General features: G+C 46.6%; 2 protein-coding genes across 2 annotated transcripts; one reads left to right on the forward strand and one right to left on the reverse strand.

The window, feature by feature from the left end:
- The first annotated feature begins 5,107 nt into the window (after window positions 1-5,107).
- On the forward strand, window positions 5,108-40,889 carry LOC144166681 (ceramide kinase-like). Its single transcript, XM_077696196.1, has 9 exons — window positions 5,108-5,230; window positions 7,036-7,099; window positions 11,950-12,170; window positions 18,663-18,815; window positions 22,669-22,783; window positions 26,112-26,197; window positions 29,821-30,020; window positions 36,121-36,269; window positions 38,809-40,889. The coding sequence occupies exons 2-9, from the start codon at window positions 7,077-7,079 to the stop codon at window positions 38,897-38,899; spliced, it is 1,038 nt and encodes a 345-aa protein (XP_077552322.1). The 5' UTR covers window positions 5,108-5,230; window positions 7,036-7,076; the 3' UTR covers window positions 38,900-40,889.
- On the reverse strand, window positions 40,886-43,401 carry LOC144166680 (N(6)-adenosine-methyltransferase non-catalytic subunit METTL14-like). The gene has a single exon (XM_077696195.1). It carries the CDS (start codon window positions 43,227-43,229, stop codon window positions 41,943-41,945), a length of 1,287 nt encoding a protein of 428 aa, XP_077552321.1. The 5' UTR covers window positions 43,230-43,401; the 3' UTR covers window positions 40,886-41,942.
- Between the last annotated feature and the right edge of the window lie 19,822 nt (window positions 43,402-63,223).

The raw sequence follows: 63,223 nt of genomic DNA on the forward strand, positions 1-63,223 counted from the left end.
AGCGCTCTTTTTTGATCCGTTGGTACCGCGTGCTGTGAGCTGATCGCCTGCGAGAGCGCCGTCGAGTAACTCACGTCAGAAGTATCGTCTGCTCCTCACGTTACAATGACTTCAGAAGTTCCTTTGAAAATCGGAATGCAAATGGCATTTAAGTAATGTGTTTTTTCAGTCAATGAATGTTTTTCAACAAGATAAGTATTATTTCAAAATTTTAATATCGTCTGCTCTCGTAACAATACACTGGCCAGTCTGCTGGCGTAGCAATACGAGAGCAGACGATACTTCTGAAGATCTCGCAGACGGCACCAACGGATCAAACAAGACCGCTCTCCAGGTCAAGAACGTTGCTCCAGGTCTCACCACACCACGTTTCACCACAGCGCGCGCAACAAAGTACGCAAAGCTGCGCCTAATTTCGCACAAAACACTCCTGAACAACCTTATGAAGTCTGGATTAATTTGGTTGGCACTTGGATTAAATTGTCTGGCACTTGGATTAAATTAGATGGCGCTTGGGTTATATTGGCTGGCGCGTGGAATAAATTGTATGGCGGTTGGTTTAAATTGAGCGGGAAACCGGTAGTTCGAGCTGCGCGACCGGCAACTCAGAGCTACCGAGAAGTATTTACGTCGTCGTTGTCAACAGTGGCGCGTGTGTGACCCGATCGTTCTCCGCTCCGTGCGCAGAGTCCCAGGACGAGTTCGTTCCTCTGTCCCGGGTGGTGGCCGCGGAGGCGTGGCCCTGCGCCGCCAGCTGCGGGGCCCAGCCGCAGCAGGTGCGGCCCGCCGCCGCATCAAACGTCAGCGCCAGTGCCGCCTGCCTGGTGACTCAGGCCGACGGCCTGGCGGCGGCGGCGACGACGACGACGGTGAACAGAGACGGGAGTCGCGTGTGCATCGGGGAGCCCGCGCTACGACTGCATGTGGCCAGGCCCGCCAAGAAGCACTCGTGGTGCCTGCAGACGCTGCTGCTCCGAGGAACCTCGGGCCGCAGCGACCACGCGCTGGTGCACCGCTGGGCGGACGCCATCCAGGACCATCTCAGGGGTGCGGCTGTCGACAAATATGCAAATATCCCCCTGTTCCCGCCGCAGTGGCGTCGGAACTGTTTTTTCTCTGGGGGAGCAAAAAATACACTACCGCAATCATCACCATCATCATCATCATCGTTAGTAGCATAGAGTTTCTCACGTGATATTGAGAAACTCTATGGTTAGTAGTAGTGTTAGTAGTAGTAGTAGTAGAATATCGTTTATACTGCTTGAAAACTTAAAGGTGCTTTTACATAACTAGGACAAATAAATAATCGCAGTCAACACCGACAAAAAAAACAAAACAATCAAACTGTCAGTCAAAATCACCGACGCTGGAGAGCACAGTTAAAAAGTCACTTGCCTTCTTGACAGCAACTGTGCTCTCTCTACAAGTCATTGTTAGCCTGCACAATGCTTGTTCTTATCAATGCAAAAAAAGGAGTGCTCACTTTACAAATATATGAAAACAGAAAAAGAAACAAATTAGACACACTTACAGCACAGACATGCCTCTTAATCGTGAACCTACTTACCAGGCCTGCACGTCCGTGTTACCAGAAGATGGCATACACAACAAATACTGCAAAAGTAAACTAGCAAAACACAAAGACAACATAACATAACATAAAGTTATGATGTCTGTTAAAATGTATGACTTGTAGAGTCAGTGCGATGAATTTGTAAAGTTCCGGTTTATTATTTGGGATAAACGGTATTGGAGCATGTGCAATATTAGTACGAGTACACACGGCGTATGCGCCACAACTCATTTGTTTTGGTTTCGTAAATATTAGTGCTGGTTGTCAGTTTCTGCCACTATTTTAAGAAAACTCCTTTCTGTGCAACGGTAAGTAAGATACGGGATGCATTCATATTTTGTATTGTAAACCGCATTTATATACTTTTACTGAAACTTGTTACACTCATACCTCGTTATAACGTAACGGAATATAACGAAGTAAATGAAATTCCCCTTAAAATTTCCATAGAGAACCATGCATTTGAAACATTGTTGTAACAAAGTAAAATTGACCTGTCAATGGCTATAACGAACAATATTGGTCTCCCCTCCCAACAAAAACCCCATGCTCGCGGAGTTCCACACATGTTCGGCACCGCTGTTTTAAAATTCCCTCTTCAACACGTGCGGGCCGAGCAAGCCATCCTCCTCACTAAGTCAGCGGGGCGGAGCAAGGAGCATGGCTCTCTCAACATCGATGCTGACGTGCTATCGTCGCAGATGTCACCAGAAAAACTGATTCAAGCGACGACGAAGATGCCGTGGTCTACCATGCCCACGCGTTCGACGTGCAAGTGTCATTGCACGGACTCAATGCGGTTGGCCTTCTATGTCATTTCTTCGGTGCCCATGGTGACGGCGGAAAACGGCATCAACGCGGTGGCCACTGCTGAAAAGAAAGTCTTTCACTTGCGATTTCCTAAACAAAGAAGCATCACGGACTTTTTTGAGTTTGTCTAGCGGACATTAAACTAGGCAGTGTGCACATTGAGCAAGCAAAATATTTGTCTTCAATTCCAGCTCCTTTGCATGCGTGGTCGTGTAGCAGTACAGTGGGCCGCGAGGCGATTTCCTTCTTTGCATGCTTATAGGTGTGCATCCAACTGAGCATACATTGCTGTAAACTGTAATAATTAATATAACGAAATAATAGATATAACGAAATAATTCCGGCTCCCCTTCAACTTCGTTATAACGAGGTTCGAGTGTAGAGCGTCACTGGTTATTCTATTGGTGTAAGCTGCTTCCCCTAGCCGTTTGGGTAACCCAAATTTCCTGAGATATATGAGCTAGTTTATGTAATATTGCACACACTAGTGAGTGAAGCTGGCTGCTATCACGCTAGTATGAACCTGATACAAAGGGCAAGGAATATACTATACATCTTTGCATCGATACCACCGGCATCCGATGCACTGCAAGGCCGCATATTGGCAAGGTTCGCACAGGTCCTTGAAAACCTTGAAAACCCTTGAATTTAGAAGTGTAAATTTCAAGGCCTGGAAAGTCCTGGAATTTTTAAAGGGTCCTTGAAAACCCTCGATTTTTGTGGAGATAACCAATGGCCCTATCTTTTCACAAGAATTTATAGTGTTTGTCGTGAATTTTAGGTGTTAAAAATGTAAAGAAACATTGTAACAATCAAGTTTCAGTGTATTGCGTGAAATTACGAGTTGTGGGTTCTCATTATTACGAGGGCAACATTGTGAGCAGCACTCCTCAATAGAATTCATGTCACGATACAATCTTGTGAAAACCGGCTTCTGTTCTCTATCTTGCAGTCTGTGGACGGCCTTTCATTGCATGTTTGCTGTGCCTCATACGCTCCATCTGCAATTGCTTTTACGTGCAAATGGTGGACGTGTACATAGTTCATCCTGCCTTCCAACAACACTTGCTGAGCTAATTTCAGCTGATACTCTTGCTGACAAAGCAGGAGATGCAGGCAACATTAACTAAGTTTTGAAATCAAACAGCCTCAGCAAAACACCAAGAAAAAAAGAAAAACCTCTAATTATAAACTATGAAAAAAAATAAAGCGGGGGGGAGCATTCATGAACCCATAGCGCCTATCTAAATGTGCGTTAATGTTCTTAGGTATTAGGCAATATCAAAATTTTGCATTTTGTTGAAAAAGTTATAAATAAGCCCAGATAAAACATAAGATGGGGACGTTGAAAATGTGTTTTCTGGTCCTTGAAAGTCCTTGAAAACCCTTGAATTTTAGCTTTTGAAGCTTGTACGAACCCTGATTGGTGATTGAGGCTAACGTTACAAATACTTCATACAAAGGCTTTTCCTCAATACATCTGTTGAAAACGGGGACGTCAAAATTGCTATCGTTCCAGAACCGCGGCGAATGCCTGTGGCTCAAGCAAAAGCCTACAGGTTCCACTTGACTGGGGGAGTCGTGCTTCCCATTTGTACGTTAGGGGGGAGCCGACCCTCCCCCTGCACCCTTTGTTCCGACACCCCTGCCTCGTGGGAGGCAATGTGAACCTTTAACCGAACTCGCGCCACTACCTCCACCTCCAATCGACCTTATAAGAACGACAAACTGAGAAAGTTGGTATCTGTTCACAGTGAAAACCTGTGCGAAAACACACACATACACATCAGAAAAGAAACCAGACAACACGAGCACAGTGTGTTGTCCAATGTGTTGTCCTACTGAAAGGCGTTTTCTTTGGATGAGAACATCCCTTAAAAGCTAGCTCATTTTGAAGGGCCTGCAGATTCCATTGGCGCTGTCACATACGGCAGCCATAATGCTGAGCAGTGCAGCTTCAAGGCCACGGAAAGAATGCTGCTACATGCGTTTGGAGAGAGGAGGGTTGGAACCGTTTTGGGCCAGTTGCAGCCTGTTGGGCGAGAGGGTGGTATGGTTTGGGCACTTCAAATTCAATGTCTCCGGGCCAGTGAATGAATCAAGAAGATAGCTGTTAGCTGTACTTGAATTGGTGGAAATGGTGCGTTAATTCTGCGCATATTTGGTGATGTAGTGCTGTGTGGATGGCCACGTGTATGCCTGTCTCCAGCGCAAATCTGTCCACGCCCGTCACTTTCCCTCTCCGCACACACTCAAATATATTCTGATACACATCTTGATCAGGTTGCACTCCAAAGCAGAGTGTTGAGGGTGACAGTTTATCATCATGTGCAGTAACGAGTAGTTTTTACATTGCGCTAAACTAATCAATAAAGTTTAGCTGGGCAGCTACTATTCATTCATTTGTTTTAGCATTGAGGTGTCAGTTATGAAGTTGCAGACTACGTTTTAAAATTCCAAATGAGCTACAGTGTGTGAAACATGCCACCTTTTGCACAGCTCTTTCGACAGCATTTCTAATATAATCGAACTGTAAAACATGCCTCGCAGAGAGGGTAAACAATTGTTTAGTATGCTCTGTTAGGGCCCATTCACTCTGAGGCCATCAGGAGCTACAGGTATGCAGTACTACACCTAGGTGGCGTTGGTGACAAATTATGTGCAGAGCAGTGTACAGTACTGACACGTTTTGTACGAATGGTGTTGTGCTTCTTGCAGGGGAACGGAGGCCGCGCAAGCTGCTCGTGTTTGTGAATCCTTTTGGCGGTCGCAAACGGGCGCCTGTGATCTACCAGCGCAAGGTGGCACCCATATTCCAACTGGCTGGCATCTCGGTCGAGTTAGTCAGTGAGTACGGCTCTTCCCACACACCAAGACAAGCCAAGACAATCTGTCCGGGCTGGATTGTCTTTGCTTGTAAAACTGGGTTTTTGTGAGAAAGTTTCACGGGTAATTACTTGCTTGGAGTGGACATGGTCCCTGAAATTAGGTTAATATTTACGAAAGCAAATTTGTTTAAGCGAAGGTTTTTTCAATGCTTTGTATAGCTAAGAATAAGCGTTGCTTGAAAACAGGTTGCAGATCGTAGCAAAGCTATTTGGTATATGATGGAAGCAGCAAGGAACGACAGCAACAGATTAACAGCTTTGTGTTCATATGTCCCTCCATTCCACCAACCAGCTCAGCTGACACACTATTCTGTATTAAAAAATAACCTGTTTTTGAAGGTATAAAAAGAGTTATTCTATGCATTGTGGTAAATTCGCGTGGTTCGTTTGCAAATATTCCACACTCAGCGGTAGTAGGTTTCTGATCGACCAGAAAAATAAAATAACAAGTGATAATAAAAGACTGGCATTGCTGCTTCCGGCTGCTTCACCTGCTGCAGTTTTGACTCGCAAATTGTTGAAGTGTATTAATGAAGCAGAAAAATTAACAATTAATAACCCTGACATAAAGAAAGTATTCTACCTGCTGAAAATGTGAGAATTAACAAACAGTGCACCTTACAACTCCCAGCAGTCAATTTTACTCATTTGCTGCAAAATTGTACCACTACATTAATCAGTCAGCATTTCGGCTGTCTTCTTCATCTGTGTATTCAAATACCCCTACAAGTACATTTTAGTGAAATGGAGAGAGATTGTTTCTTAGGAAAAAAAAACCTTCTCTTGTTTCACAATAAATTCTAAGAAAGCTACGAGAGGCAAAATGGTTGTTTTTCCTGTAATGCTTAACTCGGCCATAGAACCCCATGAAATGCTGAATTTACTGCCCCCAGAAAACAATTTTTTTAGTTTAGTTTTGTCTGAATCCAACTAAGCACATTTTCAGTTTTAAAAATGCAGGTTATTTCTTTGCATTCATCTTGTTTGCTCATCAGTAACAAGTGCCTTTCTTAAAATTTGCTTTAAGCGATGATTAGAACGACCGATTGCATTTGTGCTTTGCCAAAACATGTAAATTTTGTTCTGGAGTATCCAGGGGCAGATCCAGGTGCCTACCTTTCAGGGGGCGATTCCGTAAGGCTGATGGGAGAGGGTGCAAATAACCAAAATATCATTAGTTGTTCCCAGTTGCACTCCCAGTGCTTTGTTCATCAACATATTGCAGGCAACCATGTGACCAGCTTAACAAAGGCTCCCTCCTTACTGTTTGTAGGGGAAAAATTCGCTGTAGGTAAAAAGCGATTACAGTAAAACCTCGTTACAAGAGACACTGTTACAAGAGACATTTGGTTATATAAGAGACATTTGAATGAAAGCGGTTTGGTTGGTCTTCCTATGTTCACCATGTTAGCAACATTGCATACAAGAGACCTTGGTTACAAGAGACACGTTTTTTGGTTCCCTTGGGTGTCTCTTATAGCGAGGTTTTACTGTAGCACGCTCCCAGTAAGGCAGAGGTTGCGTTAGCCAATATCATGCCTAACAAAAAGTTAGAAGTGAGCGGTGCCTTGCTTGCCACGGACAGCGATGGTCCCCACTGCGGTCCAAAAAATTACACGTGCCGAAAATTCAGTGTCAGGGGGTGTGGAAGGGGAATGGGGGGAGGGGGGGGGGGGGATGGATTGCCCAACCCCCCCCCTCCCTTGGATCCGCCATGGTGTGTATCATGCCCACAGCTAACAAATGTCTTTTGTCTTGGTGCAGCAACACGGTATGCCGGTCACGCCAGGGAATGCCTGCTCGAAATGGACCTCTCACAGTTTGACGGGTGCGTTTCATGTTTCTCATTGTTCCCACAGTCTGATGCCTCTTTTTCTTGCAGCACAGCTGTTCACTCCACATTTTTGGCAGGTCATGTCGTAGCTCGCTCATTCAGTCAGTTGGTGGGTAAAGAAAAATCATTGGTGTTATCGTCGTCCTTTTCACTAAAGGTAATTAACCAAGAAGCCATTGTCTTTATTGATCGGTGGACATGTCAGTAGCGAAAACGATCACCATGCATCACTGTCATCATCCTCATCATCTTTTTCTGTTAAAGCTATGTTTTCAAGGACCAAGCGGTGAGCCTATCAAATGAGAGGGGTTTTCTGCAATATTTGCAGGCCACAAAACGTACTGCTACAAACGGTCACCTAGCAGTGCTTTGACATGTGTTATCGCCCTCTAAAGGTAGTTGCTCAGTACTGAAAACACATTTCCTATTAGGGTGCATGGGGGAATTTGCACGGATGCACTCTCATGGCATTTGTGAGGATTGTCATTTTCAGGCATTCAGTGTGGTTTTAAGTGCAGGGCGTTTTAAGGGCTCGCCTTGTCGTAGCTCACTCGCTGGACCCAAGTAGAGCCCCCATGGCGTACTGTTGTAGCGGAGTCCCGTCGTAGCGGCGTCCCACAGAGGCTTCAAAAACCAAGCGGTTTATATAGTCATAACCGTTCGAAACTCGTGAACCGCTGGCGCTTCTCACACATCTTCCCGTCGTTTAGTGCAAAGAAAACTGCATGTACACTGAGGCAGAATATACGTAATTAACCGGCAGCACCCACACTCATTTAGTTAGGAACACTCGTTGGGTTGGTTTTTACGATAGTAAGCCAAAAAAAGTGGCAGTGCAATGCCGGCACGCGCGGGAGGAAAAGTGACCACAAAAAGAACAGAACTCCCTCTGGCGCAGTTTTTGACTAACAAGTATAATTGATTGACTAACAAGTATAATTTTCCCACTGAGAAACCCATACTTCTTTGCACCTGCAGGCTTTCCAACACCTGCTGACATTCCTAAGAGACACCAGACTAGTAGCATATAGCTCTAGGTCCTCGCTAGAAAAAGAAATCTGAGCTCTGCACACTCTGTTTATTTATGGCTGTGGCTAGTGTTCCGTCCAGACGGAACGATATACAAGTGCTAAAGTTCCGTCCAGACGGAACGGAGCGCTGCGGGTTATCCTTCCGTGCAGACGGAATACAACTGAGAGCTTAGCGTTCCGTCCAGACGGAGCCGGGGTGAAACTTGTACAGTTCCGTCCGTCAACAAAAGCAAAACCAGCTGATTAGACGCTATGCTCAGTCTTCACATTTGGTGTTGAGGTTGCGCCTCGGACGATTGCACTAATTTACCGGGTGCGATTCCCACCGGACATGCTTTATTATAATTTTTTTTTTGCGTGGTTGTGCCAGTGTTTTGTAGCAGCTAACTTCGTGCCCACTTTACAATTGATGTGGGGAGAGCAGTCGGTCTTGATTTTGCACACAACTGGCCGCTCCGCTAATGCTCACTAGAGCCAAGGCCGACGTATCCATCGCCAGAGTTCCGATCATCTGTAGTTCGTAATGGTGATTACTAATTAACGGTTATTCTGGCTAGTCAATGAGCGGGAGTGGTTCGTTCGGCTGGGTAAATATCAAGAAAGACTGCTCTCGCTGCTTGTTGTGAAGCAAGAGTGGTCGAGGTAGTGGCTTGGAGTTCCGTTTGTTGGAGTTAGAGTTAGTCTGATCACCTTTCTTGAGTTTTGTTGATTTTTACCCAACCGGTCAAACCGCTTCCGCTCATTCACTAGCCAGAGTCACATTTGTTAATAATCACTCTCAATGATTACAGATGATCGACCGTCAAACGAACCGCCAAGCTCAACCACGCCTGCTTCACAACAAGCAGCGAGAGCAGTCTTTCTTGATATTTGATATTTACCCAGCCGAACGAACCACTTCCGCTCATTGACTAGCCAGAAGAACCGTTAATTAGTAATCACCATTACGAACTACAGATGATTGGTACTGTGGCGATGGATACGTCGGCCTTGGCTCTAGTGAGCGGTAGCGGAGCGGCCGGTTGAGTGCAAAATCAAGACCGACTGCCTCTCACCGCGTCAATTGTAAAGTGGGCGTGAAGTTAGCTGTTACAAAACTCTGGCACAACCACGCAAAAAACAAAAAAAAAACAAAAAAAAAAACAGTATGTCCGTGGGGAATCGAACCCGGTACATTAGTGCAATTATCGGAGGCGCATTCTCTACACCAAATCTGAAGACTAAGCACGGCGTCTAATCAGCCAGTTTTGCTTTCGTTTGGACGGAACTGTACAAATTTCACGCCGGCTCCGTCTGGACGGAACACTAAGCTCTCAGTTTTATTCCGTCTGGACGGAAGGATAACCCGCAGCGCTCCATTCCGTCTGGACAGAATGCTAGCCACAGCCTTTATTTATAGTCCACTTATAACACACTTGCTTCTGAACTTTCACCCTGGTCTTTTACAATTATCTTTTTTGCACCTTTTTACTGCATACAAACTTGCTTAAATTAGGTTAGATAATTAGAAAAACCATAGATAAGGATGTTTTTCTAGCAGAATTTCTACACTTGCTGAATGATGCCATTGGGCAGGGTCTCCCTTTGCCCTGGACGCATTGGTTGATGCTATTAAGAAAAAATGCAATGTTCACTACGATTTGGTCCCATCCCTTTGTGGCTGTTGTAATAGAGTGGTGCAAGACATCACACACTTCACTGTGGCTGTGCTTACTGAAAAGATAAAAAAAAATTATCTGGAACTTGAGTAACCTGTTTTCTAATTGAGCATTTACAGGTCAATTTGGCTCTTGTTAGGTAATAAATTTTAATCAAATGAAAGACTGAGCTTTGAGGCTCATCATCTGAAGAAAATTTGGAACCATGCCTTTACAAAGATGGAACGTCCCGCTATGTTTTACTGTTTCACTAGGTTAACATGCACTTAGCCTGATCTTTCAATCCTTGCGAGACTGTTTTATGCCTGTCATGTACCGTATTTACCCGATTCTAACGCGCCCCCGATTCTAACGCGCACCCTATTTTCCCGGCAAAAAAACCGAAAAAACTTGCACCTCCGATTGTAACGCGCACGGGAATTTGTGACCCAGACAAACGAATGCGAGAGGAACGGGCGATTTATTTCCCGAAGTAATCTCACTCATCTCACTCCTCGTCGCTCTCCGCTGACCACATCTCGTCCTCGGTGCCGTCAAGTGCGTTCGCGATGCCACACTTCTGAACGAACGTTCAACCATGGTCAATGGGATCGTGGCCCATGCCTTGCACGCCCATCCCGAGAGCTTCTCCAGATGTGCACGCTTCAGCCGACCGCTCGTTTTGAACGCGTGGGAGCCGCTGCTGCCATTGCTGTTATCAAGCGCGCAAGTGAAACGATTTGACGATTTGTGTGAACGCCGATAGAAAAGCCTAAGCGCCTATGCTTCCTGCGTCCGAAAAATCGTTGCTAAGAGCTTTGGCGCCATCTTGAGATGGTGATGGCGATGGGTGGGCCGAAATTTCCGCTGTTTCGGCAGTTTCGGTTTCGTATCCGATTCTAACGCACATGCGATTTTTCGGCCTATTTTTCCGGAAAAAAAGTGCGCGTTAGAATCGGGTAAATACGGTAGTCGGGATACTAAGTTTAAATTTTTGTCTGCTTCCCAAAATACATCACTAGCAAATTCTGATGTGTAGCACAACGATGATGATTACAAGTTGGAAAGCGAGCGGGTAATTTGAAAACTGTCTTTTTAAAAGCAAAGTTCTTTCTACTGAAAGCATCATTTCCCACCAAAACAAAATTGTCATTAGGCATGAACTGCCCACTCTGTCCAACAAAGCAAAGTTGCATGTTGTCTTCAGGACCCCGAATGCGGGTGCTTCACGACACACATGCACACGCTCACTAAATGTTTATTTGTGCACCAGTAATTCTTGTTTTTGACCACCATACCGTCGTAATTTCTGTGTATTAGTTGTGTAACCAGTTGTTTTTGTATTTTATACTTTTATGCCACTTTGAATTGTGCTATTAGTTGTGTAATGAGTTTTATTGTTACTGCTGCATTGTAAGCCTAATTTTTAGATGCGACGCATCTCTTTAACTCGCCTTGTCCCTCCGGCGTCTTCCGTCGTCCGCATCCCTCCCCCATTCTCCTTGCCGCGCCAGCTGCGCGCTAACGCCGCTCTCACCGCAGCGCCATCTGCGTGTTAGCGCTCGCTCCCGTCGCCGTGCCAGCTGTGCGTCAGCGTGCGTTAGCGCTCGATTAAACATCTAACACATGCGCATGCGCTGCTCTCTCTCATTCCCCTCACCGTTAACGCGCGGTACATATAAACGCGGTAACTGCGCCGCTCCGCTCAGCCGTTCCGCCGCTCCGATGACATCCGAAGACCACCGATGATTTGAATGGAGACTAACAGGCCTGCTATCGCGATGGTCGGCGCAACCGTTTGTAATATAATGGAAGCAACAACAAATTGACACGCTAAATGGAAACAACATAACGGAAACGCAACAGAAACCCCACGATGCGTCGCATCTACCTATGGTTCCCCTCGCGGGAAGATGGTGTAAATTTTTTAATTGTATCTTGCTTTATGTTCTTGGTCTGCAATTGCCTTGTGTATGCTTGTTCGACCTCCCCCCCCCGCTTATGTAATACCCTGTCAGAGCTAGCCCTTAAGGGTAAATAAATGATGATGATGATCATGGTCTGGTACAGTGTTTGGTGAAGCATGCTTGGCATTACTGATAATTCATTGCCTTCGTGTTTCCACAAGTACATAGAATGGTTAAAAAACTTTTTCATCCTCGTGTCTTCGGTGCAGTGTCGTATGCGTTGGCGGTGATGGCATGGTCAACGAAATCGTCAACGGGGTGCTGCTGAGGGCGCAGCGCGATGCTGGCATTGACGCCAACGACCCCAACTCGCGGTTGAAGCCAGGAGCCATCAAGATAGGCGCCATCCCCGCCGGCTCCACTGACGCCCTCGTTTGCACGACAACCGGGGAAAGCAGTCCTGTCACGTCGGCGCTGCTCATTGTGACAGGTGAGTGCCATTTGCTGTGCTTTTTAGTGCGAGAGAGCTGGCTTTTGTTTGCTGACAAGCTGGCCCGAATTCTGGCCCAGGTGGAAAGTAGCACCAAGCAGAAACAAGGCCCGGTGAAAATGCTACCGTAGTTATTCGATTATAAGGCGGTCACAATTATAAGGTGCTACACTCCTTCCCCTCCCCCCCACATAACCGAAACCCAGTTAAGGTGTCCTCTCTGAGAGACAGTTACCAGGTTTTTTGCTCACTCCCTTTCCTCTCTAATAACCACAAACAACAACAGGGTTCAGTTTAGAGGGTAAAAAAATCGCCATATAAATATATATACATTTTGAGCACGTTCTGAGCATCACGTCCTATTTACAGTGACTGGGTCGTACATTTTGGGCACCATCCTGTGCTTCATCTTCTTCCCCTCATAATCATCCCCATCAATATTCTACCAATCCTCCTCTTGTGAAGATCGTCGTCATTGGAGGCTGGTTCCAAGTCCGCGACAGTTGCAACGCTTTCTAATAAACGTCCTCCTGCACCTGTCTCTCAAGGCCCTCAATATATGTATATATACGTACATATATGTATATATATATGTGTGTGTATATATGTATATCTATATATATATATATATATATATATAATATAGCGAATCAGAAAATGGGAAATGAGGGGCTCCGTGAAATAAGACAGAAAATAAGGGTTGGCAGTCAAGAAAAACTCGGAAAGCAAAGGGTAGGTTGTACTAGTAGGTCATAGAAAGAGATGAAGAATTTTTTTTGAAGATGAAGAAAGAGATGAAGATAAAGATATATATATATATATATATATATATATATATATATATATATATATATATATATATATATATATATATATATATATATATATATATATATATATATATATATATATATATATATATATATATATATATAGACTGAAAAGATAAAAACTCACACAGAGCGCGAAAAAAATAAGGTTAGTAGAGACAGAGACAAACGAGAAAGACTTAGAAAATAAAAATAAGTTTACTGACGTTTCAGGGAGAGGACTCCCCTCTCCCTGAAACGTCAGTAAACTTATTTTTATTTTCTAAGTCTTTCTCGTTTGTCTCTGTCTCTACTAACCTTATATATATATATATATATATATATATATATATATATATATATATATATATATATAGCAGAACAGAAAGATACGGTACGAGGGACGCGGTAAAGATACATATCAAGGTTGCAGTCGTCATTGCCAGTGCTATTCGGCTTTTTTCGAAATATTTAATAGGGCCGAATGACGTGTGTCTGTCACGTTTCTTTGATACATTGATAAATAAGCGAAAATATAAGTCGAGAAAAAATCCACCGTTTTTCCGGGAGCGGGACTCGAACCCACATCTCCGCATAACCGGTGCAGTGCGTTCGCCATTACGCTATCCCGCAGCGGCTTCTCTCTCGACTTTAAAGCGGGGGTTTATATTTACAAGAGCTCTGAGGCCGGACAACTAGCGCCGCCCCTCGACTACCGCGGGAGACGTAGAACGTCTTCTTTCCCAGCGGCCGCCACGTAGACGGTGGTCGGAGGTCGGGGTTAGCAATTGGCATATCCGAACTGCTGGAGCCAGTGCCTCGTAATGCATGTAGCAGAACAGAAAGATACGGGACGAGGGACTCGGTAAAGATACATATCAAGGTTGCAGTCGTCATTGCCAGTGCTATTCGGCTTTTTTCGAAATATTTAATAGGGCCGAATGACGTGTGTCTGTCACGTTTCTTTGATACATTGATAAATAAGCGAAAATATAAGTCGAGAAAAAATCCGCTGTTTTTCCGGGAGCGGGACTCGAACCCACATCTCCGCATAACCGGTGCGGTGCATTCGCCATTACGCTATCCCGCAGCGGCTTCTCTCTCGACTTTAAAGCGGGGGTTTATATTTACAAGAGCTCTGAGGCCGGACAACTAGCGCCGCCCCTCGACTACCGCGGGAGACGTAGAACGTCTTCTTTCCCAGCGGCCGCCACGTAGACGGTGGTCGGAGGTCGGGGTTAGCAATTGGCATATCCGAACTGCTGGAGCCAGTGCCTCGTAATGCATGTAGCAGAACAGAAAGATACGGGACGAGGGACTTGGTAAAGATACATATCAAGGTTGCAGTCGTCATTGCCAGTGCTATTCGGCTTTTTTCGAAATATTTAATAGGGCCGAATGACGTGTGTCTGTCACGTTTCTTTGATACATTGATAAATAAGCGAAAATATAAGTCGAGAAAAAATCCGCCGTTTTTCCGGGAGCGGGACTCGAACCCACATCTCCGCATAACCGGTGCAGTGCGTTCGCCATTACGCTATCCCGCAGCGGCTTCTCTCTCGACTTTAAAGCGGGGGTTTATATTTACAAGAGCTCTGAGGCCGGACAACTAGCGCCGCCCCTCGACTACCGCGGGAGACGTAGAACGTCTTCTTTCCCAGCGGCCGCCACGTAGACCGTGGTCGGAGGTCGGGGTTAGCAATTGGCATATCCGAACTGCTGGAGCCAGTGCCTCGTAATGCATGTAGCAGAACAGAAAGATACGGGACGAGGGACTCGGTAAAGATACATATCAAGGTTGCAGTCGTCATTGCCAGTGCTATTCGGCTTTTTTCGAAATATTTAATAGGGCCGAATGACGTGTGTCTGTCACGTTTCTTTGATACATTGATAAATAAGCGAAAATATAAGTCGAGAAAAAATCCGCCGTTTTTCCGGGAGCGGGACTCGAACCCACATCTCCGCATAACCGGTGCGGTGCGTTCGCCATTACGCTATCCCGCAGCGGCTTCTCTCTCGACTTTAAAGCGGGGGTTTATATTTACAAGAGCTCTGAGGCCGGACAACTAGCGCCGCCCCTCGACTACCGCGGGAGATGTAGAACGTCTTCTTTCCCAGCGGCCGCCACGTAGACGGTGGTCGGAGGTCGGGGTTAGCAATTGGCATATCCGAACTGCTGGAGCCAGTGCCTCGTAATGCATGTAGCAGAACAGAAAGATACGGGACGAGGGACTCGGTAAAGATACATATCAAGGTTGCAGTCGTCATTGCCAGTGCTATTCGGCTTTTTTCGAAATATTTAATAAGGCCGAATGACGTGTGTCTGTCACGTTTCTTTGATACATTGATAAATAAGCGAAAATATAAGTCGAGAAAAAATCCGCCGTTTTTCCGGGAGCGGGACTCGAACCCACATCTCCGCATAACCGGTGCGGTGCGTTCGCCATTACGCTATCCTCCAGTGGCCTCAGAGCTCTTGTAAATATAAACCCCCGCTTTAAAGTCGAGAGAGAAGCCGCTGCGGGATAGCGTAATGGCGAACGCACCGCACCGGTTATGCGGAGATGTGGGTTCGAGTCCCGCTCCCGGAAAAACGGCGGATTTTTTCTCGACCTATATTTTCGCTTATTTATCAATGTATCAAAGAAACGTGACAGACACACGTCATTCGGCCCTATTAAATATTTCGAAAAACGCCGAATAGCACTGGCAATGACGACTGCAACCTTGATATGTATCTTTACCGAGTCCCTCGTCCCGTATCTTTCTGTTCTGCTACATGCATTACGAGGCACTGGCTCCAGCAGTTCGGATATGCCAATTGCTAACCCCGACCTCCGACCACCGTCTACGTGGCGGCCGCTGGGAAAGAAGACGTTCTACGTCTCCCGAGGTAGTCAAGGGGCGGCGCTAGTTGTCCGGCCTCAGAGCTCTTGTAAATATAAACCCCCGCTTTAAAGTCGAGAGAGAAGCCGCTGCGGGATAGCGTAATGGCGAACGCACCGCACCGGTTATGCGGAGATGTGGGTTCGAGTCCCGCTCCCGGAAAAACGGCGGATTTTTTCTCGACTTATATTTTCGCTTATTTATCAATGTATCAAAGAAACGTGACAGACACACGTCATTCGGCCCTATTAAATATTTCGAAAAAAGCCGAATAGCACTGGCAATGACGACTGCAACCTTGATATGTATCTTTACCGAGTCCCTCGTCCCGTATCTTTCTGTTCTGCTACATGCATTACGAGGCACTGGCTCCAGCAGTTCGGATATGCCAATTGCTAACCCCGACCTCCGACCACGGTCTACGTGGCGGCCGCTGGGAAAGAAGACGTTCTACGTCTCCCGCGGTAGTCGAGGGGCGGCGCTAGTTGTCCGGCCTCAGAGCTCTTGTAAATATAAACCCCCGCTTTAAAGTCGAGAGAGAAGCCGCTGCGGGATAGCGTAATGGCGAACGCACTGCACCGGTTATGCGGAGATGTGGGTTCGAGTCCCGCTCCCGGAAAAACGGCGGATTTTTTCTCGACTTATATTTTCGCTTATTTATCAATGTATCAAAGAAACGTGACAGACACACGTCATTCGGCCCTATTAAATATTTCGAAAAAAGCCGAATAGCACTGGCAATGACGACTGCAACCTTGATACACACACACGCACACGCACACACGCACACGCACACACACACGCACGCACGCACATACACACACACACACACACACACACACACACACACACACACACACACACACACACACTGAGCTTCGAATATAAGGCGGGGTTTGACTTTGCTACTATGGATGTCACAAAAAAACCTCGCTTATATTTGAATAAATACGGTAATTTTATGCAAGAAGTGTGGTTGAGATAATTCTGAGTTTCCTGCTGCTGCCACGAAGGCCGCCATGGCACTGCTGCCAGCGCTTACACATAATCGTGTATTGCTTGTGGTTAGGTGCCTCTGAAAGAATGCGCAGCTTTCCATGGTATTTGGACAGTGGCCGTTTTTGTTGATAACTGTGACCGTATTGTCTTGTTCTTGTGAAGTTATATTTTGCTGCTCACATGTGAATTTGAGCACTGAACTCTGGTGAGCAGATAAACTCCAGCCAAAATTAACAAAGCGAGGCAGACTCGCCACTTTTCCTTGTGCAATGATTACACCAATGTATTGGCCATTCATTATATATATATCAAGACACTTTAATTAATTTTCAAATTAAGCGCACTTAATTAGAGGCAAATCTGATCATTCGGAAAACGATGTTGTACTAAGACAGATTAGACGGGAAGCTAACATTTTCCTGTCCGAACACTACTGCATTCAGTGTTCGTCATGGTTTTTTTGACATGACGGAGCCATGACAGTGACGCTGACGGCTATGCCTGGCACTGAGTTTCAATTTATTCAGCTGAGTATCATATCTGTGGTGCTAACAGCTTCCTCAGGGCTACATATAGAAGAGGAAGTTTCATGCCGAGCTCCTCGGTAGATTGTACAGCGGGCTTGTCCCAGGGGTAGTAGCGAAGTCACCAAGGAGGAACCCTGTGCAATACTAGTAGGATGAAAACCCACAGCACTTGGCACTGGCCACTTTAGTTTGGCGGCCTAATGTCAAAATGTTGTGTTGAACAATTACAGTACAGCCCCACCATCTTGACATGGCAGTTTTCGCTGGAAGGCCTAATTAAAAAAATAAATAACTGTCTGCTGTCAGGAACACTCGCTGCTGGGAACCACGAAGGCGTGAATTATACCATAGACAATTCATTTTTAGGCCATCAAGCCGTCCTATGAATGGACACGAAACCAAGCTGTACAAAATAAGTAGGAGCTGTAAGTGTTAGCACGCCAGATATTTCCGCAGTCGCTTGTCTACTGGCCAACATACATTTCAGCCATGGATGCTCACGGCTTACTTCCGATAAGTGGCTGTGCGCTGCCTCACATGTCCACGTTTGTCCTCAGAATGAGTTCGAAGAATGTGTGAGGTGGTTCATGGCTGGTGGTTGTTCTTCACCATTTAAAACTAATCAAATACGTACCATCTGTGTAGAGCATCGCTACAGGTGTGCACTACTGTTTGACATAGACAACGGCATCAATAGTTTTTTCACTAGCAATTTGCGCATGTGTGGCCTCATCAGACAGCAACTTTGTGGACAGTTTGTAATAAGAAGGTGGAAGAAAACACAGCGAACATTTACCCTGTTATTATTTCTGTCTCCCTTCTCCATATTACAACCTAAACATTTCAGAGTTTTAAATGGATGGGCGAGCGGAGTATAGTGAGGGTGGGGCAGCCCAGTTATTTGTCCCCTAAATCCAACTCTGTGCGGCGGGTGGTATAATATTGGTAAACTTCGTTTGTATTTCCTTTTAATTAATGGCGCTATCACAATTCTGGGAAAGCTATAACTTCAAGAAATTATCAGCATTCTGGTCTGCGTGACTTTCTGCGCCTGTCCACTGTGCGCTTTGTAAACATTTTCATCGTGAAGTGGTCAGGCCAGCTGATGCCAGGCCTGGTCCCTTTTACCACATTTGCTGAAGGCATGTAATTCAAGTGTTTCAAAGTGAAAAAGTCAAAGATTTTATTGTAAGCAGAAGGTTCAATACATGGTTAGGATATTATAGAGGAGGAGGTCCCAAAGTCACACGCTTGAACCTTTCTGAATGCAGGTGCGGAAATAAACGTCGACGTGGCGAGCATCCACAGTGGCGACCGCCTAGTGCGGTATTCCTCTGGATTCCTCTCGTACGGCTTCTTTGGGGACAACATCAAGGCTAGCGAGAAGTTCCGCTGGATGGGACCGCTGCGCTACAACTGGACTGGTACGCGACCTTTCTCCTTTTTTCCCTCATCTCCTGTTCCTTTCCAACTTTCACAAGATGCCTATATATTGTTGGGCTGTAAGTGTAGGATTGGGGCAGCATGCGATTTGTGTTGATTATTTTTTTTAGGAGGAAAAAGTTGACGCCCTGGGAAGACGTTTTCTGAATTTCCATCCCTGTCTGTTCCCGCACTTTGTCCACTGGTATATCTGTGGTCTTATCACTTATTATCTTTAACATTGCATGAAACAACTGTGCTGGTATAAAATCAATAATTGGGGCTCATATTATTATACAGTTCGCTTTCTCTATCAACGAGGGTATACCCTGCCTGGGATATGAATGGGTATATGAAGGAAGTATTAGCATGGTAGGCAGCAACATGCAAACAAACATGCATCAGCTCATTGTACCCTTGTTTAAATGCAAACAAGGTGACACCTGTCTTTGACGTATGGCTGTTATTGGAGACAATAAGCACGCAGTGACATGTTGCTGGCAGCGATCATGCACTGATGCTTGCAGCCACAACTACTATGTCATTCCTCCTAGTAGGGCTGTGTGAATACTCGAATATTCGAATACGAATTGAATAGTACTTCCGCGAATAATCCGATTTGCAAATCGAATATTTTCGGATAGTAGTCGAGTGGAGTTTCCGCACATTCCCTGGCTTTGCGAAAGCCAGAAACATCGGTGAACACCAATGCACTGCTGCTACACTGGCTGCTCAGCAAGTTTCGTCCAAATCGTGCTTTCGGCAAGCGCGCCTTGCAGAGGCCATAAATTTTATCCCGCTGCATGGAGTAATCTGCGATTGCGTCGATAAGACCTTTTTTCCGGGCCGTCGCTAGGGTGGCTAGCCACCCTACCGTCGCCGGCGACTCTGGCAGCCATTTTGAATTCTGCGACTGGATGTTTACACGTGAAAGCAGCTTCCGGTAAAGACCACCACTGTTTTGACAGCGCCTCCGTTATTTAAAATCAAAAGCTGCTCTGGCTGTTTTTAATGCAGTTTGTGTATGGTTACTGCGTGTTTACTTGTTTTTTAGACCACATTGGATAGCGCAGGCTCGTCCACAGCGACTGTTGTGCGAGCTTTCTTCGAAGAAGTGCCTCATCGTGGTCCATGATTGTATTGTGCCGCATTTTGCATTCTATTGGTCATGCCGTCAAAGTGCTCGCTTCTGAGTTGCGAGGCGCTGTATAGTCGTTGCCTATGATTGCAGTACAGCAACTCTAGTCCAAGTCATTCTTTTTTCCCCAAATGCGTATTGTGCCCTTTCCGGATTCCTGGAGTACCGCCGATGCAAGCTTAAAAATGTTTTCTCCAGGTTGAAAAAGAATATCATGTCTCTCCTGAACTTGCGAAATAGCTTCTGCTTTTGAGCAAAAACCTATGAAAAATCGAGGCCTGTAAAAAGAAATTGATATTCGATACGATACTCGGCTTTTTTTTTTCCGAATTCGATTCGATATTTGATTCGAAAGTTACTATTCAGTATTCGCACACTCCTAATTCCTAGCAAAGACAAAGTTGCACACGTAGAAAAACTGATGCTAGGATGCATGACGGTATGACATTGTGTGGGGGGCTGTCAAAACAACACAGGCGGAGCGTTTTGACGTTCAGGCCAATATGTGGGGACATAATGGTGGACCTCCAGGCTCAAAGGAAAGGAACTCCTGGGCTCAAGCATTGAAAGTGCTGGTCGTGACTGCTAGATTTGTGAGCATTGGTGTAAGGGACAAAAGGAGAACGCAAAAATTTCGTGTCGGTACTCTTCTCAAAGAGACATACACATCTTTTTGAAATACAATTCTTCAAGTTGCTGTAGTGATAAAATTACTGATACGGCGCTGCCTCCACCTGTTAATCGTAGAATAATTTGATATAGGAATGATTTGGCTACTTTTTGGTGTACAGAACCATGTCCAAACTAATTGCGTTTGAATGAACAAAGAGCTTGTCGCAATTTATTTCTTCTTTAAGAATTAATCGTGGAAACAGTGCATGTACCCTTCTCAGAAGCCTTCGTACCAAGGCTTTGAATTTCAACCCTCAATAGGCTCCGGAATGATCACCGGGTGGCGCTGCACTCTCCCCTCCGGGGGAGTATGCTGGGGCGGCCGCCGATTCGGCACGTGCTTTTTTCGCTGCGCGCGTGCTGCATTTCTCGTGCAGGGAAGAGGGCTGGGTAAAATTTTCTTTCGACTTATGAAACCGTACGCATCAGCACATGTCCAGAAAATTCGGTTTAAACGTAGAGTATATAGTGAGTTCATTTTTGTCGCGTTTGTCATGTCGTCTGCTACAGACGCGCCGTCTGCTACCCACCGCTCGACCGGCAGATTGCCCCGACGATTTCAAGGGGGGAAGCGCGTTGTTCGGCGGCTGCTGTCTTTTCGTCTGCAAGGCGACAGCTGTTCAGCTTGACACAGCGTAGTTTTCTCTTGTTTGTTACTTCCTTCGCGTGTTCGCGCTTCGGACATTCGGATTTTATGGACTGCAGCAACACTGAGGCTTGCAAGAAATGTAAGATAAACGTGATTGATTATGGTTAATAGGTTATTTCTTACTCTTGAAACAATCAGCTGCATCTTATAAAAATGCATTAGAAAGGCAAAGGCTAATTAAGGGGTGTAGCGCCGCATTTCCATTTCAGTTGTCCCTGATGGAATTTTTGTTCGCAATGTTTGTCACCCGCTTGGAGTACAACTATGGGTTAGAGTGACAGTTTGTGGAAACAACAGAACAGCTTGTGGTGTATAACTTTTAATTACTATTAATACGCAGAATTGGGTGTATAACTCTTTTAATTACCAGTATTTGTAAATGTGGGAGAAACAAAAAAAAAACGAACAACACGCAGTCCCGTCGAGAGCACAAATTATAATAACAAGAATGAACGGAGCTACTACAGCCAGTCAAATTGCTAGAAACTATTTTTCTTTTTCACCCATGCAAAATATGAACCTATTGTGCCATATATGGACGGTATCGAACGGCACCAGCTAAACAAATCCCAAGTTAATAGCCGAAAACAATCATTGGCAGCGCGCATTAAAAAAAATAGTAGAGGGGAGGACTCGTTAGAACACTAGTTTGCATTTTCAAATCCAGGAAATGTAAACTGAAAGTGCACACATACAAACAAAAATGGGCCAATTTATTTCACCTTTCGAACCACAGTGATCCGTGCTTACTGTCTTTCCTTTTGGCGCACTTTCGCTGGGAATTCGTAGAATTCAACGGATGGATTATTTTCTTTCGCCTTCTTGTTAATGTCGTGGCAGCTGACCATGCAACAATATGAGGGGTTTGCTTGGCATTCAGTTTTACCACCTTAGACATCGCGAAACGACTGCGGGAACGTCCGCTCTTTCGCCCCGCACACCCGATCCGAGGGAGACACCCGCCGGCCCGCGCGGTTCGTCGCACGTGCAGCTAGCTCGCTGTGCACGCTGTCGCACTCCCGGACCCATTTCCGCCTTCCCCGACCACTCGAAGTACCCGTCCCCCCTACTCTGGTATGCGAACAAAGCGACTGCCACCTTCACGAGCCACTTAAGCCAGCACGTACAAAGGGCGGCGGAAAAGCCGCTCACTCCCCCGAAACGAAAAGGACGCCGCTTCGCGATACAGTCAGCGCTGCCCTCGCCCGGCAAACTTTAGCTTCGCCTCCCTATTGTCAAGTTCACTGACGCACGAACATTGATGAAGACTCGTGCATGCCGTTACTCACTTAGGCAAACAGGTTGTGTGCTATTCGGCCTTGACCCAAATCACGAGACTTTGTTAAATAATTATGATGATTCAGGTAATACATAATTGGGACTGTTGTTGTTGCAGGTTGGCAGACCTTTCTGAAGCACCACATTTATGAAGGCGAGTTGAAGTTGCGGGTTCAGCCAGAGACAACAGATGCCAAGTACGATCCAGCTGGCACCGACCGCTGTCGTGCAGGGTGGGTATAAACTTTTCTTGTAGTATCTGGTGGCAACAGTGTCTGGCGGCAAGTGCTAGAAAGATTCTAAAGATGCGGTAATGAAAGCAGCATTGCAGGCTTCCTTTCTCCATTTTCTTGTGCCTAGTAAATTGTGAGCCGTTGCCTGCTCTGCTATGGGCGTGTGGTTCAGTCAGCCCAGCAGCGTGTGTGCCTCAGCAGATGACACAAGCATGAATGCTTGGAATTATTGTCTATTGATCGTTGCGCAGATAACTGTTGTCAGTGAAACTGCTGCTCTCATTGGCTGATGTCACTGCATCTGCCCTCTCATTGGCTCACGCGACCTCCCCAGTGCTGCGCTGGATTCCTGAAATGAAGTGTGGTTGTAGATAGAGGAAGGGTATATGCCTGCAGTGTAATTACAGTAGCAACAAAAAAGGAGGTTTGCTGCCAGAAATACCGTCTGAATTCAGTGCATATCATGCTCTGTTTGCTGAATCGTAGCTGCCTTGCTATTGTGTTTAGTAGTTCTTTGGCTATGTTGTACCATGCTGTTGGTGGCAGCATAATGCCACTAAAATGAAAGCTCAATAAACGTTTTGCCACCACTCTACGAGCAGATTTAACCTCATTTCAGCACTGCATGCGGAAACTGCAGCACTAAAATGGAGTGGCAGTAGTTTTCACTAACCAAGTCGTAAATCAATCCTGTCTTGAGTTGGTTGCATATAACAAAAAAAATGTTCAGATGTGGTGAATGCTGGCAGTCCTAGAAGCACGAAATTGAGCCCATTAAGTTTTTTAATGAGTTTAAAACCCTTCGAAATATGAGAAACAGGTGTTCTAAAAGGTAGACCTGGTTTCAGTTTTAAATGAACAGTTACAGTTTTCTTGGCATTTGCTAAGGAACAAAGTGCCACCTTTGGCCTTCAGTCTTTGTTTGTTTTGTGTTTGTTTGTTTATTTAGGCAGAGTACAAGTACACCGTGCAAAAACAGAATATTTTCCAATCTTCTGCCAAGGCGAACGGGGCAAAAGGCGTTTGAGCCCATTTGATCGAGCCCGATTGATCGAGCCCGATTGGGCCGCCTGACGAGGCCCCGTCCCTGTTGTAGCGCAATGACAGCAGCACTAGCAACGCACATTCATCCGCCAGTCAATGAAATTATGAACACGCAACAACCAAATGACAACATAGGCAAACTATATCAACGCAATTGTTGGTTATATAAAAACAATGACAAATCACAAAAAACGTATAATGATAACAGATATATGCTACGCAAAAAGACCTTGACTCTAGTGGCACTTGTTCACAATTTCCACACAAAACAACAACAAAAAAGATGTACAGAACTGCAGAACCGAAATAACTATCACATCAGTTTAATCAGGAGTTTTTTTGCTTATGGCATTGCATAAACAATGAAATTAGGATACTAAATTTTGTTGTACATGAACTGATGTAAACAATTTAACAAAGCAGTCGTGTGAGTCAACACCGAAAGCAAAGACTTCCGTGTCCAGTCAATTTTTCTCGCTGTTGCAAGAACATCTTGTGGAAATTTACTTTTTTTGTGTTATACAATACGATCACAAATCATAAGTAAGACTTTCTTGATGCCAGAACCTAAACAGTGACCTTGGGCATCTAGGCCCCTTTTAAAGGGCCCTTTAGCAATGCCCTATATGCCACTTGGCCCTATATGTCAATATGCCGCAATAAGCCCTATATCCCATTGTGCCCTATATCCTGCTTAGGCCCTATATGCCTGTATGCCACTGGCCTTTACAATTCGTGCCTTCATAAGGTGTAGCACGGAAAATGGTCGTGGGAGCAATACAGTAAAACCTCATTACAAGAGTCACTTAAGGGACCCCAGAAACGTGTCTCTTGTAACCAAGGTCTCTTGTATGCAATGTTGCTACTATGGCAGACATAGGAAAACCAACCAAACCACTTTAATTCAAATGTCACTTATAACCGTCTCTTGTAACGAGATTTTACTGTACCAAGCTTTGGCCACACCCATATGAACCCGTGTGGCCTTCATATAGATAACTAGAAATGATCTTTGCCTCACTGACAGCATGCACTGCTGTGCGCAGCCAAAGATGTCTAGTGGACCTACTCATCTCTAGCCAGCTTACAGTGCTTTTTTGATTACAAATGGTAGACATTTATTTTTTGGAAATGCTGACCTACTAAGGATTCTTTTCAGTGAAAGATAGTTATTGTCACAATCAAAGAAGGTCTACATGTAGTCGTAAATGAACTTAACCTGGCTGACCTCTGTGTACATTCGAATAATATGTTTTCACACCAACAAGGCTCCTAGCATGAATGATCGACCCGCATAATGCTGCGGGTATTCCCTCATTTGAACTCTGGCACATGGTGATTTTGCCCTGCTGGGGAAGATGGGGCCTAGACAGCGAGTTAGTGTGACAGCTGATGGGGATTAGGTTCCGCCGTCAGCTGAGGTGTCATCTGCAAGACCTGCTGGCCCAGTAAATGCTGGTTTTATGCGCTTAATCGCCAACTCTCAAATGCGCATGAATGCAGTACATGCCTGTTCATACTTTCACAGTGATTTGCATTTGCCTGGAAGTTGCATTGTCAAAGCTAAGTCCCCTCTACCACTTTTTCTACTTTACATCTCCCCTGAAAAATGTAACCATTTCGTCAAAGTTATACTGTACGTGCAGATTGCAATCAACTCAGATAGGGGCAGTGCATCAGAGCAACCTGCAGTTTTCAATGTAGGCACAGTGTTCAGAAGCAAGGATGTGGTTTGGGACAGCAATAAAACAGCAACACAATGCACCAAGCTGTTTTCATCCACTTTTCTTCTGTTTTGAAGTGCTACCGATAAACGATGAATGCCGATCACCAATGTGGTTGGAAGCTTAGCTGGTGGTCTTTTTCTGTGAAATGCAAGAGCTTCTGTAGTGGGGGGTACTGCGCAGTTGCAAGGAAGAGTTGGTGGCTGATACCTGAAATAACAGCCTTCCACCACCTACCCCACTCCCAAGATCACGGTGTAAGCGCCTGTTTGCAACATAGCCATTGCATATATGTATCATGCTTGTGATATCGTGAGTGACATAAGTATCAGTGGAGTAATTCCGCCCTTGTTAATCCATCAGCAGAGTGTAAGTTTGGGCTATTTGCTTCATGACTGGTTGGGAAAGAACAGCACCAAAACGGGGACAGTGAATGCAAGACACAACAAAGGCGCTATGTCCTTGTTTTAATCCCTATAATCTCGTGTTAATCAAAATTCTTGTTTTTTATCATCGATCCTGTTAATCCTTTAATCCTTGTTTTTCTTCTCGGACTGCAGGTGTGAAGTTTGCCTCTCACCGCCTGCCGACATTCCGATGCAAGACTTTGCCAGCTCAGACGTGAGCCCTGCTGAGAATAAGCCATGTATGTTCGCCAGCAGGGGCGCTGGCAGTTTTGTTCTCTGCATTTGCTTTGGCTTGAGAAAGCCAATTATAAATTTGGTAAGAGCTGTATGCCCAGCCTAAGGACCTCTGGGCTGCGAAAGCTTAAAAAACTATATGAACACATTGAATTATCAAACAACTTACAGAAACAGCTAGCAGAGACGATGCAAACAGTTCAAATTACTTAAAGTTTTGAATTCTTGAAGGTCGGACTGATGAGTTTTTCTCAAAACAGTTACAGCTTTTGAGGCATTGACGTGTTTGTGCACAAACATGCACAGCAACCCAGGCCCCTTCCCTTGGTATTGGGGCTTGTGGCCACAGAACGTTGACTATCATAAAGTTTGATACAGCTTAATTAAATGAACGCTGCACGTTTGTGAAACCATACTTATCGATCTTAAAAATGGGTTGTGATGAACCTGCGACATCAGTGTGCAGCCTGGGAACGCAGGGTGTGAAAGCAAACTTGAATCACCTTACACAACTCGCATAATAATAGTCAATGTTGCTTGAATACAGTTGTTCAAGCTTGGTGCTTGTCTTTGTTGTTATAGTCATTGTGTTAGACATACTGTGAGCACTTCTTTTTGGCCTGCTAGCAGTGCCTTTACGTTGTTAAGGAGTGAAACCAGTGTTGCATCATAGGGCCAGTTTTGAATATTCAAGCACTTGTGAACCGCTGTGCACCATTTGACAAGTGAGTGGGAACCCCGGATGCCTACAAGTATTGGTGAAGTCAAGTGTAAAGTTCTGTTGGTAATTACATTTTTGCTCAAGTTTAGTGTTTTTGAAATGCTCTTTAAAGGGACCCTGCAACACTTGCCATCGACTACTAGTAATGTGTTTTGGGATAAAGTCTATTGTTCCAGAAATCTCCTCCCGCAAGAATTATGAAAATCCGTTCACAATTGACGAAACTACGCGCGATGAGAAATCGCGCATAATCGTTCCCTCTCAACTCGACCGCGGTCAACGCGACGAAAGCTGCGTGCTCTCTCCTGGAAAGGGGGGCGGCTCGCGGCGTTCTCTTCGGCGGCCTTCGATATATCACATGCCGGGTAGTTTTCTCCTTTTCTCCGCAACGCGAAGGGGCCTATTTCCGGTCTGGTGCCACAGAAAAGCAGGCATGGGTGCCGGCTCGCAAGTGCGCGCTCGGGCTGTTGTGGCGTTTTTAAAGCAATAAATGTTTGTGGTCGAGTGGTCCCGTTGAAAGGGAAGTATTGAGCTCATCACTTGAACTCCGCGCGCACTCAAAACACAAAAAAACGGCAAAACTGTGCCTACAGGTTCAGGCATAGAAGAGGTTCGTACACAGCGATGACGACTACGGAAATGGGAGAATCTAGCCACGAAGTTGACCAGTGACAGCCGATCGGGCAGCCATGGCCTATGTGACGTCCCTTAGGCCATGCATAATGAGGACAACTGAAGAGAGAGCGGTTGGTTTTTCTGCGTCTTTCACATCGATTTGCGCGCTCACCGCTTCATGTGCACGTGTAATATTTGGCTCAGGTATTCCTGGCAGTGTATTCTAAACGTCGCGCAGGTTTACTTGCACTGCTCAAAGAGTGTTGCAGGGTCCCTTTAACAAAGGAGTTTGTGCATCACAGAAAACAGTGGCTAGGAAATAACATATCCGACTTGCGTATTACAGTAGAACCCTCATTATACGACTTTCTCGGGACTGTGAAAAAGCGTCGTATAATGCTGGCGTCGTAAAATCTGAACAGCAACAATCACGCCTATAAAAACAGTTTCGCACAACGGGTTTGCAAAAAATTTCAATGCAAGCTACAAACTAATGCTTTGCAGCGGTCGGAAACCCAAATCATTAATAAAAGTAAATGCAAAACGAATAATGCAGTGCAGGTGCCCATCATGCTGTAATAAAACGAACCTTGTATTGATGTCCATTGCCGCTGCGCAACAGGAGACAGCAGCGAGGAGAGGGGGAAAGCGTTTGTGCAGATGAGTGGGTGGCTGCCGGAGGGGAGAGAAGCGAAAAGTGAGACGGAGAAGAAAGCTATGCTGGTCAGAACCGATTGAGCGGGCTCAAGGTCTGCGGAACAGGCGCACAGCACTTTCATTTCATCCACTGGTCAGTCATGCGCTTTGCGTGGGTCGTCGGATAATTCGGGTCAGGCATGAAATCGCGTCAGCTAACCGAGGTTTTTAGTTCATTGTTTATACAAGTACTTCACCGGGACTTGACGAGTCCGTGGTAAAACTCGGGTTGTTGTGAAACCCGGGACATGTAACCGGGGTTCCACTGCATTTACTCACATGATATTTGAATGTTAGATGTTTGGTTACCAGTGCCTAGCTACTCTAGGTAAAGTTTTGCCACCTCCTAAATTCTACCCTTCTATGACAAAAATTTTGTAGATGCGACTGCCTGCCGTAGTTTGAGTCTGGGAGCCGCATTTGAAATTTTGTTTCGTAACAATGGCAGAATGTGACTGCGCTTCTAGTATTTTCTGGATTCTAACATTGTCGTTTATCCTTGTTAAAAGTATATATACCGCATTGGTTTGAGAGATGAGCTAAGCTTGTGTGTTTCCATTGTAAGTACGTTGTATTACAGAGACTTGCGCGACACCTGAGATTATAACGAAATCTATGCATGGGAACCGGGCTACCTAGCCCTGCCGAAAAGCTCACTTTTGCTGCTGATTGATTGTTGGGTTTAACGCGCCGACGCAACGCAGGCGATGAGGCGCGCTGTAGTGGAGGGCTCCGGATTAATTTTGCCCACCTGGGGATCTTTAACGTGCGCCAAAATCTCGCACACACGGGTGTTTTTACCTTTCGCCTCCATCAGAAAAGCGGCCACCATGGCCGGGAATCGAACCCGGGACCTCGTGCTCAGCAGCACAACGCCTTAGCCACTGAGCCACCGCGGCGGGGTTCACTTTTGCAGCTGATTTCCTGCTATTATCTAACTTATCAGCACTAGCTGTTGGGGAATTCAACAGACTCCGTCATGTTGGGTATGCTCAGGCCACTACCGCCTGCATAACATTACCTGATTATCAGCCGCTTTCCATGCCAGCCGGCGCGTGCCACACCATGGTTCAGCGGAGAAGCTGGCCATCTTATTGGCCCTATACATGGAGGCGTACGATCGCCATCCTGAAGCGATCGAAAGAGATTCGTGAACTTCTTTGGTCAAGTTGATGAACACATAGCACGTCAGACACCATTTTTTTTTGCCACCTGTACAAATGTCGTACATTTATCTCAACCAGAACTAGCCAGATAAGCAGTTTTTCATGGCACACTTCAGTAGAACTGCCATTTTGGCGTGAGTTGGCAAAGGTTGATGTTTGCTGAAACACATTCCCAAGGACGATGGACAAAAGGAAACGTATAGAGAGCACATGAACTGTGTGGTTCCTTTTTCTTTTGTCCATTTGCAGCATGAATTGGCCAGACGTGAGCCACACAATGTTCTGAGTACCATCTCAGCTGGCATTCTGCGCTAACACCCTTATCATTCCTTTCAACACAGTGCCCTCCTATGTCACACACATGATTCGAGCAGGAATGATTCGTTGACGGACTCTGTTTTCTTGTTACCACCTGCCCTCCCCTCTGCAGACTGGCTGGGCATCCAGGGCCACTTCCTGTCGGTGAGCTGTGCCCTGATGGCCAACCGGTGCGGCCGCAGTACGGCCGGTGTGGCCCCCACCGCACACCTGGGCAACGGCCTCATGGACGTCGTGCTCGTCTCCGACTGCTCCCGCCGCAACTTCTTACGCTTCCTCCTCGCGCTGGCCAACTCCGAGACGTGCAGCCCCGTAAGCCTAAGACCTGTGCACATCACGTCTGCTGCACGCGTGGTGCAATTTTGTTCCAAGAGGATGCCGCTTGAATGAACATTAGGGCTTCAGGAGGTCTGCAGGCAGTAGTGGACCTCCAATTAGACCATTCAAAATAAATTTGCTGTTAAAAGCACCGGAGTCAAAGCTGGGCCCTGAGGTACACCACAGTGGAAGGCTGCATCATTTATAAAAAATCCCGGGCCGTCTCCTTTACCGTGGAACCTGGGGAGGGGTAACGCATACAGTGTATAAGTGTATTCTTGGTGCCTTGACATTTTTGACAATGGAGATGAAACTGTTGGGGGGGTAGCAGTATACAGCTTTGCTGTCAAAGTCTCTTGTCTTTGAAGCACAAAGCTCTCTAGCGCGAGGCTTAAACGAGTGTCACGGTGTTTCTCTAGTATGCGTTACGAAGCGCTCCAGCACGAGGCGTAAACAAGTGCCCATTGTTTTTTTAAAAACAGGTTACATTCTAGCTTTGTAAACGAGTTTTGCGGTGTTTTAGTACCGTGACTACATAAGCCGATTACGACGACTACAACGACGACAGGAGACACCAACAGCCCCAGCCCCTAAGGGGCTTTGCCCCTAAAAGTGGAAACCGCAACAGTGGCTCAGTGGCTAAGGCGTTGTGCTGCTGAGCCAAAGGACACAGGTTGGACCTTGGCTGTGGTGGCCACTTCTTATGGGGAGGGAGGGGAAAAGCAAAAAAACTACGATCAAAATTTTGCCACACGTTAGAAATCCCTGCAGGGTCAAAATTAATCCAGAGCATACGGCATGCTTTGGAGCCCAGATGTAGCTACGGCGCGTTAGTCTTGAAATTTGAATTTTGGGAGAGTGGGAGGTAGGAAAGATCACGACGTTAGGACGTTGCGAGTAATGTGGCAAAGCTGCGCTGAACGTTTAGTTGGTGCAAGTTCACCGAGGACACTGTGGCAATAAACTAACTACCGCTGCTAACTACGGCCAAAAAGCGCTTGTTGCTCTGAAAGGTGCGCAGCCATAAAGTTCATAAAAGGCTTCTGCAGTTTGCTGAGAACATTGAAGTGGTCGCCTGCTGTTGCGTTCTTGACTAGATGGAGGCAGCAGTTAGATGGGGCGAGCAGACCATCTTTACTGGTCACTGGATATTAGTCGAAGAAGGAAAGTTACGTGTGGCTTGTCTTTATAGCGATAGCTGCAGCAGACAAAAGGACAGATAAGGGCACTAAGGACGTGCATGCGCAATGAACTGCAGCACCGTTCTCTCAACACCTACAAATCAGTTCTTTCTGTTTTATACTGGTAACAAATAAAAGTTTGAAAATTGTGTTGCTGCAGCATTCGTCATTTTATGCCCACCCCATCACTTCGAACAAAGTGCAGTACATATTGGGCTTTATGATTTTATAAGGGAAGAGCTTCTTCGGTGCTTGATGTAAAAAACCGGGAGAATTTATTCTTTGCATGGCCTTGTGGGCCCCTGGTTTTGGGGAAAATTCTGCTTGAAACTGTTCTTTTTTTTAACGTGAAAGCTTTCTTAGTGGGACCGATTGTGTCCTGTGAAAAACTAATGCATTCCTCCATAGACCTGTTGGTCGACCAAAAAGCTGCGATAAGACCTCTGGACACATAGGACATACATAAAACTGGGCGTCCATTGTGTTGAAATGGTTACCTGAAAATTGGGAGAAAGGAACGACTCTTGATAAGACAACACTAGCATCGATCATGAAGAAAGAGTACAATAGTATACCTTTATCTCATAAACCAGATGTCGGTATGCATTTAGATTGTTTGTAGATACGTTTACTTCGTGCATGAAAAGTCGTCGCATCAGTTTGTTCTTCGTTAGCGATTTGGCTGATTGTAGGGTTTAACGCGCCGACGCAACGCAGGCGATGAGGCGCGCCGTAGTGGAGGGCTCCGGATTAATTTTGACCACCCGGGGATCTTTAACGTGCGCCGAAATCTCGTACACACGGCCGTTTTTGCTTTCCGCCGCCATCAGAAAAGCGGCCGCCGTGGCCGGGAATTGAACCCGCGACCTCGTGCTCGGCAGCGCAACGCCTTAGCCACTGAGCCACCGCGGCGGGTGATTAGCGATTTGGGTCTTTGGAGGTTTGACAATCGCCTGGACACACTTTTAACGAAGGAGGTTTTGACGGAGTTTTGTCAGAAAGCTTTCGCGCTTTGGTAACTTTCTTTAGGAAGGGAGGGTGTAAAGGTTTTATTTTCAAGTTTGCTGAGCACCCTAGCCCGCTTCCGGTTCACAAAGAGCAGTACTTGGGAGCTGAACTAAAATGTCTAAAACTCGTTTTCTACAAGTAAATGTATTTACGCATTGAAATAGATACGCTACATTTTATCTAAGCTTGCAAGCGCGCAAATATTACTTATATAGGCAAGATGAAAAGCTCTTACATTCTGTTTGAAGACATTTTTTTTATTCCTCACTAGTTTTGCTTGTTGGTTTCTACAAACTACCCTATACAATCAAAGTCTTCTTCGAATTGCCTCGAGATTCGTGAAGTGATGTTTTACCGTATGAACTGTTGAACTGCAAAGCATACTTCTGCCCTATTCTTCCATGTGTGATCACGTGTGAACGTGTGAACACTGCATTGGGAAGCGCATAAACCTGGGTTGATGTGTTCTTCGAGAAACTGTGGCAAGAAAAGATCATCCTCTTACACTCTGCATTGCGAACCATGAGCATTCTTGGGGGGCTGCACCTTTCTTTTATGCTAATTTAGCCTCCAAGGAAACAGAAGTGAGGATATACTGGCAGATTTTTTGCCGTTTACCAGGTCTAAGTCACCACTAGACGTTTCACCTTATGAATCACAGATTTTTACAGCAATCACAGTAGCCATGACTCAGTTCAGCTGCTTTTTGCAATCTTTCTTTCTTGGCTGAAATAGAGAAACCTGAACCTCTCTGTGGCTTCGCTGTGCAGTGCGTAAGGCTTACCGTAGCTTGAAGGTTAGCATGTAAGTTTAAAGGGAAGCTGAAGCGCTTTCCAAAAAAATTGAGTTAGATTAACAGTTATATAGTTTCTTGTGCGCTGATTCCGAATATCACATTGAAATTTATCGTACATGAGTCCAAGTGGCATTTATCTTACAAAAAGCGCGGCCCCGTTTGAAAGACGCACGCTTTTCGTCTTTTGACGCCCCTGATTGGTTGCGCCCGTCATGACGTCAAAGGAGGACACCCTTCGGCCGCGCGGGTTGTCGGAAGCATTGCGAACGATCGCACGGTTGCCTTTGCGGCAATTTAGCTTGCAGTTTAATTTTCGCACATGACTGGAAGTTTGTTTTATAATTTCCCGTGCTGTTGGTTCAATTATCTTGGAGCTTAAATTTGCTTTACACGACAGAGAACCCCAAAGCAGTGACTGTGACGTCGACTAGTGGGTTCCATCAAAACATTTTTGAATTAGGCAACCAGCATAGGGGGGTTTTATACCTTATGTTAATATTAGGTACTGCCTTAACTCTTTCTTATTATACACAAAACCATTTATGCCGAAGATTAATGGGCGTTTTATAAACAATCTACCAGCGAAAAGCACGTACGTGCACTGCGCGAAAAAATAGCGTTCATGCGCTGTAAACGTATATGCGAGACACATCTTGCCGGTACACGCATAAACCGACAAGCAGACTCTGCTTCCTCATTTCCTTGGTTCGTTGTCGCCCACCCCAGCCCCGTTACTCATCCCCGTACACAGACCCACACGCGCGCGCCATTTCGGCGGCGGCACTACGGCGCCTCCGCGATTGCCAGCTGCACTTCGATGAGTGGCGTCTTACTGCTTCACGTGCATTTATTCTGAAAACACTGCAGCATACTAGTGCCTGCTCAGCATTATTGGCTGTAGTAGGGCTTGATTTTCGCTTGTGCGTTGCGCATTCTGCTACAAATTACGGCCACCTCGTTATAATTAACAGACCAGTCGGACAAGGCAGTTACGTTGTAGTTACGTTACTTTAGGTAACAATCACCAAACATTTGTGATAATGAATCGTTGGCCTGTTTCAGCATTTCTAGATTTAAGCATTTACCGCGCTAGTCGGACAGAGGCCGTATATTTACTCTTAGCTCCTAATTTTTTTAGTATCATCATTATATATATCACCGACTATCACTGGAGCACACTTGAGGCTCAGTGACAACAAGTGCTTGCCAGGTTATAATATGCAGCCACACGGAATCTTGGGCAAAAAATGAGGCCCCCGCAGTCAACACAAATTATGGCACTGGTGGTTCGGAGTGGTGTTTTTTTTTTTAATTCCAGACAAACATCACCTTATCGTGGCATGTATACTTGCAAAATAAGTAATCTGGTTGTCTTGGTTCTTTTACTTTGTAGGAATACTGTTTACCTCTTAGCCGGGAGAGAACTTCTATCAGGATTGGCCCCTTGTTTTAGTTTCGCAAAAAATTGTTTTTTTGAACACTGTCCTGAGCCCATAGGGAAAGAAAACCGACGCGTTTAACGAAACAATATATGGTTCGGAGTGGTGTTTTTTTTTTTAATTCCAGACAAACATCACCTTATCGTGGCATGTATACTTGCAAAATAAGTAATCTGGTTGTCTTGGTTCTTTTACTTTGTAGGAATACTGTTTACCTCTTAGCCGGGAGAGAACTTCTATCAGGATTGGCCCCTTGTTTTAGTTTCGCAAAAAATTGTTTTTTTGAACACTGTCCTGAGCCCATAGGGAAAGAAAACCGACGCGTTTAACGAAACAAGTATTTCCTGAACAAATGTGACTTGGTTTCTGGAATGGAACGAAACATCCCCGGCCAAAGTACAGCAGTATTCCCCATCCTTCCTAAATCTAGAATCTAATGTGAACATTCACGTCCGTCGCATAAAAAAAAAACGCATTGGAGCGGTTTACAAAGTATTTAACGTAGTGTAGTATATTCTCTGTCATCAAGCACAGCCACCTCGGCTGTCGCTTCCGTATGTTATCAAGCATCCCGGCGTGGCATTATTCTGCTTAGGAATACGGCATGATAACGTATGCCTCGTTTGCCGTTCGTGCATACTTTTTGAACACGAAAATTGTACAAATGAGTGCTATCAACCACAACAACAACAAGTATCATTCACAAGGAAACACAGCTAAAAGAGCATGGCCGAGGCGGCCGATGCGGCCGGAAGTCCAGGTATGACGTTTTTCAGCCGGTTTTCGCCCGCGCTCTTCGGCCTTCCGGCATCGCGTGGCGAGATGGGGGCGGGGCATCGGGCCACTTTTGTTTGCTCATTGCGCCACTTCTATTGCATGTATTGCGAAAATATTTCGTATACATGAACTATTCAATGTGTACTTGCTGCTAATCAGCTTTTCTTTTAATTCTAAAACCGCTTCACCTTCCCTTTAAGTTACGAAAGATGACAAGCAATTGTCAAGCAGCCTGGAAAACTTGTTTATTCTTATACACAATGGCTGGCATCTCCCTTTTGTTATGTACGCTGTGATAAGCTCAATTGTGACTTAAATGTCAAGGCCTTCGCAGCTGGTTGAATCCACATGCAGCAATAAAATAGCAGCTGTGCATAATTCGTTTTAGGTTGCAAAATTCTCTAAACAGTCGAATCCAGACGCTGCTGGACATCCTTTCGGATGGAAACTACTTGCTTCACTCAGCCTAATGACCTAAACTGTCTGCGGGAGTTTTGATAGGGCTGGAGTGTGATATTTGATATTCACAAAGTGCACATGTGCCATTGCTGGTACAGAAAAAGTCTTTCAGTAATAGCTGCAGTAATATGTGGAGCGCTAAACTTTAAAGTTAGCATCCTATGTTTCTGAATTTTAGGTCTTCACCACTGAGCTTTTTAAATTGGGTGCCCGAACAGGTATTTCGCTGCTGCCACTAATTGGCCTTAATTTTCCAATTTTGGTGCAGTAAATTTTAATAACTTGACTGAAACTATTTTTACCGGGTACCAATATTTGTTTCCAGACTGCAACAAGTTTCTCAAGTCCTGTTCTGCCTTTGGGCTAGTCCCGTTAGCAAACGTTGATGTCGGGTTGTAATCTCGTTTCCCCGTGTTCTACATTTACCCTTGCAGTTCAAGTTCCCCTTTGTGCACTGCTTCCGAACAAGCTGCTTTGAGTTCGTGCCCAAGACGTTGGACTCCAGCGAGGAAGGCACAGTCAAGCGCACTGGCTCGTGGCAGTGCGACGGAGAACTGCTGGCAGACTCGTCGCTTCTCATTAGGTAACGAGTGCTTCCTAACGAGCTCCTCCACTTCACAGTCAGTCACTCATTCTTACCTTAAGTCACTTAATGAACGTTTGTAGTGAAGAAGTGACAAGTGTAGACAACATGAAGGTCTTGGAAGCAAGACAAGCAAAAACCTTTAAAGGGACCCTGCAACACTTACCGTCGACTACTCGGAATGTTTTTGGGATAAAGTCTATTGTGCTAGCAATCTCCTCCCACAAGAATTATTAAGATCCATTCACTATTACCGAAACTGCGTGCGATGAGAAATCGCGCATAATTGTCCCCTCTCAACTTGACTGCAGACAACGCGACGAGAGCTGCGCGCTCTCTCCCGGAGATGGGGGTGGCTCGTGGCGTTCTCTTCGGCGGCCTTCGACATATCACAGGCCGGAGAGTCTTCTCCTTTTCTCCGCAACGTGGAGGGGTCTATTTCCGGTCTGGTGCCACAAAAATGTAGGCATGGCTGCCTGCTCGCAAGCGTGCGCTCAGGCTGGTAGGGCGTTTTTGAAGCAATAAACGTTCATTGTCGAGTGATTGTGTTGAAAGGGGAGTATAAAACACAAGAGAAACGCCAAAACTGTGCGTACAGGTTTAGTCATAGAAGACGTTGGTACACAGCGCCGACGACGGTGGATCGTCACAGGAAATGCGAAAAATAGCCGTGAAGTTTACCAGCGACAGCAGCACAGCCATGGCTGCAATGACATCGTTTAGGCCATGCCAGGTGTGCATAATGAAGAAAATTTAAGAGAGCACGGGTGGTTTTTCCGCGTCTTTCAGAGCGATTTGTGCGCTCACCTCTCCGCTTGCACGTGTAATATTTGGCTCAGGTATTCCTGGGAGTGTAATCTAAACATCGTGCAGGTTTACTTGCACTGCTCAAAGAGTGTTGCAGGGTCCCTTGAATGTAAAAAGTTCCTTCATTTATGCACCTGGGGCCACCCAGTGCATGAGTATTTTTAAAGGATCAAAATCAGAGGTGTGGTCAACGCTTGTAAAACAGACTCAAACTGGGATGTTTACAAGACAAAGTTTAGGATAGTTGAAGTTCCTAGCCACATTTCTGTCATAGCCTGGCATATTTTAGGCAAGAAAATAAACCTCAGCCCTTGGCATATCACAGGTAACTGGGCACACTTTGCAACAGTTGACTGTACAAGGACGATTGCACTGAAAATTCACCCCAGCCAGATTTATTTTGAACATACAGTATGTACCGCTGAATCAACTGGGACATGACTGCAGCCCCGTGAAATGCCTTGCTAATCAGTTGGAAACATTTAAAATAGCTCCGTAGTACACAGCACTACACATGCCGGCAAATCTCGTGAACAGCCCTGAAGCGTAAGTGACATTCCGGCTGGCTGGGTGCTTGGTCCACCAGGCTGCCAGGAAAACCGGTTAAGCTCCGTTAAGCATGCTTCTTCCAGGGCTGCTGCACGCGCAAAGCAGTTGCTCGCAGGTTGCTTCAGTCAGCAGGCCACTTTCTCACTGGATGAAACGTCACTTTAGCGTGGCCATGTAGCCATACTCTTCTCAGATTTGATTCCAAAATCGCCGCTTTTGGCGCTGTTGGCGCTGTGCACGTGTGTATTTCGGCTGTCATATTTTGTATCTTGCAGTCTTTTTTGATGGACTATACTGATATAGGGTTTCCAAGAGGTCGAAATTATCAGTGCAGCTGGCCTTTCAGCAGTGTGGCCTAAGGAAGTCATCTCTTACCTTGTTCTGACTGACTGATCTTGGGATGGCCTGGCAATCAAAAACACGAGGAACCCATCGTACTGTTGCAAGTTAAATAGCTTTGAGAAATCTTAGCAAGTTTCCAACAGCAGTGCGGTGATACTTTGGTTACAGCTTTTACGTCATTAAGCATCATGCTCAACTCATTCTGTTAAACTAGCACACTCAATTGTGCATGCATGAAGATGAAGCATGCTCAGCCTCATAAATTGGTTGTGGCGGTATTGCCAAAGTTAAGCGTGGCACTCAACGACATGAAACACAACTTGCTACGACAGTGATATTTACGCACAATTCTGGGCTTGATGAAGCTGTAATTTAATGTCCACTGCTACTGGAAAAAAAAAAAAAAAGTTGGGAGGGCTTAAAGTACGTATTTGATTAGACGTGCTGTAGTTAAGGGCTCCAGAATAATTACGACCACCTGGAGATGTCTAACATTTGCCGAAATCTCTACACACAGGCATTCTTGCCTCCATCTAAAAAGCAACCACTGCAGCAGAGATTAAAATCGCGTCCTTGGGCTCAGTAGCATAATGCCTAACGTGTGTTGTTACTCGCAGTATCGAAACTATCTCTTAATCGAAACTGTTAAATTCATACGTTCAATGTGCCTCGGCTGGCTGATACCCCTGTGGGTACGCGAGACTGCCAGGGCATGTTCTTACCGTAATCAAATTGTATATATAAGTGAGTGTCAACTGCATCGCGAATACGAAAACCTCGGCATCAACAGCTCATGCAAACTAATACACGTCACACTGTCTCTCCACTCCCTGTTTTTCAGGTCTCACCGCCAGTTGCTCAAGCTGTACGCGCACGGTATCGAAGATCGGGACGACCAGCAACCTGGCAGCTATCTCTGCTCCTGCCGATGAGTGCGGAGACGTCAAGGCGACACGTCGACAACCACGCCGGCTGTCCAAGCTGTCGTTTCCGTCGGCTGCCACACCTTTTGTGTCTTTCAGTGTTGTTCTCTTCCGCGAGTCCATCCTTCGCATTTATTCTTTTCCTGCTTCAACAAGCACATTTGCATCTGCTCTTGGATCTTTCAAAGTTGTTGCTGGGGCCAGACACATACTTGCTGTTTAAGGTGTTACGGGGCCACCCCCTGTAAGCAGGCTTTATGCTATTTGCGAGGGTCAGACCCAGCTGGTCGGGGCAGCCCTTCGAAGCTCCTGTGTGACGTTACAGTTAATGTGCGGCAATGTTTTGCACATTTGAAGACGTTAGAATTGCTTGGATTTGGGCGAGTTGGTTTTCCACATCGACTTGAAATTTCAGCTTGAACAAAAAACGACAGGACTTAGGTGTCCGTGTTTCCTTCCTAAGTCCTGTCATTTTTTGTTCAAGTTTAAATCTCAAGTTGTTGTTAGGCATTTCCAGCAAACAATGGTCGAACTGCTTTTGAAAGAGCAACAGCTATGGGACATACCAAGTGGTATTTATGCGGTATTATTTGTTGGTACGAGAAGATAGTAGCTGCCTTTTCTTAGATGTATTCCAAATCAACTGAAGTTGGGGGAATGCGGCTGAACCATTACCAGGCAACAGAACCTATAGCACGCTATTTTAGTCGTACTAGTTTTTGTTGCACCACAAACAGTCCAGAAGCTTAGGGCCCCCTAACGCTACTGTAGCATAGTGCCGATAACTTGTAGCAATTTCCTCGCAGACGGTAGCTCGTTTCAATGTCCTCGACTGATGTGATCTCGTTGAGCACAGTATGCGAAACAATTGAAGGTCTTGGGGACAACTGGTAAGCTGAACAAGTGGCTTAACTTTTCTTTTGGCTTTCCCACGACATTCCATTCCTTGTTTGTTGTTTCCTCTTTCCATTCTTTGACATTCGTGGAACAAGTGATGCTCATGTAGATGGTACAAACCTGTTGCGCTGAATGTTGTCCTACCTCTAAAGTGTGTTACTTTGGGGATCACCTTTGTAACTCCGCAGTCAGCTGTGGTCTGTTTTTGTGGACGTATCGACACAGTGCGAATACTGATCACCTATTGCGACTTCCACATGTACAAACACACGCATGAAGGGGGGGGGCGTGAGGGGCACAGAGTTTGAGATTTGAGACGTTTCCGCACAGCACACAATTTCGCAGAAACCATGTTGCTGTTGACTGTCTGTTCTCTTGAAAGTTAAGGCGTAAAGTTGGGCTAGTTGGTTATCTGACTGCATTTTACTAGCGAAAAATAGACGCGGACAAAGAAGAAGTACACAGGACACTCGCTAGTACACAGGACGCAGGACACTAGCGAGTGTCCTGTGTACTTCTTCTTCGTCCGCGTCTATTTTTCGCTAGTAAAATGCAGTCTCTTGAAAGGTTGACGTGTTGTAATAAATTGCATGCTGTCTTCCCTCACAATCGTTTCAAGCCATGTCCAGTTCTGATACAGTAGCACCGACTCTTCTTTTGCCCCCTGGATTGTGTTGGTGCTTGGTGTGTGAAAAGAATGCACAAAATTTGGGCCTGTTGCCATGAGAGACTGTGATACGTATAATCTCCAAGCAAGATAAGCATGTGATAATCCATTTTCATGTTTTTTCGAGGCAACAGGTTTTTGGCGGCACGTGGCGACCCGTTGGTTGCCGACTTGTTAATATTGTGCAACAAGATATTGAACCTGCCACAGAAGGCGATTTCAAGCACGTTGTCACTGGGTGATCACGTGTTGTTGCTGGTGTTTGGTGTAGAAACCTGCAATGTCGCCGAGTTCGCCTTCTTTGTACAGAATTGTGCTTTGGTTCTCGTCTGATGCTGGACTGTTCGGAATGACGGGCTGGGCACTTGCAATCGTGCCTGGAATATCAAGAACTTCGCAGGTACAGGAGACTGCACAATAAAAGATGCGAGTCCATTTTGGCGTGTTTTTTGTTTTGTATAAAGCACATGCATAAAAAAGACACTACATGACACCTATACCAGAATGAATACACATCTCCATCACACACTGGCATTAACTGGTGGCGGTCCTCTCATTGTTCAAAAGCTGTTGCACAAAACGATCAGTTCGCACAGCAGTACATTTAGTCTTGAAGTGCCGTAGAAAACCAATAAATCTGGCCCCGAATTCAAGGCTGCACAAATGTAACACAAACGCATATGGTCTTTCACTGCAATAAATGATATAATGAAAGGTCGACCAAATGATATAATGCACGATATTGTTGTGGAACAGTTTTTTTTTCTAATATGATACATGATATCACTTGAAATAGCATTCATTCAGCTTTGTCACAATTTGGGGAAGATATTTCCGTAGAGTAAAAACAAACTTCTAACGACAATTAAAATGATAAGAGTAGCATGTGGAACTTACACCCCATTTCTCAAACCATGTGCAGCTGCATGATGAATGAAAAGCATTCTCCGGAAGCAGATGGTCAGTTCTGCAGCAGTGTTCTTTCTGCCTGAACTAGCATATGAAAAAAGGTGTACCATTATATACTCAGCAGTGGGATATGTCACATTGGCACATTAGCAGTATGAAGTTTAAGAAAGGGGGTGTAAGTGCCAGCTAGGACTTGCTGACAAGTAATTACGTCTGTTCATATGAAGAGCAGCAGTCAGCACTGTCTCGGGTCTCAATAGCGTTTGTGCGAGGAACTAGCCTAAAGCAAACCGGGCCATCGAAAGCAAATTGTATCTCACTTGCTCACAGGATTCCGTTCGTTCACAGGGCTCAACGGCTCACTGGCATTCCCACTTTGCAGTGGAATTTGCATAAAGTTAGCCGAAGAAGTGTCCTTTTTCGCTGCACTGCTTGCTTGGATAGAACATTCCCAAGGACCTGGCTGAACGACACCATTTAGGACATCGTAAAATCGCCCCTAAGCGCGAGCTCGGTGATCTAAGGACAACACTAGCAGCCCAATCCTTAGAACGCCGGTCCCGCACTTGACCATCACTGTCAGCGTCCTCTCGGGGCTCCTCTCCCGCGACGACCGCCACCTCTGGACAGCCCCGGTGGTCCGCCCGCATTTTTCCCGCCCTTCGGGGGCGGCGACTTGGGCCGCAGGATCTCGATGCGCTCCGTGCAGCCGGTCAGGTAATCATTGGGGCCCTTGTTAAAGTGCGCATTGTATGCCTCGCTGTTGAAGTTGCTGTTGGTCAGCTCGGGGCCGATGGTCAGCCAGCCCGGCCGGATGGTCACGTCTCTGCCGAACACGTGCAGACGGCGCCGGCCCAGGCAGAAGTGCTCGACGATGTGGAAGATCTCCTCGGGCTTCTCGATGCCGCCGAACTCTGGCTCCTCCGAGATGATGAGGTCGATGTCAATGTTGGCGTGGATGAAGTCCCCGTCCGTGCTGCGTCGCACCGTCCCCTTGATGCCCATCAGGCAGTGTTCCTTGGTGCGCTGGAACACGGCGCGCGGCTCGAGGTTCTTCAGGTGCACGGGGTTCTTGATGTTGGTCTTGATCCAGCAGATGTCCTCGCAGCGCCGGAAGCCCCACTTGCGCAGGCACTGGCGGCCCAGGTCCAGGCCGTCCGAAGAGCCGCACCAGAGGAACAGGAAAGAACGCGAGGCGGCCACTTCCTCGATCTCGAGACGCATGATCTCCTCCCAGCTCCAAAACTTGGTGTGCGCCACGCCGCACGTGCGCTGGTACTCCTCCAGAGGAGGCTCCACCAGAATCACGTCGAACTTGCACTTGAGGCTGCGGAAGTCCAAGCTCTGCAGGTCGCACTTGAGGTACATGGGCGGTGTCGCCGTGTCGCGGATGAGGTCATCCTTGAGCCGTATGAGCTCCTTGAGCTTGGGGTACTCCTCGAAGCGGTCCGCCAGGCCGACGTCTCGGATAAAATTCTGCGGCCGCTGGCCGGTGTCAACGAAGTGCTGGCAGTAATCGTTGTGCGGATTAGCGCTCTGGGTACCTTTTAGGAACGTGCTGGAGTCGCGGTACGTGTACACTTTGTCCTCGGCGTATGGGTCTTCGTCCGTGGAATGCGTTGGGGAATGCGACGGGTCGGGATCGAGCTTGGGCACCTTTGAATCTTTGGTCGCATCCGCACTTGCTTGGCTGGCTCCCTGGGCTCCTTTCGGCTCGTCGTGTGCGAGTTGCTGTCTCTCGGCGGCATTTCCGAGGATCTGGCTCAAGTTGCTGGCAGTTCCAGCACCGAGCTGCTGAGCCAGCAGAGCCCGCCTCTTCTGAGAACGCTCTTTCAGCGCCTGCCTGACCGTGAGTTCCCCGCTCATGTTTGCGTATTATTAGCCAAAGTTAGCATTAAGTCAATGCGATATAATATGCCCGTATGGAAACCGCTGATCAGGCGAAAATAGTCAATTTTTCTTTACCGGCGCGCTGGATTGTCACTCACAAAGCATCGCATGGAAGCCGGGTACAGCGCAGTCACTCATTTAGCAAAAGAGATGAGTGCGTTGTAGTTCGGCTAGTTGTCGCTTCAAACTTGTAGCGCTGCCTAACGCATAAATCGTGCTGATCAAACTACGCTTTTGCGAAAGTTTCTAAGTTTTAAAAAACTTTTAACCAAAAATGTGCTTATAAATAAATAGTTATTAGTATTAGATAAAAATGTGATGTTTGTAGTTAGGCAGCGTCTGGAACCCCGCGCGGGGCACGAGATTTAGCCCCCTCGCAACGGCTCCTGCCCCGCGTGACGTCATAAATACGTCATAGTGACGTCATATAGCCGCCGATGCTGCCGCTAATGGCGGTATGGCGTATCCGAAAGTGCCGAAAGCCCTGAATGCCTGAATTTCTTGGGTCGACAACGTAGATGAAGCAGAGTTGATAGAGTTAGAAGCACTATCAGAATGTGCGAGAACGTTGCCGTATGCGGGGACCAAGCCAGCCTTTCCACACGGTAGCGAAATCCGCTCTCGAGTAATGCTGACCTGTGACCGCCTGCTCTATGCCGATGGTACCTGCGTTAGATCTACGACATCGCGCAGCCGAGTGGCCCCGTTTGAACAACCCACGTAAGAAGACACCGTCCGAGCGTGATTATGTGAGCCTGCTGCGGCATGTCCGCGCGGCGGCATCTGCTATCAACAGTTTGCACCACGGCAAGTTCAGAATGCTTAAATGGGTGGCCTGAAATCGCGGTGTGTTTTCAAAATGACAGCAGCGCGGAACAGTGCTCAGGACGTAGGCTAGACGCGGCCACTGATATTTTACTGGTCGCATGTGCGCATTACAAGTGCAAACCACGGATAGCTAGAAAAGGTAATCATTGGTGTTCCCACACATTGTACCGCGTTTGTCGCGTTTTTTGTATATATTTCGAGTGGATTGAATTGTGGCTTAAAATTGTTTACCCGAAATACGTTTTGTGCGCGGAAAAGTCTGGTGATCATGAGCTTCTTGCATCATAAATGCATGGTATTCAGCGCTTGAAAAAGATTTTTCAGAAGAAATTATTGTAGCTGTAGTGGTGAGTTATTTCACTACAGTAAAATGTGGCAGAAATACATCTGCGATACAAAGGATGTGAAAGAGTGAGAACATTGGCAGTCTCGTATCCCGTGGCCCAGATTGTGGCTGGGTAGTTTCCATCATGCATTCAGCTCCTCACATTGGCACACACATGATGCTATGACAAATTAGGAACTGGGTCCTCCAAAAGGTACACTAGCTAGGCGCTTCATGCCATAGCTGCTGCATTGGCATAACCTTCACGTCTCTGTATATGTGGCTATGTTGGCCAGATTTTACTCATTCCCCTCATGCAAAGGGACTTAATTCAGGACACCCAGCCGATAGGGTCAGAGAAGAAGCTGTACAGACGGTAACAGGAAGGGTATAACACTTGGCCGACCATCATGTCTCCAGCATATGAAAACACATGGGTTCTACCCAGGCACAATAGTCAACGTCAAAGAGAATCTGAAGATGTGCCTGGGACGTGAAAGCTTCAGCGAATGGTTTGTGTCCATGGGTATGAGCAGCGAGCACACTGCAAATGTAATTGATAGGCAAAGGTCAAGGCTGTAATGGTGCGAGTTTAACCAAAAGAAATGGTGAAAAACATCCCAATTTCAAACTGCATTGATGTAATATGGGCACGAGTGACGTCATATGGACGTGCACTGTAAATGCAGTTATCTGTGTGTTAACTGTACGTTAGCACTCAAGTGATACAATCAAACGGAATGGAGGCCCCACTGAAATTGCCCAGTTATGCTTTTTTTGCGGTGGGTTAGGTTGGTGGCTGTAAATTGCACAAACAAGATTCTGTGATGTCATAGAGAAATAGCTGGAAAGTGTGTATGGAACTTCCACTGCTCTACACATTTTCTGTACTATCTTATTTGTTTGAAGTTTACAATAAAATTGATGTCATTTGTTTTTTGGGCAAAGAAGTCTTTTTAATGAACGAACCTTGTATTTTTTCTTCGTAGCCTCTGTAACAGCCTGCCTACTGTGCCCCTAAACAGTTGTTGCTAAACAAATGCCCACTTGCCAGCCAGCTTCAGGGGCTTGTAACGATTTACTAGGATTTTTCATGGCCAACATAAATTCCAAGGAATCCACGGTGGTACACTCCAGGGCAGTGCAAGTCTCAAAAGAAGTTTGACAGCAGGACTGGACACTAACACAACCAACAGGCTTCATAGGTGGAAACCAGAAGCCCACCCACACAATGCCATGCAATAAACCCATGCAGTGAGTCTCTTGATTTTTATGCGAGGCATTCAACGAGTGGGTTGACTAGTGAGGTTAGCTGGCCAGTTTGGGCGCAAAATACTCACTTTTGTGATTTCAGACAGCTCTCAAAGGCCTATCTATAGTTCATCTCATAAGCTACATGCAGCGCTGTGGAGGCTACATTGTTATCAATAGTGCGCCCACTGAGGGCGCCTAATCCGCCGTGAAGGGGGTCCTGAAAGGACACTCCCTTCTCCCCTCTCGGCAAGTGGCACCGCACGGCCCCGCGCCTTTTGTCGCTTCCTTCGCGGTGAGTTAGGCGGCCTGAGGGGGACAACAATGTAGCCTCCACAGTGCTGCATGTAGCTTGTGAGATGAACTATAGATGTCTTTGTTTTTGTCGCAAAAAAAAAAGTGCAAGCTCACAGTTGGGGATCTTGAAAACATTGTTTAGCCTCTCCAGCAATTGTGCGAGCCTGAGGTAATCCTGCCTATAGGTGATCCTCATGTTTGCTAGCTCCCACAGCAAGCAAATGAATGCAGTGACTGAAAAAGATGGTGGCCAAAGGGAGAAAAGGTGGTGGTTCCTGAACAAACAGCCCTTGATCATCAAAACAGCAGAAAAGACCGCTGATGACTCCGAGTCCTCGGCTGGGGTGTCGAAATACCTTCTGGCCTACGTGTACAGTGCATTCACAAACTTTTCTTTAAAAATCTTGCGATTACACACACTCCCTCCATGGAAGGGGTTTTTTTCCGGCAAGGTGGTTGAGTTGAAATTTGTGATTAGTAACAACATCAACTCGCCATTCGTCCCTTTCATTTAGCATGCTTCCGAGCTTCACTTCAAAAACCATACTTTTTCTAATTTACGTATAAATGGATTGATTATGGAATATTCTCTTATTTACCTCTGCTCAAATAAAACTGTGTTATACCTTAAACGCTGCTGTGTCCATGCAGGCGTAACATTCTTCAATGGTGTTGTGTGGGGTACATTAAGCTCAATACTAATAAACTTAAAACCAGGGCAAGTGAAGCTTCCCCTATTGTTTCAGGGTATCCAAACTATTTATAAATTTTTGTAAGCATTCTAACTGTTTACCAATACTTTGGGGGTAACTCAACTCAGCTCACCCTTTTTTCCCATGTCTTTATTATTGTTGTGCTCTACAAACACATTCCCACCTGGAACATGCCTGCTGAATTTAGGGCCCAAACCATTCTTTTGCTATTTCACACGATTGCAGCTGTATGAAACATTGCTTCTGTTTAGTTTTAGCCTATGATTTCCAACAGGTCACTAAACTACTGTCAAAACCATATTAAAACATTAATTGCTATTTATAACAAACAGTATTCTAACATTTTACATAAAACATTTGGTTGTTACCTCACTTGACGTTTTTGTTACACAGCCAGCCTGGTTCATATTTATCTAGGTGTGAAGGACATGTACACAACAAATGCCTTACTGCAATACATTCACATGCCCGTCTTACAGCAAATCAGCAGTGACAGAAGCCACACGTTTTGGCTTTCCAGCAGAGCTTTGGTGTCAACAAAAAAGGAATCTTTCTTGGCTTCTCTGCAGAGCTTTGCACTCAAGCAAAAAGATCACTTGGTTGTTTGGCTTTCCTGCAGGACTGTAGTGTAGTGCTAGAAGGCATCACTTGCTTATTTGGCATTTTTTCTGTGTATTGTGCCAAGAAACCCTTGCGTTTTGTTTGGAAAAGGAACTTCACACCACAGACTGTGCAGAGAAAGTAGAGCTACTCACTGACTTTTTTCACAGCCACGGAATTTTGATAGAATCACTTGTCATTGACAAACACCATGTTTGCTTTCTGTCTGAAGGTGTGAATCTGGGCGAGTTGGTTTATATTTTGGGGAAAAATACAGCGACAATAACAGTACTGAAGTACAAGGAAAGGTGCTGTGATGAACAGTGTCCATATGTTCGCAGCTTTTTTGTCCAGTTCCTTTCCTGTGTTTTTTCATGAAGACTTGCTACAGTGCCTGATCAAGCCTGTTTTTGTCTAACAAAAATGTCAACAGCGAAGCACTTATCAATGCTCACATGCTGCCCATTGACACCAAAGCAGAAGTACGTTCACTGGAGTCATTTTATTGTTGAAGCCTTCCAGGATACATACAGCTTTCAGCTGTACTGCAATATTCACAAACACCAATAAAGACATTCACGTCCACATAGGTGTCCGCGGCTCCAGTTCCTGCACAAGGTATTAAGTACTCTCGGGAGAGGATAATGTCAAGCTGTACAAGAACCATTCCCTCGTAGATGTGCTCCATAACCTGTTTTTTAGGCTTGTTAGCTTAAAAAATAGTTTCAGTGCCCTGTTTTTCTTCAAGCTAATTACCACCACCAGAGAATGTGCTTTCTAGCAGTTGGGCTCTGCTGGGTATGCATCGTTGCAAACAAAATATGGGACACTGCATTATGGCCCTTACGACTAAGTATAGTCACTTAAGCAATTAGCTGAAACAGTTTTTTACACAGCACAGAGTTAAAAAGCAAAAGAACATGAAATATCTCCTTGCAATTACAAACTTTTACTGTTCAGCCCCCTCCCCCAAACACAGAGCAGACAATTACCAGCTGTGAACACAAGTATTAACGTCAAGTTGAATTCCACAGGGGGCTCCGGATGGGTACATTAATGTCACAGTCAATCAGAATTCGTGAATCCACTGTAAGCCTTCGAGAGAAGGCTTACAGTGTGCATGAAAGTATTGGGCATGAAAGTATTGTTGTTGGTTATGTTGACTTCCAAGCCAAACACGAGTAAACAAAAAACTAGCGTACCAAAATACATAATCAGAACAGATGCAGGATGAAGTTTGTTGACTAACCGGGTTGAAGAAGGCAGAAGGCAGTGGGGCAAAGGTTAGGGAAATAAAATCCATGCGGTAATTGTGAACGAAGTTATGAGACGCTGCTAAACGATTAGCTGGTGAGGAGGGAGGGCTATCCTATCTATCCCTTGCTACCTCTTTACTATAATTGAGCAGATAGCAACCTTTCATTAAACTTGCTAGCTGGCAGTTCCACATACCCTATGTAGAAAATTTTAAGGTAGACAAAACGTTGTTTCCTGTGCATTCAATAATGGCTGCCTACAGATTGCTTAGAATTCGCAGCTCATTTGAAGTCTTGCATATCATGAAAGCACAATAGTATTATTCGAAGCAACAAATTCGAAAAACATAGATGAACAACAAGAGCCACTTGTTTACCTTGAGCACACCAAACTTGAAAGCACTATTTAACACAAGTGTCAAGCTTGGCACAAACGGCGATCTTATCGGCTTGACTTCTCCCGAACTTGCACAGGAAGCCAGCCAGTGAGCGGCTGGTTTCAGCGATAGCTAAGTACCTATGTTGCCCATGGACGGGCGGCTGCTGGGCTCTCCCATTCACCAGGCCACCCACTAAAGTGTAGCTGCGCTCCCTGCATGCAGCGTGCACGGATCGTTTCGCGGGGTAGTAACGTTTCTTGCAGTGCCCCGCGAGAAAAATTGCAGAACAGGCGACATGCGAGGTCGGATTGCGTTCGACGATGCCCTGCGCTGCCTGACGATACTTGATTCGTGCACACTGACGCCGCTGACACTGCGTCGCTCGCGTTATCATGTCATCAAAGTCAGCTACCTCGTTAGCCACGGCGCAAAGCGCTGGAAAACTGATCCGCACGTAACACGTTTCACGCCAGAATCAAAATACAAGGCTCGGAATGCAAGTAGCGATCGGAACAAGTAGACAACGAATGCAGGAGCATAAAGCCGATGGCACGCGAACTGCAAGACAATATGAAGCTAGCAACATATTTAACAGCAACAAAAGGAGCACGGAAAAAAGCGGGGCGAAGCAGCTTGCCAAAATAGGATGCGTTAGGCTTACCAAGACTAGCAGCAGCAAGTTCACGAGAAATACTCAATAAATAACTGCAAACAATCCTCCCAACAAGAAAAAAGCGCCGCGATGCAGCCGCTGTGCTAGGCGATAAGGATGTAACGTTGCGCAGGCTTGCGGTTGGAGCCAAGGCCGGAATCCCGCATGGCGCACACACACGCCGTTAACAAATGCCTTCAAATGTGCAAAAAAAAAAAAAAAAAAGTGACGCCACAGGAAGTCACGTGACTAGTTTAGTTTGACGTCACTTCTGCGGGGCAGGAGCCACCGCGAGGGGGCTAGATCTCGTACCCCGCGCGGGGCACGAGACTTACCCTTGTAGTTATTTTGTGCGTAACGCTAGCAGCGTTTCGTTCGGCAGCAACCAAAACTATCTTTTTAACAATGTCTATGCAAAATGGATCACAAAGTACTTATTAGCTAACTTTGTTATTTTAAAGAATATTTTATTGCAACTAATTTTAACATACTTACTCGTCATACGATTTTATACGAAACTCACACCACAAACCCTTATTCGCGCCATTTTCAAATGTGGAAAATGTGTCCGCGAAGGAGTTGATAGCGGCGGCTGGCACCGAAGTGATTGAAGGCGGCGATTCCAGCATGTCGCAGTGGGTACTTGAGTCAATATGAAGTCAAGTAGTGGACCCCCTTAGCACATTTGACGTTAATACTTTAATTTCGCACCACCGTCTCCTCCGGAGGAGCAAACATGGCGCGTCAGAACCTGGTTGTTACACGTATTTGAATGCGTTTCGTTTGCACTGGGTTATTCAAAACAGCAAAATAGCTTTGCGCCGAACCAACATTGACTCAGCAGCAATGTATTTAACCGTTCGGTCCGTCTGCATCGCCTGGAGTCTACCTGTACATGTCCTTGGCTAACTTTAGCCGCCGTCACCACTGCAATCTAACGACAAAGCCACAGAAGACAAAGGAGGGGGGCGGGGGGGACATAAGCGGCCGCTGCTCGACCATTTGCTCGACATTTTCATGCATTATATCGTTCATTGCAGTTAAAAATCATATGCATTCGTGTTACATCTGTGCGGCCTTAAATTCATCTTCCTGTAATTATTTCAGCAATAAACACCCAAAATCCCGTGCAAAGTGCAGCAACTTCAGACCCATCCGTAATAGAGAAAACCATATGATTGGACGTGGCACACAGCTTGTCTTGGTCTTTCGTAATGCGATATCATTGGGGACGGTCTGTTTACCGTACTGACGCCTCAAATAGCCGACCGCACGGGTTGTTCTGTGCTCATTCCCATAAATATCATTCTACGGTAGAAACATTGTTATTGCTTGGAAAACAAAAACAACAAGTATTTACTCGATTCTAGGAACCCGCTTTTTCCCACGAAAGCGGCGCCCAAAGTGAAGGGGTTGCTAAGGTTCGAAAGACCTAAATTAACCCCTCACCTCCCCCCATCCACTTTTTTTTTTTTTTTTGTCTCGGCCGTATCTCGGTGAGACGGGCGCAAGGAATAATGTTTTATTTGGCAGACATTCAGAAGAAAAATACGTACAGACGGTGCACCCACCGCTTACGTCTGATACTCAGTCACCCTGACTACCATTCGAGTCCCTTGTGCTGCTTGGGCCGCCGCTCCCGGTACCCCCAAAAGATCGTCTTCTGTTCCGTTTAAGTGGTTTGTAATTGAAAACTTCATAAATTACTTGGCCACAACGTCAACTCGGGTCCGCTTCCACGCGTCTGAAATCTTTATTGCCATGGTTGCTTAGAAAAGGGGTGCTTAGATTCGCATGCAAACTTTCTTTTAGATGCGACGGCATCTCACTCACTCGCCTTGTCCCTCCATACGGCGTTGTCGTTGTCCGTCCACGCCCCTCCCCCATTCTCCTCGCCACGCGAGCTGCGCTCTCCGCCGCTCACCCCCTCTCCTCTCCGATAGCGAACACTCTCTCGCGAGGGGCATTGGATTGGATTCGATCGGATTGGCTTGGCTTGGCTTGGCTTGGCTTGAATAGGATTTGATTGGATTTGGATTGGATTGTGTTGCGTCATAGCCGCGCCACGTTGCGTCATTGCCGCGGCAGGGGGTTCACGGCACGTTTCACGCGATGAAAGAATCAACCTAACGGAAAAACAACGGAACCCCCTATGCGTCGCATGTACACAGGGGTTCCCGCGAGGGGAGGTGGGAGTAATTTTCCATATTTTTCCCCTTGAAGTTGCACGGGAAGGGTGCTTAGAAACGCAAAAATATGGGATATTTTATTGTGCATGAAGTTAAGTATTTACGTTGAAGCCCCCAGCGGAAAAATGCAGAAAGTAGCTTGCTCTCTTCCTATAGCAGTTCGAACTTTTTCTGCGACACCAGCAGTTTACAGTTCTTTTGCGGAAATAAGCGCATGCGAATTTCACAAACGCACTTAATAACCTTCGCAGTAAAGAATTCACAAAGATAATTACAAATTACAGCCTAACGCAAGTCCTCAGGAGGCTGCTATCCACTTTCGGAAAATGCCACCGAATTCGGCAGATGTCTCAAGTGAACATGTACCGTGAATTCGGCAGGTGTCTCAAGTGAATCTGTACAGTTAGTTTTTCCTTGTGCTGAATCACAAACTTCCGAAAAAAAAAATAGCGCCCCTCCACTCTGTGAAGAAGGATGACCTGCGAAGCTGGACGCAGTTCACGAAATGCACAAAACAAAAACACGTATTGTTTGTAATTTGCGATCAAGCAATTACCACTTAGCCCAATGAAACTTTGAAGGACTCGAAATTGATTCTAACGGACAAACTTGGAGCTGTCTGTTTCCGTCGATCCCGCGTCTTAGGCATGTTATTGTCTGCGTAACACACCAGCTCAATCCGCTCGACCACTGACGACACCTGATAGTTCGTATTGGGGCGGCGGACGCCCGCCAGCACAACGGACATGTCATTGAGGGCATGAAGCCTATATCTGCGCGTGCACGACCCACCCCCCTTCCCTCCACTCTCAACTCGTGCCTGATAAACCGGCAACCAGTTATGTGCGCGTGCTACGCACCGCCAAAATTGTCACTATGAAAGCCCTTCAAGCTGAACAAGAAATATTGGCTCACGTCGACGCTGCAGTTCATCCGGGTAAGATTCCCAGCTACTCGACGAGCAGGAACTTGCGGCGGCAACGGCGGCGGCTGCGGCTTTTTGTTTTCGCAACCATTCGCGCTTCTGTTCCGGCAGACGCTCTTTCGATTCCCGCTGGTCTTCCTCCGAGCGAACGACACGTGTCTGTCTCATAGGGAGTTAAAACCTGGAAGGACTCGAGCTTTATTCCAGTGGACAAAAAGAAGAAGGAAGAATAATACAGTGCATGAAAAGCAGAGATGTTCACCATGTTACAGTCCGGTTGGCTACCGTACGCATGGGAAGTGGGAGAGGAGAAAGAAAGGGTATGAAAAAGACGGGGAATGGCCGGTATTCAATGGCGTGGAATGCATGCAGGCAACCATGCGAGTGCGCTGCCATATCTGTGGCCAAGCGTCTGTTGCTAGGCGACGTTGTGCGCACGGCCCTCAGATCAGGGCCCCCTCTTCTCCTCCATGCAACCGTGTGAGTGCGCCCATGGCCTCCGTGATCGGCTGCCGGCGGCGCGCCGTCGGAAGCCGATCGCGGAGGCCATGGTGCGCCGTCACTCGTTACGTCGGGCTCCGCGGGATCGTGGTACTTGCCCATGTCCTTGGCGCATCGGCCATGTTTGTGGTCATTTCCAGTGTTGCTAAGCGAAGAAATTGACCGCTAAACTTTTCAACGAATACCATCTATAGAGCTTGAGGAGCAAGAGAGAGAGAGAAATAAACGTTTATTGGCTGAAAAGACTAGCTAGGACTTGGTCCTTGCCTGTCCGAGGTGGTAGGTCTCCTCAGTCTAGGAAACCTCTTGCGGTGGCAGCAGTCTTCACCCGGTTCAAAAAGAAAAAAATAAAGGTAATTACATTTCGCCGCCAGAGAAATCGGTGCAAGCGACAAGCCGGTCGAGAAAACGAGGAACATTTCATACCCTCCCCCTTGAGCATATGTGGTGGTTTAGTACAGCTGCACTGGACATCAACTTTCGCAGGGCGGGATGGCGATTTGGAATGGATGACTTTATTATAGGAGGAGGCCAATAGGCCCTGCTGTGGGACACGGGGAAAAGGGGAGGGGAAGATTGTTCATATAAAGTCTGCACTGCACTGTGAGCGTTCACTTAGGTGAAGTTGTGATGAGGACACTCTAATACGACCATGATTTGGGTATCCAAAAGGAGCCGTTCAGGAGCCACAAAGGGTGTGTTTGGGGGGACATCTAGAGAGTGGGTGAACGATCCGCCATCATACTACTTTATAGAGACCTGTTTTGAGACCGAATTCTGTAATTTTCTGTAAAATTTGGGGGCTGTTTCTGACGTGTTGGACAAGTTCTTCAGAAGTCGTCGGGCGTACTTGCGTCGTAAAGAACTGGTCGCGGTCAGTCGAGTAAGCTGAACAAGCCCAGATGAGGTGGAAAAGGTTCCGTGTATTGTTGCTGCCACAGTAGGGGCACCGAGGACTAGCAAGGTGCCTATGCGTTGTCCATTTGGAGATGACGTCCGGAGTGTAGGCCGAGTCAGCGTAGACTTTATTAGCGAAAGTTTCTCCTGTTCTTGGCAGGGACTGCAGATGAGCAAGAAAACCAGGTGGTGAAGCGTCGGCAAGCCGTTGCCGGCTGAGGTTCTTAATTCGACGGTATTTTTGCTGCCAGTCCAATTCGCATGCCTGTTGGGGCTCAGGTCTTTCTTGGATGGACGCGGAAACCATGGGAGGATTGCGTAAACACTCCCGGGCAGCATTATGCGCCGAATGGTTTCCGTCCGCTCCATATGTGTGAGCAGGAGTCCAGACCAGGCGTATCTTGAACCCTTCGTGTGAGTGAGGTCGGTCGCGAATTTTGTAAAGAATGTTGGTGGCCGTAGAATTGGGCGAGAAGGACCTGTTCAGTTCCCGTAGAGCGACATGGGAGTCAGTGATGACACGGAACTTGTTGGTGGTGATAAATGAGGTCGCACTTTGTATGGTCTGAATGGCGCCGAGGATTCCGAAAAGTTCGGCTTCATCAGTGAGACCGTATGTGTTTGTTATATTGCGAGAGCCATTAAGCTGGGGGATGTCAGGGCAGGTCCAGGCCACCGCTGCTGTTGTTCCATTCATGGATGCGTCGGTAAAAATGTCTATTTCATCGGGAGCTTTGTCGTTGGCGAGAGTGCGGACATATTGTTCCCGTACGGCGCGGTTACGGCGAGAAATGGGTCTGCGCCTGAGGTGGCCCAGGGCGGGTCGCTCCCAGGGTGGAATAGCAGATGGAAAAGTGTCAGCATTAAAAGTACTGTTTAATGTGTCCCATTTCAAAATTGATTGTCCTTGAGGCACGGGTTCAAGGTGCTTCTGAAAGCGGAGCGTCGTCTCCTCTACCAGGTTAGCGATGGGGGGAAGCGAAACTGCTTCCGACAGTACGTATGTTTTGGTATGGAGTGGAAGTCAATTTTTTTTTCGTTAATTATCGTAAAAACTAACCCAACGAGCATTCCTAACTAAATGAACGAGGTCACTGCCGGTTAGCTAGGTATATTTTGCCTCATATGTACCTGCAGTTTTCTTTACGCTAAACAATGGAGAAATGTATGGCAAACGCCAGCGGTTCACGAGTTTCTAACTCATGACTATATAAACCGCTCGGCTTTCGAAGCCGAGACGACAGCGGCTACGGCGGAACGCCGGCTCTACTTGGGTCCAGCAATCGAGCTACGACGACAAGGCGAGCGCCTAAAGTGCTCTGCACTTCAAAAATTAAAGCCGTTCCACTCAATGTGAAAGCTGTCGGAAGTGCAGAGCAGCGATTCGCCATACTGCTACCACCCCATGCAATTCACATTTCCCGCCTTCGCAGTGCTCGCGCGCCACCTGCCTGAAACTGCGCCAGCGGGAGTTCTGTTCTCTTTGTGCTTTTCTCCCCGCACGTGCCGGCGTTGCACTGCCAACCCAACCCAACGGCGCTGCCGGTTTATTACGTATATTTTTCCTCAAGTGTACCTACAGTTTTCTTCGCGCTAAACAACGGGAATATGTATGACAAGCGCCAGCGTTTCACGAGTTTCGAACGCTTATGACTATATAAACCGCTTGGCTTTCGAAGCCTCCGGTATACGCTGCGAACAACAGCGTTACCCCGGGACGCCGCCTTGGTGCTCTATATACTTGGATCGAGCGGGCGAGCTAACGACAAGGCGAGCTCCTAAAGGGCTCTGCACTTAAAAAAGGGAAAACAAAGTAACGATCGCGGCGAAGCGTGGGCGGTTACACGCCAGTGAGGTCCGGGCGTGCTCGTTGACGTGACGCCAGGAGCGGTTCATATTGCATGGTGGGGGGCACGTCACATGGTTCATCGCCTCCAGCAGGGGGCGCGCTGGCAGTTAGCCATGTTGCGCGGGCGCCTGCACACGGGGACATCGGAGGGGGAGGGAGGGAGAGAGAGAGAGAGGCGGAATGGAAAGAGCACCAAAGGCGGGATAAAAACAAAAGGGTGTGGGATAACGCGGAGGAATGGGGGCGACGGATATGGCAATGATACGAGTCTTTGTTGTCGCAATGCCTGGTTAAGCGCGTGTCGGTGCGTGTAACCGCGCAATGAAAACGCGCACCAAAAAAGGAGGCGCCGTGGTATGCGGAGAAAACGGCGGGATAGCGGCAGCTCGGTGAAACAAGCGGGCAGCGGAATTTGCGGAGCGAGAGCTCTGTTGAGGGACACTTTTGACGGGAAAACGTTTTGGTTAGCCGCACGTAACCGAAAAACGCTGCGTTGTGTATTCGGGACTAACCTAAAAAATCGGCTGCTGCTACAACAGTGAAACGAAGGGTTTCTCTTTTGGTTTGAATGAATCGGTAAGAACAGAGATTGGTATGAGAGGTGATGGACGTTCAGAGACATGCCAATGTGTGCGCACACGTGCACGCAAACCTGGGTTACGAACCACGCCGCAGTTCAGGTCTCCGGAATAATTTAGACCACCTGCGGATTTTTGCGTGAGCCGAAATCTCGACACACGCAAGGGTGTTTGCGTTTGTTTTTCAACCCCATCTGAAACACGACCACAGCGCCCACGCACGCACGCGCGCACGCGTATCCGGCTATTGATGTCCTACGCAGGACTAGGGCCTCTCCCACAGACTTTTGACTGCAGCTCCTATCGTGCGCTTCTTGAATGAATTATTTCCCACAAAATTTCCTTACGTCCTCCCCTTCAAGTTAACTCACTTCCCCTTGAAGTTTCGTCTCTCAGTAGCCATTTCCATTTCGTTACCTATGGTGTTCCACCAGATTTCAGGCCTAACTCCACGTATTTTTTTAAATTTCAGCTTGCATTTTCAACCCAAGTTTGCTTCCTAATCAAATACGCTTGTTTTCCATCCCTAAGCGTTACTTCTATCATCCTTACTTCCATGCCCCGTTGGGTCGACCTATACGTTTTTTTTCCCCAAATACACAGTAAGTCCCGAAGCTTCTGATCGATAAGTCGCCTCAGGATGTACGCATTAGTTGCATACCATTTATTTTAGTGACAGGCAGTCTACCGTTCGTCACTTCAAATCAATGTGTTCGCCGAATGCCAGCTCGCACCAATTCGACGCCCGATTTCGTTCTCGTGGTTTCGATCAGCACGGACATCTTGTCAAGGATAGTTATATTCATGCACGGCTTCTAGATTTCTTTAACCATACGCTGACGGGAAGGCGCTTCTGTTAACCACTACTTTCCATTTCTTTAAGCTTATTTATAGCCCTACAACGAAAGTGTCTTAGTACTGCTCCTCAACAATTGTTCGCAGGTCTTCTCCGTGCGTACCGAACAAGATGATGTCGAATTTCACAATAATTCGCACATCTGTCACCATTATTTGAATGGGTATGGAGCAGTTGTTAGCTTCCTTACTCGGGACATTCGCTTATTTAACATTTAAGCTACAGGGACTTGGGGCGTATGCATGTGTTTAAGGCGGCGTTTATAAAGGGTTAAAAAAAGAAAACAGCTGCAGTCGGTTTTAATGACACAGCATTGAATGGCCGATTGAGTGAAAAAGCCGGCGCACGGCGGCAGGTAGGCACCCATAGGTATGGTAGGCACACCTGGCTGGTAGGCACCCATAGCAGCAAAAAAAAAAAAAAGCGTAACACGAAAATTTGTGTCAGCGTTCCTTTAAGAGCGAGTGGCGCGGCATTGTTACTCTGGACCGGAGAGATTGCCGTTCCTTATCGCCAGAGGAAAGGAAAGGTGCCTTAGGGAGGAGAGGTGTGACCGTATCTGGGTGCAGATCCACGTGATATGTGTCAATGTGGCAGGTTCGCAAAAATCAATGCCCTTCCACTCTGTGAAGGAGGGTGACCAGAAAAGCTGCGCGAAGTGCAAGGAGTGCACGAAACAAAACACGTTTGTTTGTCATTTGCGATTCAGCATAATCTCTAAATAATTATCGGAATGAAACTTGGGAGGTGTACCGTTTTATTTTAGGGGATGAACACGGGGCTATCTGTTTATCCGCCAATCAAACCAATTCGTCCGTCGTATCCACGGATACACCTCAGAACGGTGGCAGGCTTCCCACATATCGGGATATACCACGGGGAGGGCAGGCGAGCATATCCCGGCGCCCACTAGTCCCTCGATAGAAAACAGGCTGTAGCACTACGACTACTGCAGACTAATTCCTTTCCAAACTCAGTCCTATATCATCAGATGTGTCCGACCTACGTAAACGAAAATGTAGATTTTGTTCAGGATGGGATGGACGTAGTGTGGAAGTGCCTGCACATCGCTACAAACCCAGACGAACATACCACACATTTATTAAACAAACACAACGACGTGCAGTAGGAGGCCGCACTGCACAGATCTACCGCTGAAGATCAAGAGGCCCTAGTCCTAATAGCAAGGGAGGCCGCTGACTCCCATGGGGTCGGCCGAACCCTTGCAAGAAGACACAAGACAAGTTTTCTCATTTGGGCCGAAAAAAAGTTATTTTCTCTCTCTCTCCCTCTCCCTCCCGCTTCGTACCGCTCGACCACGGATGAGACCAGTCAAGCCGCATCGAGTCGTGTGACGCTCATGTTGAAATTTCCCACCAGCAGCGGCGACTGACCCCCTCCCCTCCTCCCCCTGAAAGGCAGGCCTTAAAAAAATTTAAAGGCCCATCTCCCCGCGACGGGGACTCGAGTAAATGCGTCGCATAAGGGGTGGGTGTATTGCGTTAACGTTTAGTGTTTGGGGAGTTGGTGGTAGTGAATGCGTTGTATCAGCAGCTTCTTGACGTAGTTTGAATGAGTCAAGGATATAAGGCGCGTTCGTAGCCTTTCATTCTGTGTCGGTTTTGAGGCGCAGTGGGAAGAGCACCATGCACCTCGCGTTCCGCCCACAGGTAGTGAATACGTTGTATCAGCAGCTTCTTGACGTAGTTTGAATGAGTCAAGGATATAAGGCGCGTTCGTAGCCTTCCATTCTGTGTCGGCTTTGTGGCGCAGTGGGTAGAGCACCATGTACCTTGCGTTCCGCCCGCAGGGTCGTGGGATCGAAACCAGGCGCCGGTAAGTATTATTTTTTTATATAGTGTAGCGAGTGATGCGGACTACTACGGACGCCTAGAACGGGTGACATCGTGAGTTAAAGAAATGCTCTGCATTTAAAGTGGCAGAAGGGAGGTAGACGCCGCGCTTGGCGAGCAGCATACACGACTTGGGAAAGAGCCGGCTGCTGTGGAGAGGAGTATAGACTGGGGCTGTAACCATACCCTCTCCGCAGGTGGGAGATGCGCAACACATAATGTGGGAAAGCTGGCTTACAAAGACCAAGGTTACACTGATCTTCATAAAGTCGGCTTTATTTTTAGACACAAATGCATTGCTCGGAGGACATTTTTCTTGGCGCAGTATAAGACATTAAAATCTGGAGGCCCTGAGACGGTTTCTTTATTTTAACATGGAAGTGTTTTATGCCGGGGGGCACAAACCTCACCGACGTCATATCCGTCAGGGATATGACATCACCAAAAAAGTTCCATTGGCGCGGCGGCGCTAGGATTCGAGCCCACGGGAGGTGTGAAACGCTCTGCCAACTGAACCATGAAGTCATGCCCGCATAGCTGTACGAACGCGCCTTATGTCCTTTCCTCTAACTTGTCCATTCAGATAGTGCTGCCGTCTAGGAGAGGCGAGGCGAAGTATTGCGTCATGACGCGCCTATAATTGGCGCCTCAATACGGTAGCGTATAGCAGCGGAAGCTGCTGTGTTTATGCGTCTGCCGCCTATGTGGAACGCCGCTCAGCTTGTGGAACGCCGCCGCCGCGTTTCACAAGCTGAGCTCGTCGCAACGCAAGCGTCTGTCGTACACGCCACGGAGCAGGACCAATGTGGTCGCACCCTTGCCGAAGCGACCCGCCAGCAGGACGTCGCTCACCAAGCACAGCCACAAGACTGCTGCCTACCCGCAAAGCATGCTCCTTTCGCTGTAGTGGACCGTGACTTCACCAAACGATTCTCTGACAACTTGTTCGGAGCGCCTGGGGTTTCAATCGTATTTACGCGATGCCCCGGCGCGTGTAATCTAGTGTATAATGTTGATGCGCCTAACAGTGTCATGCCGACGAAATATAAATAGCGATCTGCAAGTTCATATCGATGCACAATAAACATTCAACTACTCCTGTGAAGGGACATTCCACTTTCGTATTTTACCGATTCCTATGAAAGAAGTATCAAGCACATTTTTTTTTTTCATGAATATTTCCATACTCTGAACACAAGTCCCCGAGTTCTCGTTCCACACGCCGAGTCGTCGCTAATTGCACACCCGGGCGAGAACTGGGGGGATTAGACGTATACAGCTTCGCTGTAAGAGAGCGCATCCATTGCCTGCGACGCGTTCCACAGCACGTACTCACTCACCAGCTTGAGTACAATTTCTGTAGCGGTTAAACGGCACATAAACCTCCAATTGGCCACGGACCGTAGCACATACCAGCCATCATGCTACTCCAGAAGCACTTAAAAGCAACCCGCACCAATTGAATGACAAAACTCGAAAACATACCACGTAGAAATAAAAACTCGGAACACAACACTGCCAGCGCAAAAATTTTCTTCCATTCTGTTGTTCTAAACGAGAGCCACTGCGTCAATGGAAATGCTTAGTTGTCTGTTTTTCTCTATGACTGGAATTAAAGTATCTAAGTAACGCAATTCGTCGAGCCGCCGCGATCAAGCGGCCGTGGCAAAGCACAAGAAAACAGTTTCAGAAGAAAGCACTGGATGCCATCGAAAAGCCAAGCTATCGGGGACGGGGTCGAGGATGAAAACTCTGATATAACCCGGACCCTGTTTTCTCAAGCACCCATAGAGCTTGGCTGCAGAAGCCCGGTGGTGTCGAATTAAAACACCGAAGCAGCGTAACAAATTTGAAATTTGGCATTTGGCAAAAGTTAATTTGGAAATTCCGTTCTTCCAAAATGTAAATGCGAGGATGCTGCCTGACTCTTGTCAATGTTTTTTAGCGCTTGGTCATGGTAGGCAGAAGGCGTTTTCGCTCATGGTTGCAGCTTGGAAAAAAAAAAAAAAAAAACGCTGGTTATGGACCCTACAATCCTCTTATAGTACGTCTAAAACTTTCAACTCCTTACAATAATACCCCTGCGAACAACATTTTTGCATGGTAAATACGCGCACACGCACACTCGCGCGCACGCACACATCATCACATAAAGTGTTTGATTCATTTAGACCATCTAGAGATTTTCTGGGTACACCGGTGCAATGAAAATGGCTTTGACCTGAATCCTTTTGTCACCCGCCGCGGCGGCTCAGTGGCTAAGGCGTTGTGATGCTGAGCCCAAGGACGCGGGTTCGATTCCCGGCCCTGGCGACCGCTTTTATAAAGGAGGGGAAAGCGAAAACGCCCGTGTGTTCTAGATTTCGGCGCACGGTAAAGATTCACAGGTGGTCAAATTTAAACGTGAGCCCTCCACTACGACGTGCCTCATCGCCTTTGTAGCGTCGGCGCGATATAATCAATCAAATCAATCAATGAATCCTTTTGTCCTTTTGCGGGCTGGACACGCGTACTGCTCCAACCCTCTCCGCCCCCTTTCCCTTTTCCGCCACGAGGCGTTCAAACTTTCTCATTTAAATAAAATCAGTCGTACATTTACGTATTTATTACCTCTTTCTTATTCATTACATCTATTACTATACAGCCTACCCCCGTTAATCGAAGTCCACGGGGACCGCAAAACACTTCGAAATAACCGAAGTTCCAATTAAACAAATGGTACAAGGAGAGCATTGCCATTAGTTCGCGACACATCTCCCTTCGTGATTTCGTCCAGGACCTCGAGTCGCCAAGTCGAGCGTACGAGAGAGAGAGAGAGAGAGAGAGAGAGAGAGAGAGAGAGAGAGAGAGAGAGAGAGAGAGAGAGAGAGAGAGAGAGAGAGAGAGAGAGAGAGAGAGAGAGAGAGAGAGAGAGAGAGAGAGAGAGAGAGAGAGAGAGAGAGGGGGGGACTTTATTTGAGCCCAAACTGGTAGAAGGGAGGGGGTGACAGGGAGGAAGTCACCTAGCCTTCCCCGTTAGATGGCGGCCATGAGCGCGTGGGCCCTAGCGGCATCTTCCGCCAGCTGGACGAGTAGTTGTGAGTCGGGGTGGGAGCTGAGCAAGGCGGCCTCCCATTGCTCCTGAGTCCTGATGTTTAATGCTCTATTAGGTGAACGAGGTTGCTGTGGGCATGCCCATATGATGTGTTGTAGGGTAGCTTTGTCTGCACACCATTTGCAATTGTCGGAATACGTGTCTGGGTAATATCGGTTGTAAAGAACAGGGTTGGGGAAGGTGTTCGACTGTATTCGTCTCCACGCAACCGACTGCCATCTGTTGAGGGAAGATTGTGGTGCAGGGTACTTGAGGCGACTCAACCTGTAGTGGTGCGTAATCTCCTTGTACGAGCGTACGACAAGTTTTGCCGTGGCAGTTGAGACTTATCGCTAGGGTCTAAGCCTGAAGCGTCCACCACATAATCTGCTCACACGGCGCTGTACGCAACACAGAAGGTTGAGGACCTCAAATGAGAGATGCATAATACGCTGGCGCGAGGTTGAACTGGCCTGTCGCTTTATCGACTTTGCGCTGCCTCAGTCCCGATGGCGCCGACATTGTACAGAGCACGGCACCATTTTGACGCTCGAGAATTTTAAACTTTATCGAGAAATGACTCTCACCATGATGCTTTTTATTCGAGATAATTTCATGCAGTTAACCGATATAACGAGTTTTAGATTCGAATTATCGAGGAATTGCATGTAAAATTGTCGGGACCAGCACATCCCTTGCAATTAACCGAAAATTCCAATAAAGCGACCTCCAATTATCGAGAGTCGACTGCATATTCACTGTCCTTCAGTACACATATTACATGAGCATAGACTCAAGTCTGTGCTGATGAAGCGTTACTCATGAAGCATGAAGCATTAATAGGAAGCATTACTTCTTATTACATGAGCATGGACGGCGCAACGTATTTTGCGCGTTTACGCAATACATTTAAATGGTTAATTTTGTCATTCTATGGGGAACAGATA

The sequence above is a fragment of the Haemaphysalis longicornis genome, unplaced genomic scaffold (genome assembly GCF_048455015.1).
Source record: "Haemaphysalis longicornis isolate Haplotype H1 unplaced genomic scaffold, Haemaphysalis longicornis Haplotype H1 scaffold_181, whole genome shotgun sequence".
Lineage (NCBI taxonomy): Eukaryota > Metazoa > Arthropoda > Arachnida > Ixodida > Ixodidae > Haemaphysalis > Haemaphysalis longicornis.

Excerpts from the sequence above, each read along its gene's own strand:
- LOC144166680 (XM_077696195.1), bottom strand. The coding sequence starts at position 43,229 with ATGAGCGGGGAACTCACGGTCAGGCAGGCGCTGAAAGAGCGTTCTCAG.
- LOC144166681 (XM_077696196.1), top strand. The coding sequence starts at position 7,077 with ATGGACCTCTCACAGTTTGACGG. Across the intron at positions 12,171-18,662 it reads GGCGCTGCTCATTGTGACAG|GTGCGGAAATAAACGTCGAC; the intron begins GTGAGTGCCATT and ends TTCTGAATGCAG. Across the intron at positions 26,198-29,820 it reads CCCTGCTGAGAATAAGCCAT|ACTGGCTGGGCATCCAGGGC; the intron begins GTATGTTCGCCA and ends TCCCCTCTGCAG.